This window comes from Trachemys scripta, chromosome 11 (genome assembly GCF_013100865.1).
Source record: "Trachemys scripta elegans isolate TJP31775 chromosome 11, CAS_Tse_1.0, whole genome shotgun sequence".
Classification (NCBI taxonomy): domain Eukaryota; kingdom Metazoa; phylum Chordata; order Testudines; family Emydidae; genus Trachemys; species Trachemys scripta.
In genome coordinates this window covers 35,835,529-35,907,404 of record NC_048308.1, presented here as the reverse complement: position 1 = coordinate 35,907,404, position 71,876 = coordinate 35,835,529, and the positions used below count along the sequence as shown (strand labels likewise).

At 42.8% G+C, this 71,876-nt stretch overlaps 4 protein-coding genes across 7 annotated transcripts in view; 1 reads left to right on the top strand and 3 right to left on the bottom strand.

Moving 5' to 3' along the window:
- G6PC2 (glucose-6-phosphatase catalytic subunit 2) overlaps positions 1-5,391 on the bottom strand; it is an 8,353-nt gene extending 2,962 nt beyond the window's left edge. Inside the window, exons 1-3 of the mRNA XM_034786117.1 lie at positions 5,120-5,391; positions 4,663-4,772; positions 600-711 (exon numbers count right to left, since the gene is read on the bottom strand). Of these exons, the coding sequence (XP_034642008.1) occupies positions 600-711; positions 4,663-4,772; positions 5,120-5,337 (440 nt within the window). The 5' untranslated portion in view covers positions 5,338-5,391. The remainder of the gene's footprint in view (positions 1-599; positions 712-4,662; positions 4,773-5,119) is intronic.
- An 18,214-nt stretch (positions 5,392-23,605) lies between these two features.
- On the top strand, positions 23,606-31,021 carry SPC25 (SPC25 component of NDC80 kinetochore complex). 3 transcript variants are annotated; one of them, XM_034786439.1, is made up of 7 exons: positions 23,606-23,826; positions 26,014-26,171; positions 26,252-26,317; positions 27,313-27,459; positions 28,041-28,145; positions 28,835-28,933; positions 30,778-31,021. In XM_034786439.1, exons 1-7 carry the CDS (start codon positions 23,672-23,674, stop codon positions 30,900-30,902), a joined length of 855 nt encoding a protein of 284 aa, XP_034642330.1. In that variant the 5' UTR covers positions 23,606-23,671; the 3' UTR covers positions 30,903-31,021. The 3 variants fall into 3 exon arrangements, with proteins under 3 accessions (XP_034642330.1, XP_034642332.1, XP_034642331.1); XM_034786441.1 differs by lacking the exon at positions 23,606-23,826 and adding an exon at positions 24,360-24,757 and having other exon boundaries at positions 30,778-31,019; XM_034786440.1 differs by lacking the exon at positions 23,606-23,826 and adding an exon at positions 25,147-25,240 and having other exon boundaries at positions 30,778-31,020.
- Positions 31,022-31,564: 543 nt separating this feature from the next.
- On the bottom strand, positions 31,565-61,768 carry NOSTRIN (nitric oxide synthase trafficking). Its single transcript, XM_034786046.1, is given in 15 exon segments — positions 31,565-31,766; positions 32,063-32,146; positions 32,397-32,496; positions 35,309-35,434; positions 35,838-35,908; positions 36,991-37,020; positions 41,878-41,926; positions 42,990-43,115; positions 43,216-43,314; positions 46,504-46,581; positions 46,583-46,639; positions 48,925-49,108; positions 54,721-54,792; positions 59,815-59,900; positions 61,736-61,768. Coding segments are annotated over 15 exon segments (1,335 nt in total). The 3' UTR covers positions 31,565-31,626.
- Positions 61,769-68,388: 6,620 nt separating this feature from the next.
- CERS6 (ceramide synthase 6) overlaps positions 68,389-71,876 on the bottom strand; it is a 215,759-nt gene continuing 212,271 nt past the window's right edge. For both annotated transcript variants that reach the window (XM_034785788.1, XM_034785789.1), the window contains one exon: positions 68,389-71,876. This exon is cut by the window's right edge and continues 1,559 nt beyond it. The gene's annotated coding sequence lies outside the window, so the exon portion shown is untranslated.

Below are 71,876 nucleotides of genomic sequence, written 5' to 3'. Positions count from 1 at the left end.
TATTGACCTGTCTGACTCCCATAGTGTTTAAAGGAGGCAGGTTCAGATCTTTGTTAATGCAATGGCAGTGAGTTAATTAGATGTCACTCTAAAGAAAAATATAAATCTCCTCTATATTCTAATTCAGGGGGTCTCAAACTTCATTGCACCATGACCCCCTTCTGACAACAAAAATTACTATGTGACCCCAAGAGAGGGTACTGAAGCCTGAGACCACCCAAGCGGGGGGGACAAAGCCCGAGCCCCAAAGCTGAAGCCCTGGGCGAGGGGTCTATAACCTGAGCCCAGACGTCTAGGACTGAAGATCTCAGGCTTCAGCTTCGGCCCCGGGTGGTGGGGCGTGGGCCCTGGCGACCCCATTAAAACGGGGTCACGACCCACTTTGGGGTCCCAACCCACAGTTTGAGAACTACTATTCTAATTCTTTGTCCAAAACCAGTGAGAATGAAGACATGTTAACAATTTAAAAGTCAAGTGGGCCAAAAATGAATTACAAATATTTGCTATATATTACAAATATTTGCTATAATAATGTTTATCTAAACTAAATATATAAATCCATCAAAATAAAGGTTTCAGAATATCAGAAACTGACTGACCTGTGCAGTGTAATTGCGGATTCATCTTTCCACCTCACTGTGTAGCTAAGTGCTGCTGTTACCATTACATACCAGACACAAGAAGATCCCATGGCGTGGCCAGATGGGCTTCCTGTTAAAAGAAAAAAAGGAATATTTTAACTTAAAAATCATTAATACAAGTTTGGAATATAGAAAAAGAGTCATTATCAGTTATTCAAACAATGAACCCAAAACAATAAAAACTAAAAAAAACTATAGGAACCTTATGGTAGATTGTGGCATGTCAGGCACAAATCACAGACATTGATTACATGGATATTGGGAAAGCAGCCTATCCTTACAATAACCTAAGGGAAGTAATTTTATGTTAGTCTGACAGTTTCTTTAGGATAGAAAGAAAAAGGACTTTGTATTATAGTGCTGATATGAACAGAGCCACAAAGTATACAGAAAGAACAAGGAGTCTTGTGGCACCTTAAAGATTAACACATTTATTAGAGCATAAGCTTTCGTGAGGTTATGCTCTAATAAATGTGTTGGTCTTTAAGGTACCACAAGACTCCTCGTTGTTTTTGCTGAAACAGACTAACATGGCTACCCCTCTGAAAAGTATACAGAATACAGCTTAGATGGAAGACAGGTGTATATTGAAATATGGGAGAAGCAGGGAATGATCTCCTTGTATTAGTAAATTGTAAAATACGCTAGAGCAATTTCGGACTTCAGATAGCCCTTCTAAATTGTCATTTTGTTTATTTCCTCAGTTAGGAAGCCATATTTTCTGTAGATCCTCAAAAGAGGGGGGGAGGAAGAGTCTTTTCTATTATGTTGGAAGAAAGGGGCTTATTTATGTTCAGTTGACACAATACCAAAAGTGTTGAAAATTGAATGAAAATTGGTATGGGAAAAGATTTCAATAGATCCTGTCTCATGAAATAATGTTATAACATTTTGGAACTAATTAACAGTACTCTATAGTAGTGCAACAAATGGGGGACTCAATATAAACAAACTTCTGCATATTGAATGCTTTATTATGTGCCATGCCATTTACCCAAATTTAACAGAAGCCATTTTTAAGCATACTGAAGGCAGTGTGGAGATGCAGAGGATTTCACCCACATCTCGTGGAGCTGACCAAAGATCTAATCCCAGTGGAATGTTGCTAGTGAAGTAATTCATAAAATTACTATGGCAGTTCTCTCTGCACATAGCAGGGGTCAGATTCTTGGATTCATCAGCTTTACATTTGGTGGAGGGAGGTTATGGCTCCCCAGTTCTCATTGGTCCTCAGCCCTGGTGCAGGCTTTAGTAGTGCAGAGGCTACTGCCTAAAGGTGTCTCTAGCATGTGTCAGCTCAGAATGCTCCCATTGAGTATAACTGGAGTGCAGTGTGCTCCAGCCACTCCTGCTCCTCACATCACTACTTCTAACACACCCTTCCCCAGTCCCGGCATGCCCTCCCGGCTGGGGGCTCCAGAAATAGCTTAGAGCTGGCTATGCTGGCTCTAACCCCTCTGGGGATTCCATCATGCCACAGGAAAACCCAGATAGGGGAAAAAGAAGAACAGGAGTACTTGTGGCACCTTAGAGACTAACAAATTTATTAGAGCATAAGCTTTCGTGGACTACAGCCCACTTCTTCGGATGCATCCGAAGAAGTGGGCTGTAGTCCACGAAAGCTTATGCTCTAATAAATTTGTTAGTCTCTAAGGTGCCACAAGTACTCCTGTTCTTCTTTTTGCGGATACAGACTAACACAGCTGCTACTCTGAAACCAGATAGGGGAGATGCAGACATGGCAGATAATCTGACTCTGTATGTGTTAAGATGGTGCAACGTGGCTTCTTGTGGAGTTAGGAAGGGTAGAAAAGTTTGTAGGGCTTATTTTGTAGGAAGTGGAAATAATTTTTTTCACTTGAGAAAATGTTGTGCCCAATCCCTACAGAAGTAGTTCACAAAGGTATGGGATATCTTGGTAAGGTAGAAAATTGCATCTAAGAAGGAAAATTACATTGATTTCTGTGCCATCTACACACCTTTTCTGGACTTGGCTAGGAGATTCTTGATCATGATTCCTTCATTCCTTCTTTTTTTCAAAAGGTACTTGCACAGCACTTTCCACATATTAGAATTCATTTTATTGGTTAAACCAACTTATGATCTCATATTTCAGTGTTTGAAAACACTTTTTACTTGCTATTGTTAGTCTTTTCATCTGAAAGTGTTTATCATACCCCATATGCAATGTGTTTATTAGAGATAGGCCTAAAGTCCAAAATTTAGCTCCACATTTCGAAACTCTACCAATATTTGTGAGAGGGTTGGATTGCGGGTTTTGGTTCAGCTCACTGGATCTATTCAGATCTAGATCCAAATTCAAATTCCAGAACCTCTGTCCCAAAGTTTGAGATCGTCCAGATACAGGTTTTTAGTTCAAGCTATCTGCAGTCCTTATGTTGTTCACTATTTTATCTACTTTGCTCATTTAAATATTCATGTCAGTGTACATCTGCTGCTCTAGTCTTCTCATTTAAACTACATATTTAAACATTTTAAATAACAAATTTGGAAAAGGCCATACTGAATAAAATAGAAATGGTTTCTTCTTAAACAGGAAGAAACAGGCCTTCTGTTCCAATGAATCATGTGGAAACACACTAATTGGTATGTAAGCAAGGTCTCAGTATTGCAAGAGGCCGAGTGCCCTCAGTTGTGAAGTCACTTGAAAGGAGCTGAGGGAGGCTCTTAGCACCTTGGGTTGGGTCCCAAGTGATTTCATGATCAAGTGAGACAGAGAACAACCCTAACAGCTGATAGCAGGTCCACACATAAAGTAGTAAACAAACTGTCAGTCACAAGAGCTCAAGTCTCTTCTTCAAAATTAGAGTAAAGTATGATGCAGCATCTTGCTAATAGAGAGGGGAAAAATGCAGCATTTTTATCCATATGAAAGCCTGTAGAATCACAAAGCACATTAATAACAATTACTGCACATTTCTCATATATTGGGGGGGAAAATCTATTTAGCAAGATCCATAATTAAAGCTGTATAAACATGTCAAATCCAGTCTAGAGTAGGAATGTCTGAGCTTAATTTGCTTAATTTCAAACATCATGGATTTGAAAGTTCATTTGAGACTTGAGCAATATTGGATTTACATTCCACTTAAGAAAGAAGTAAAAACAGAAGCAGAGAGGGTGCTCAGTGAAACAATCCAATGGAAAATATATCATACATAATATCACCTATAGAGTGTATTCTCTTAGTGTATGCCAGCCTATAGCTTTGAGGGGAGTGGGGTGTTCTATCGTGAACAGATAACTCAGGCTTCCCTTTAGTTAGAACATAGGTGGCTGTTGTTCATTCATTTTTTTTGTTTTTTTTTTTTTAACTAAATAGCTTTGGGGAGGAGGAGGATAGAGGGATTAGGGGTTTAAACATCAGAGCAGTGATTACAAATGTGTTTTACTTTTGTGACCCTAAAAATTGCTGCAGTAGCTCAGAAATCCTCGAACTCCATAAGAGTCACCTGTTCTAATCTGGAGTGCTTTTGAGCAACATTTACCTCAATATATGCTTAGATATCAAAATATTTCACTTGCTCATTTGATATGCTGAAGAGGACAAATCTAGGGTGTCTACTTACCTTCAATAAACCTCTGTGGACCTCTTCTCTGCAAGTTGGTGTCACTTGCAGCAGAACTACCTCCAAGAATGACTTCACAACAAAGGTGATTCAGCATTTCTGGGGCTGTAAAGTAATTATTGGAAGCACAGTCCTCCAGCATTGCTACCTGTAATAACTATCATTTTTAAAGTGATGCCTTTCATAGGTTAAAGACATTGAAACAAAAGTTCTTGCCAATACGCAGACCAGGTAGTCTCAGCTCTTCACACATCTAATGTTTAGGTTCTCTGTTACATTTCTACTGATGTATTTTTATGCTCAGATGCCTGCATACTGTACTTTATTTTTAGCAGGTATATCAATTTACAGTATAATCATTATCACTGTCTGCTACTTGCTGAAGTAATACTTACAATATGTGCAACACTGAAGCCACAAACATTCCTTACCTGGCCCAGTTTCACATGTTATAGGAAATTGTTCAAGACATGGGCTCGATTGATTGGGATAGATCATTGTTTCTTGGACCCACCAATATGGACGATGGCCAAATAAAATCCTAACAAAAAAGAGAACAGTACATAGTATACAAATACAATAAAAAGATCTCTGAGTAGAAAGGTCCAAGCAAAGTAGAAAGGATAATTCACTTTATGCTATACATGAACATTTTTATTGTTAGAATAATCATACAAATGCTCATTTGTGTTCTTCTTCGCTTACCAAAATGTCACCGTAAACACATCCTCATTTTGTTAAACCTGAATTTTGAAACACGTTGTATTTTATATTTAAAAGGCAAAACTACATAGGTAAATCTACAGGTTACAGGAAGTACTGTAATCTTGAGGCAGCTAAAATCCTGCATTACAAAAAATACAAAGTTTTAAAAGAAACACAACTTACCATTTAAATATGAGGTTGAACCAATCTCCAATGACTGCCACCCATATCATTTTAGTACCAACCACTTGGTTAAGTTGGAACCAAAGAGGAAAATAAATTAAAAATATATTCCGGGGATCTCCTACTTGTGACATGAAATTTAGAAAGTCATGGTAAGATCTGTAATCCTTCTGTAAATGCTGAATTATAAGCACACCATTACTATGAAGGAGATCCATCTTTATCGGTTACACTATACTAAAAGGAAAGTTCCCGTAATGTTTAGTTCCTAATGGCAAAATTAGAACCATGAAAGGAGAGCTATTAAAAATGAGAGACAATGACTAACATTGCTTTTATATTGTAGCAGAGTGGGGTGTCTGGCCATTCCTGAAACATGTGACTTTCCGCATCTATGAGGAGACACGTGGGTCTGTTAGTGCTGGAAAGCTTTTCTGTTTGCAATTTTTAATTGGAGGAAAAGAGGTGAAGTATATGCTGATCAGCAGCAAATCATGGGGAAAGTTTTGTCGCAACACAATGACTGTCTTATGCAACCCTTTGTATGAACAGTTGGAAAATGTTTGCTTGAATTTTAACACAGTTCATTTCTCTGAAGGATGGACACTAGTAATTTGTATGCTTGATTAAGTGTTGCCCTTATAAAGACTAGAAAGAATTCATGATTAATTGGTCTAAGCAGAAGAGTCATTAAATTTGTGCATTTTAATTTGAAATAGAATGTGGCTATATTGCTGTATTTATTACTTAGCACGGCACATGTTTTAAATTGTGATTAAATCCAATCAGCAGGCATAAATTAAAAAAAGAATTTTAAATGACCGGTTGCTTTCTAAAGTGATACTTTCCCCAAAGAGTTGAAAAAATAATTATTTATTGCCTTTACACAAGATACCATGTTAACTGAGGACACATTGAGGATGGATTTTTTTGGTATGAATTAACACAGAATAATGATGGTATTGACTGGAGTGATTCAGAGGATAAAGCAGGGGCTATGCAGTCTACTCTGCCAAAGCAACTCAAGCATAACCTTCTGCATCCTTAAATTCTTTTGCATAGTCTAATATGAAAGCAATAAAGGGATAGTAGATCTTAAACAAGTAATATTTTGCAGAAGCTGTTTTTTAATTTTAAATATATACTTTCTCTGAGGAAACAAAAAGTGGACCTGAACCAAAACTCTAGCTCTGACCTATGTACCTAATGAATAGGCAGAACTAAAGGCCCAATCCAACGCCTATTGAAATCAGTAATAGAAAGACTCTCATTAACGTCAAAGAGCATGGTTTGGCCCCAATGGGTATGCCTATACTGCAATAAAAGACCCACAGCACAGCTGCAACTGACTCGGGGGCTATTAAATTGCAGTTTAGACGTTTGGGCTCAGGCTAGAGCAGCGGTTCTCAAACTGTGGGTCGCGATCCAATTTTAATGGGGTCGCCAAGGCTGCCTTAGACTTGCTGGGGCCCGGGGCTGAAGCCCAAGCCTCACTGCCCGGGACTGAAGCCTAAGGGCTTCAGCCCTGGGCATCAGGGCTCAGGTTACAGGCCCCCTGCCTGGAGCTGAAGCCCTTGGGCTTGGGCTTTGGCCCACCCACCCGTGGCAGCAGGGCTCGGGCAGGCTCAGACTTAGGTCCCCACTCCTGGTGTTGTGTAGTAATTTTTGTTGTCAGAAGGGGGCCACGGTGCAATGAAGTTTGAGAACCGCTGGGCTAGAGTCCAGGTTCTGAGACTCAGTGCCATGGGTCTTTTTTAAAATCATAGTGTAGACATATCCTAAAACGGCAGATCCCAATATTCCCAAATATGGAGAATAGGGTGGGGTTGAAATCTGGGTCTAAATCAAAGTTCAAGGTGCTTGGATTCAGTCCTTTCTAGAAAGAAGTTCAAGCTGTGAATTCAAATCCAAGTTTATGGTTTGGATATAGGACTTTGGTTCAGTCCCATCTCTAATTTTAAAAAAGAAATGTAATCTCTTTCTTCACCAGAGACACATTTAGGGTATTTAAGACATTTCTTTTAAACATTTCCTAAACTGATTATTAGTTCTTTGAGGTTTTCGGTTATTTTTCAAGTGAATTAGTATTGTTGAAATTGATATCCCTAAAGAACTAAAGAAAGATCCAGCAGGGGCACAGTAGAGCAGCCTTTACCACACTGCCCTGCCACAGTGCCTCAGCCATGCTCTGAGGGACCTCTTCTAGACTAAGAGCACATCACATTTCATAGCCACGGAGTTCTTGATTTTTCTGTGTAGACTGCTCGCAGGTGCCAAATTAATGCCAACTGAGGTGACTGAAAAGGAAGGACTTTTTGGAATCTGGTCCCTTGTCTACTATACAGAAACCACCAACTGATTTACTTTCTGTCATTTACCAGTCCTGGTTGGATTCAGAAGTGAAACTTGACCCATCCAGCCTCCCCTTACCAACTTTTTTTATGTGCTACCACAATATCCCGCCTAAGATTGCCCAGCACTTCCCATTATAAGACCCTGTTTTCAATTGCTTCTAAATTTGTCAAACCTGAAATTTTCCATGCTGGGTGTCCGCCTCAGGATTAATTTCTTTTTGAAAAATTTCAGCTAAAATGGTTTCACCATTTCTGAGAACAAGACTAGGGGGAAATACATTGTTTTACCCATATTAAAAAATGCTGGTGACTTTCTGTTTGGAAAGCTCTAGCTACCCCGTGCTTTGAAGCAAGGACTTGAAATTCAGCAGGAGGGGGCCCTGGTGTCAGGGATATTCCTTTTGCCATCTCTGTAAAAATCCAACCAAATTTGGCCAAATTATAAGGCTTTTGAAAAATTGTACTTCACACATGCTCAGTAGAGAGTTCTTAGATTCTGTACACACTGAGCATGCTACAGCTCAGGGTGGAGCAGGACTTTACCTGTAATTGCAACTCTGCCCTGCTGTAAACCATGCCAGGTCTGGGCCCCAAATAGAGAGCAGGGGACCTGTGTCTCTCCTGCTCTTTTCTACTGTACTTTCAATAACCCTCTCCTCCCCCGACTTGGTTCAGGCAACAAAAGAGGAGGAAGCTGCTGCATTCGAATGCAGAAGGAAGAAGCAGCAGACCTACTGCGGAGGTGGGGGAAGTAGATTGGGACAAGGAGCCTTGGGATAGGGGGAGGGCTGGAGCCTGATTGGGTGATGAGGGAAACTGAGACTGGGAGTTTAGATGGTAGGGGGACTGGGACTGGCTGGGCAAGGAGACTGGGAAAATTAGGTGGGCAAAGATTGGATGATGAGCCCAGTAAGGGAGACTGGGACTGGGATCCAGTGGGGACAAAGAATGTGGGATAGGAAGTCATGACCAGAGGCAGGATGTGGGAGAGAACACATCAGAAGAGGAGCCAGAATGGGGAAACTGGAATAGCTGGGCAAGGAGACTGGTACTGGGATGGGAGTCTGGAGGGTGAGACTAGGACTTGCTTGGCAAGAAGACTGTGACTGGGATGCAAAGCCTGAGAAGTGGAGAGTGGGACTGGTTCAAATTTTTTCCAATTAAATGTTTTTCCATTGTAAAATGCCATTTCAACAAAATCAAAACTTTCCACAGGAACATGCTGATTTCGACATTTTAAAAATAAAATTGAAAAAAACTGAAAAATAGCAAATTGACCTTAATGGAACAAAATATTTTGATTTTTTGTTTTGAAATGACTTTTTATTTAAAATGAATCAGGTTTGTCTAATTATGGTTGTTGTGTGTAGGACCCCTGCTTCATTTGTTGCAGAAGTTGGAAGTTGTGTAGGGAATGAGCAGGGTATTGCATGAAGGGAAAGGACAGTCTGATGATTGGCAATAGAATGCTGCCTGGAGGTTGGGATTCTGTCTCTGCCATGGATTGGGTGACCAGATAGCAACTGTGAAAAATTGGGATGGGAGCTGGGGGGTAATAGGTGCCTATATAAGACAAAGCCCCGAATATCAGGACTATCCCTATACAATCAGGACATCTGGTCACCATAGCCACATAGTTCCTATGTGATGCTAGCCAAGTTACTTAAAACAAACTTTTCACTAATTTTTGTTCTTCATTTAATGGGTACCTGACTTTAAACCCTTGGCCTGATTTGCAGTAGTGCGGAACGCTCACAGCTGCAACTGAAGTCAATGGGAGCTGGACTTTGAATATGTAAAGTGCTATACAATACTAAGGACTCTGAAAAATCAGGTCCTAGGCATCTCAAATGGAGTCCAAAAATCAATGGATACTTTTGACCTTAATCTGTCTGTGCCTCAGTTCCCCATCTGTAAAATGGGGATAATAATACCCACTTGAGCTCACAGAACCATTGTGAAGAGAAATTGTTTGTTTGTGAAGCACTCGGTTACTATAGTGATGAGTGCCATAGAAAAGGAGGAAATTAATGAATTAATAATTCTGTGTTCTGAGCTGGTTAGAAGACTGTGCAGTAAAAAGGCCTGGAGCCACACACTGAGCAATGAGGAGAAAACAAAATATTTAATAGATGCTCATTAAGTGAGCACTGTCCATCCTATGAACTGTATGAGTCAGGCACTCTTAGGAAACAATAGTATGTGATCATGTAATTAAAGTCTGCATCATAATGAATAAGCACAAAGGGGCTGAATTAAGGTTGCACAAGCAACCTTAATTCTGGTATTCGCTAAATTTTTAGTGCTTGATTGTGCAGTTTTCATAATGTTCTTTTAACAAAGATTTTGTGTGTGTAATACTTACATATATTTGCAGAGAGAAAATGGTACACAACTTTAGTATATTTTAGTGACTATAAAAATGGGACAGAGGCACAACTTAGCAAGCTTTCTCCACGAAGCTCTGCCAATGCATCTCATACTAGAGTCACAAACACAAGCGTTACAGATGCACTGAGATTTCCTGTAGGAAAAATGTATTATACCAACTTGTGCTGTGACTTTGTAATCAGAACCAATATTCTCTCTCAGGCTGTTAACAGAGACCATCACACTTTACACTTGTGAATTAAAATCTGATCAGGTCAACAGATGGTAACAACTCATTATTTTATCACCAGAATACAGTACAGACTCAATTATTACGAACTCCCTTTTATCTGAAACGGGGTTATTCTCCCTGGCATCTATGAATCACATTGAAAAATCCCTAAATTGCTTGAAATCCCTATTACCCATCTACAGTCAGTGTCTCCCCATGATAATCAGATGATCAATGTTACAGAAACTACAGAATTAAACTCTGGGAACAAAAGCAGCTGCACACAAGGCACTGTACCCTTCCCTAATGGTGCCCTACTACACTGGACTTTTCAAGCCAAGCTGAAAAAAGCAGTGGAGGCTTTAGTCAAACCTACTTACCTTCAAGTTTTTGCTGAAGAGAGCTTTAAAAGTCAAACATATTCTTATGATGTGCATTCAACGAAATCACGTGGAAAATAAGAAGTAGATCTAACAAATAAGAAGGTATGATTTAAATGGACCTAAAGGACCTCTTTTACCCACTGCCATCTCTCATTTACTTTAGCTATTAAGAGTCTATTTTTAGACGCTTTTTAGCAGATTCAGATCTGAGCCTGTTTATTGCTCCTAGCTTCACTGAGCCATGTAGAAAGCAATAAAGTACCGAATCATGATTCTGACTTCTCTGTGCTGTTTCTGAGTAGAATTAGTGTTACATGATTTACAATGTCCATTTGCTCCTACAATTTCTCCTCCTAGATTAGTGCTGCTGAATGGTCCATTTCAATTTGTACCACATGATATCAACACACATTTTCTCTAACAAAATCCTCTTAAAAAATAAAACTTCGGGATAATTCAGCAATAAATATTTAACAGCTTCTTGGACGCACAAGACAAGGAAATTTCAGAGTCAGCAAATTAGCTGTCCCAAAGTAGCCTTTGTTATTTGGGGTTTTTTGTTTCATGCTCAGCCCAACTGCTTGTAGTTCTGAAGCAGCCTGAGAGGTGGACTGGTCATATAAATGAGATACTAATCCTGATTCACGTCCTCCGTGTTGGTTGAAAATCTCTCTCTCTCCCAAGTAATTATATAGCATAATTAGGGTAATCATTATTCTCTCCAAAGGTTAGAGTAACTCTCCCTCATAAGGTAGACAGGCTTGCCAACAGTAAACTCCAATTCTCCAAAGGACATTTGGGTTTAGTATGAAGAAAAAATATGATAACCAATTCTTCTGCTTTTATATGTACTGCTGGTTTAGAAATATTAATTAGCTTTAAATCTCAGTGCAAATGTCACGTGACAGTAGGTGGTGCTTTGGCAGCCATCTTGATTCTAGTACTTAGTTAAAAGAGCTCTAAGAAGTTATTATTCAGTAACTGTTGCCCTGTTAACAAAACTATTTGACAGCAAGTAGGTTTACAGCATTCTGGCACCTGTCAAGGTACAAGATGACATCAGGAGACACTTTTCTGCAGCTACAAACAAGCAAAAAAGCCCGTCTTATTCCAGCCATACCACAATTTGTTTCTCTGATGCCAGATCTGTCATTCTTGAAACTATTAGAAGAATGACTGCTGCCAGATAGAGTGTGGTGGGACCACTTTATTAACCTTCTATACACCTGTAGCATTCAAAACAGGCCATTCTTTTCCACTGCCCCTTGGGACAATGCAACTCCATTTGCCCAGGCTGAACTCCATTCGCAGATGCAACTTTTCAGGGATCTCTTTATTATTTTCAAGAGTGAGATCATACAAAGGTGAAATTTATTTTCCAGCAACACTCATATGGAGTGCACTCTCCTATAGGAGCCTCACACAGGCTTGCAGGGTGGTACACTTATGTACCAGAAAAGACCAACTCTCTTCAGGACCTTTTCACCTATGCAGCCATGACCCATGCATATATGAACTACTTTTGCTTAAATTAATTTGTCCTGGTTGCTTTCAATAAAATACTCTCTCCATTTGGGCTAGTATTCCAGGACTGCTGACATATCTTGATGACTTTGTGGAATGTGGGCTTTCTACGGTTGCTCAGGATAAAGACAGGTGTTTCTTTCTAGTTAGGAAATAATGTTAGTTCATTTAAATATTCTATATACAAAAGGGTCTCACAATAATAAATTAAACTACAGCAGTTTTCTTAGCTCTAGCGACCAGCTGAGGAGAGTTGTGGAGAAGTTATGATTCCTTAATAATGTGAAAAACTCACTGTCACTTTCTGGAGGAAATTTTCCCCATTTTGTTGGAGGGTTCCAAGATTTTCCTCCTCCTTTTCTTTCTGCCTGTTGGGGGAACATTTTAAAAGTTTCCTAATCTGAAATACATCTGTTTTTTTAACTCATTTAATAGTATACATAAATAAAGTACAACATACTGTACAATCTTTTTTGTAAATGCAATTGCTAGGGGAAATAAACAACCAAGAATATATTTGAAAATGTTTGAACTGTGTCTTAATTTCTAAATTTAAGGCCTGGTCTACACTAGGCGTTTATGTCGAAGTTAGCGCCGTTACATCGAATTAACCCTGCACCCGTCCACACCGCGAAGGTATTTAGTTCGACATAGAGGTCTCTTTAATTCGACTTCTGTACTCCTCCCCGACGAGGGGAGTAGCGCTAAATTCGACATGGCCATGTCGAATTAGGCTAGGTGTGGATGGAAATCGACGCTAATAGCTCCAGGAGCTATCCCACAGTGCACCACTCTGTTGACGCTCTGGACAGCAGTAAGAGCTCGGATGTTCTGAACTGCCACACAGGAAAAGCCCCGGGAAAATTTGAATTTGAATTCCTTTTCCTGTCTGGCCAGTTTGAATCTCATTTCCTGTCTGGACATCGTGGCGAGCTCAGCAGCACTGGCAACGATGCAGAGCTCTCCAGCACTGATGGCAGTGCAATCTCAGAATAGAAAGAGGGCCCCAGCATGGACTGATCGGGAAGTCTTGGATCTCATCGCTGTGTGGGGCGATGAGTCCGTGCTTTCCGAGCTGCGATCCAAAAGACGGAATGCAAAGATCTATGAGAAGATCTCTAAAGACATGGCAGAGAGAGGATACAGCCGGGATGTAACGCAGTGCCGCGTGAAAATCAAGGAGCTGAGGCAAGGCTACCAGAAGACCAAAGAGGCAAATGGACGCTCCGGATCCCATCCCCAGACATCCCGTTTCTACGAGGCACTGCATTCCATCCTCGGTGCGGCCGCCACCACTACCCCACCACTGACTGTGGACTCTGAGGATGGGATAGTGTCCACGGCCGGATCCTCGGACATGTTAGCGGACGGGGAAGATGAGGAAGGAGATGAGGAGGACGAGGCAGTCGACAGCGCTCACAACGCTGATTTCCCCGACAGCCAGGATCTCTTCATCACCCTTACAGAGATCCCCTACCAACCCTCCCCAGCCGTTACCCCGGACACAGAATCTGGTGAAGGATCATCCAGTAAGTGTTGTAAACATCTAAACATTTATTTGTAACAGAACATGATTATTAACAATTTAAAAAATGGGTTTCTCATGATTAGTTTGATTAACTTAACGGTTCAGTCATGGGCAGTGCAACTATTTGAAAAAAATCTGCAGGTAATTTGAAATCCGCTGCATTAGGTTCTTGGGGAGAGCGGCCTTATTGGGTCCTCCGTAGTAGGACACGTTGCCGCGCCACGAGACTAGCAAGTACTCCGGAATCATTGCTTGGCACAGCATGGCGGCATACGGCCCTGGTCTTTGAAGGCTTTCCCGGAGCATTCTCTGTCTGTCGCTCTCAGAGATCCTCATGAGGGTGATGTCGCTCATGATGACCTGCTTTGAATGAGGTAGGGGAATGTTAGTGTTGGGACTGCTTTACCGTTCCTTTACAGAACTGTAACCGCTGGTTTGCAGCCACGCGGTGGAGGCGGGAGAGGGTCAGCCGAAAGGGATCGTTCCCGGGGACAGCCGCGAGGGTGTGGGACAGGAGCAGACTTCCTGCTTGCCGGATTGCTGGCAGCAGGGACCGACATTGATTTCAATGTGAAATGAGGCCATTGCTAATATTAAAGTTTTAAGCTGCCACGAATCTACGGCTTACCATGTCTGCGTGCAAGAGCAATTCCGTTGTCCTGACACGGTTCTCAAAAGTGCTCTGCAAAACCCCAGACACTGAATGCGAAGGCCGAGAATTCGACCTTGTGCTGAGTGCGCATGTGATAGGTGCTGTGCATGGTCCTGTTCACAGAGAAAGACTATGTTCTTTGTTCACAACTACATTTATCTTTCTGAGGAATTCACTCCCTTTTTCCCATTCCCACAGCCCCATCTGTGACTGTCTCACAACCTAGCCTGTCATCACACTCCCAGAGGCTAGGGAGGATTAGGCATAAGAAGAAGAGGACACGGGAGGACATGTTCTCAGAGCTTATAGCCTGCTCCCGAGCCCAGGCAGCACAGCAGACCCAGTGGCGGGAGAACTTGTCCCAAATGCACCAAGCCAACATGGATCGGGAGGAGAGGTGGCGTCAGGAAGACCAGCAGGCGACTCAAACCCTGCTTGGACTACTGAGGGAGCAAACGGACACGCTCCGGCGCCTTGTGGATGTTCTGCAGGAACGGAGGCAGGAGGACAGAGCCCCGCTGCAGTCCATCTCTAACCGCCCTCCCCCGCCACCAAGTCCCATACTCCCTTCACCCAAAGTGCACAGAAGGAGAGGCGGCAGAGTCCCTGCTAACTCTCACTCCACCCCTGCAGAGAGCTCGAGCAGCAGAAGGCTCTCATTCCCCAAAGTTTGACAAGTTCTTTCCTTCCCGCCTGACACAAGCCCCCGTCCAAGTTTCACTTCCCAGTCCCATGTGTAGTTGATAATAAAAAATATGTTTCTGTTAACTACTGTTTCCATCATGTTCTTTTGGAGGAGGGGGGGAAAGGGGGTTGGTAATTGGACAGGACAGTCACCTTTGGCAGGGTACATAGTCGGGGGCAGGCACAGCAGCAGGGCACATACATAGTGCAGTGATGCAGTGACTACTTACCCTGGTTAGTCTGGGAGGTTCTTTTCATGTTATGTGGTGGGGGGTGGGTTGCTCTGTGACTTTGTGGCAGGGGAGGGCAGTTAGAGATCTTAAGCGGCGGTCCTTAGGCAGGATCACAGAGCCACACAGCAGGGGATCTGTAACCGTCCCCCCCCTGCCACAAAGTCACATAGACCCCCCATACACACAGTCCCTATCAGGAGGGGTGACAGGCTCCGTTGAAAGAACCATCCCACCGCAGCGGAGCCTGTCAGTCCTTGAGTTTAGAAGCTGCATTCGCGCGACTACACTACACCCGCTCCGCACCACAGTCTGCGTCCCAGTTTTTAAAAATTCCCGCGAAAACAGTATTAAAGAAAACGGTGTGCTTTAACAAAGTAGAACTATTTTTATTTTGAAACGTGTGTTGGAAGTGGGGTGAAGGCTTCTCTGTACACAAAATTAGAAAGTCACAGGTTACCCTGCTCACTCAGGAACTTTGCTTTCAAAGCCTCCCGGATGCACAGCGCTTCCCGCTGGTCTCTTCTAATCGCCCGGCTGTCTGGCTGTGAGTAATCAGCAGCCAGGCTAATTTCCTCAACCTCCCACCCCGCCATAAAGGTCTCCCCCTTGCTCTCACAGAGATTGTGGAGCACACAGCAAGCTGCTATAACAATGGGGATATTGGTTTCGCTGAGATCACAGCGAGTCAGCAAGCTTCTCCATCTCCCCTTGAGACGTCCAAAAGCACACTCCACCACCATTCTGCACTTGCTCAGCCGGTAGTTGAAGAGTTCTTTTTCAGTGTCCAGGGCACCTGTATAGGGCTTCATGAGCCACGGCATTAGCGGGTAGGCTGGGTCCCCGAGGATGACTATAGGCATCTCCACATCCCCAACAGTTATTTTGTGGTCCGGGAAGTAAATACCTTGCTGCAGCCGTCTAAACAGACCAGAGTTCCTGAAAACACGAGCGTCTTGAACCTTGCCCGGCCATCCCACGTAGATGTTGGTAAAACGTCCCCTGTGGTCCACCAGTGCTTGCAGCACCATGGAAAAGTAGCCCTTTCTGTTAATGTACTGGCTGGCCTGGTGGTCCGGTGCCAGGATAGGGATGTGAGTTCCATCTATGGCCCCACCGCAGTTTGGGAATCCCATCGCTGCGAAGCCATCTATGATCGCCTCCAAGTTTCCCAGGGTCACTACCTTTGGCAGCAGTACATCAACGATTGCCTTGGCTACTTGCATCACAACAACCCCCATGGTAGATTTGCCCACCCCAAACTGGCTCGCGACTGACCGGTAGCAGTCAGGCGTTGCAAGCTTCCAGAGGGCTATGGCCACTCGCTTCTGGACAGTCAGGGCTGGTCGCATCCGGGTGTCATTGCGCTTCAGGGCAGGGGACAGCAACTCACAAAGTTCAAGGAAAGTTCCCTTCCGCATGCGGAAGTTTCGCAGCCACTGTGATTCATCCCAGACCTGCAGCACTATGCGGTCCCACCACTCAGTGCTTGTTTCCCGGGCCCAGAATCGCCGTTCCACGGCATCAACATGACCCATTGCCACCGTGATGTCCTCGGCGCTGGGTCCCCTGCTTTCTGAGAGGTCTGTGCTACTCTCAGACTTCAGGCCATCACCGCGTTGACGTAGCCTCCTCGCCTGACTTTTCTGCATCTGCCTCAGGGCAACCTGTATGATAAGCTGCGAGGCGTTGAGAGCGGCCACAACTGCAGCGATGGTTGCAGCGGGCTCCATGCTCACAGTGCTGTGGCGTCCGCGCTGTCAATGACTTGAAAAGTGCGCGAAATGATTTCCCGCCGGCGCTTTCAGGGAGGGAGGGAGGGCGGGAGTGAGTGATGGATGGATGACGACAGTTACCCAAAAGCACCCTCGACACATTTTTTTACCCAGAAGGCATTGGTGGCTCGACCCAGAATTCCAATGGGCAGCGGGGACTGCGGGAACTGTGGGATAGCTGCCCACAGTGCACCGCTTCCAATGTCGACGCTTTCCCCGTTAGTGTGGACTCACAAAGTCGAATTACTGTCCTTAGTGTGGACACACACGTTCGACTTTGCAATATCGATTCCAAATATTCGATTTAAGTAAAATCGAACTACTCTCGTAGTGTAGACAAGGCCTAAGTGTTTTAAACTGGGTGAAACCTTGTTATGGGTTGAGTGAAACCCCATTGAGATTGACAGGTGTGAACTCACCCTTCAATTAACATATCTGAAAGTATAAGTTCCTAGCTAAGACAAAAGTTGTGTCTTATGACCAATGAGCTTTTGGTTGAGTATTGTTTTGGGGAGGGAGGGAGGGGAGGTGAATAAAGAAAGGATCACACAGAAACAGAGACAGACAAGAACAGAGAGAGAGAGAAAGGCAAGTAGGAACTTGTAAGTGTAGTATGACCCTGGAAAAAGTTCGAGAGAGGGATCTGTGTTGGCTAAAGAGACTTGGGGGCTGTAAACTAAGACACTGCTCCTTTTGTTCTTGGTTTCTTCTATGTTCAGAGACAAAGGACTTTGTATGTTCCTTGTAAATAAAAAAGACTGCATCAAAGAAAATACCAGGCTCCATCAATTTCTACTTCCATCTGGAACAATCCCAGGGCCCTGAATTTTGACTAGCTGCTTGAGTTGAAAAGGGGCAACAATACACATGTGAAAACAGTATGTTTGGGGTTCGGTAGGTTAAAATTTTGGAAAGGGTTTGTTTTGTTTTTGAACATAAATTAAATGTTTTCATACTCAGCAGAAAGTAAACCAAGTTCAAAAACTTTTTTTTGTTTATTGCTATTTCATTAACTTTTGATTTATAAAGAGAAACAAAAATGGAGCCCACCCTAAGTTCTATGTATCCTGACAATAACTTAAAAACACAATCAAAGTTCAACTGTAGCTAAGAAAATAAAATGTTCATGATTTCTTAACACGTACCTTTCAAAGCAAACATTAGGTAATAACTGAGCTCGATGTTGCTAAGCAGATGTTTGCAAAGAGAAAGAGCACCCAACAAAGCAATGATTTCTGTAACATTATTAACAGAAATCTATGTACTGACTTTCTGGTACATCTTGTTTTAGTAAATGCAGCCCTAACATTAATTTTACATGTCATACTTGTCACTGGCATTGGTCCAGCTACAAAGATTAGTTATCTTTGGTTTAGACAAAGTCAGACCGGACAGCTGCAAGAGTGCTGGAAGGCAGGTATATCAGCAATAGAATGGTAAACGTCCTTTTCCCTATGAGCTGAAGAGGTTATCTCAGGCCAGCAAGGGATACGGAGTCCAATTAAGGGATGCCTGTGACCTCTGAAAATCCCTCTTTTGGCTGGAGAGAGGCAAGAGAGACAAGCTGCAACAAGGCAAGAGACAACAAAGAGAAAAGTCTTCTCCTGGGCAGAAGGCCACTTGCCTCCCCATAGGGGAAGCAATAGAGCTAACTGCCTGTTGGGGAAGAACTGGCACCCAGAGGTAAGAAGAACAAGGCAACACTCCAGAGTGTTCCCTTTTTGTGTTATGAATTTGTGTCTTTGGTTTGGCTGATGAGTGCTCCTGGGGCCTCCCCAGAGGCCCACCTTGTAAAATAGTGAAAAATAAAACCCAAGTGAGGAACAGAAACTCTCTGGAGTAGGACTGATTTACTCCAGCCCCCTTCCTTCCCACCCATGGACTGCCAGAAGAGGAAATGCTGACCCATTGAGGGGAAACAGGTGCCTTGCCACACTAGTAATTTACTAAATGTACAGTTTTTACATATGAATTAGAGCTGACAGCTGCCTTCTTAGGCTGTAAATAATACCTTCAAAATGGAACATAAGAAAAGATAAGCCCCTTTTTAGGGAGAGGAGGGGAGAATCCTCCAGGAAGCCCTCCCTATCTTCCTTTCTTTCTTTTTACTCTCCCAAACATGACTTACTGGACCCACCCATCCTTCTAGCTAAAGTTTCCTCTGGTATCTATTAATATAGCTCTTGGGTTGCCCAGAGAAGGTTGAGCAAGAGCAATATGAACTGTGCAAAAAAAAAAAAATCTGGCTAACTTTATGTACTGTATACATGTATAGACATACACGTATACCAGGGGTAGGCAACCTATGGCATGCGTGCCAAAGGCGACACGGGAGCTGATTTTCAGTGGCACTCACACTGCCTGGGTCCTGGCCACCGGTCTGGGGGACTCTGCATTTTAATTTAATTTTAAATGAAGCTTCTTAAACATTTTTAAAACCTTATTTACTTTACATACAACAATAGTGTAGTTATGTATTATAGACTTATAGAAAGAGACCTTCTAAAAACGTTAAAGTGTATTACTGGCACACGAAACCTTAAATCAGAGTGAAATAAATGAAGACTCGGCACACCACTTCTGAAAGGTTGCCGACCCCTGACATATACAGATTTTAAATATACATGCAACTTATTTTATGAATCATAGAAACAATCCACAGGGTAAGCACTTTGGCATCCTTCTGGAGGAATAGTATTATTACAGTATTCATTACTTCCTTATCAGAAGCTATACCAGTGGTGCTCAAACTTTTGTACTGGTGACCCCATTCACATAGCAAGCCTCTGTGTGCAACCCCCCTTTTAAATTACAAACACTTCTTTACATATTTAACACCATTATAAATGCTGGAGGAAAAGTGGGGTTTGGGGCAGAGGCTGACAGCTCACAACCTCCATGTAATAACCTCGTGACCCCCTGAAGGGTCCCGACCCCACAGTTTGAGAACCCCTGAGCTATACCTAAAAATCATGAACATTCAACAGACAATACTACCCAGAAAAAACAGAAGAATTTATTAACCGGAGAGGCTCTGATCCGGCAAAAACTTACACAGGCGCTTAACTTTATTGCTGTTGAGTATTTCTATTGAAATCCATGGAACTACTCACAGTAATAAAGTTAAGCACCCACATAAGTGTTTGAGGGATGGGGGCCTAAATGGATATATTTTTCTTGTAAAGAAGAAGAGTTTTAGCAGCTGTGAATTGATAATGTAATATACGCATTTAAGACATGGCACATATTGGGTGTGTAAGCCTGTGCTGAAGTTTCTATAAGCAACCAAAATAGCATTTGTCAAGAAATTGATGGATTCAGAGAATGCCTTATAGGTGCTTGTTAGGTTAACTAGCTCTTCTAGGGCTTGAAGTAGCAGTTGCTCAGCGCCTGCCTGTATAGGGGTTTTGGGCCACTGGATTCCAGTGTCAGTCTGGTGGCCTCTACCATGCTCACTCCTGAATACTAATGCATTCAGCAGCAGTGTGTGGACCTTTGCAATGATGCAGAAGGTACATGGAGGCCCTCAACTGTGTGGGTGCTTCACTAGTACCCCACCTTCTGCAGCCCAACTACGGGAGACAAAGTGTTAAGAGTGCATTCTCCCAAGCCAAATAAACTCCTTGCTCTAATCACGATTAAGAATTTAGTATTAAATGAACAATATTTTATGTGTAGTTCCTGTTACTCTGATTTTCAGGAAAACAACCAGAGAATGAAGGAATACATCCACTGGGTAGATATACTAGGTTAAGATTTTCACTGAGAGCTGTCTGAATTGTCCTTCAAGTAGAACCTGCACATTTTATTGACTATTACTGTAATTCATTCTCTTTTCTAATCAACAGACACACATTGTAAGATCAATGAGGTGAGTGCTCTGCTTGGTCTATTGTTTATCTTAACTCCCAAGAGAAAAAAAATGAAGAGGAAAGCTGTTTTAAAATTTCTATTATTAACATGATGCAGATCAGCACTATGGAAATGGTTCCTGAGGTCACAGTAATGCCCAGAAATAACAAGGCTGTGGGTCTGGATAATACCTCCAGTACTTCCACTAGAGGTATCCTACACACATGCACATACAGTACCACTTTCATTATTATTTCAGAATGAATATATCAATAGAAGTTACTGAAACATGAGAAAAAATGTTTTGCATCTTAACCACAACAGTTATTTTCTACCTGGACCTTATTTAAAATTATACATATGGAAAATCCTCATGTACAAATGGCATTATGGAAACTCTTGAGGAACAACAAATGTGCTCAGTTTACAAGAAAAAAAAATGTTTTTCTTACTGCCTGCACGAGCAGGCCTAGGTTCTGAGAGTCACTGAAATAATACAATAAGTAAACAGTTTCTTTGCTTATAGATTCCAAAGACAGAAGGTGATCATCTAGTCTGACCTGCTGTACAACACAAGCCACAGAACTTTCTCCAAAATAATTCCTAGAGCATATCTTTAAAAAACAAACAAACCATCCAATCTTGATTTTAAAATTGCTAGTGATGGGATTATACAGATGGTAAATTGTTCCAATGTTTTATTACTCTCACAGTTAAAAATGTACACCTTAGCTCCAGTCTGAATTTTCTAGTTTCATTGTCCAGCTATGGTATTGCTATACCTTTCTCTGCTAGACTGAAAAGCCAATTATTAAATATGTTCCCCATGTAGCTACTTATAGGCTGTAATCAAGTCACTCCTTAACCTTCTCTTTTTTATGCTAAATAGATAGACTCAAACTCAATTGTTATAAGGCATGGTTTCTAATCCTTTAATCATTCTCATAGCTCTTCTCTGAACCCTCTCCAATTTATCAACATCCTTTTTGAATTGTGGACACCAGAACTGGACAAAGTATTCCAGCAGCGGTTGCATCAGTACCAAATATGGAGGTAAAATAACCTCTTACCTCCTTCTCAAGGTTTCCTTGTTTATACCTCCCAGGATTGCATTATATACACATTTTTACCTGCTCACAAACCTTAAAGCAATTTGGAAAAAATTTGTTTTAAAGGAGAGTTATTTCTGGTTATAATGTTCAAAAATCATTGGGTAGATAGTTAGATACCACAGTTATGGACTCTGTATCAGAACCTACACAGCCATTAGACCGACACCATGTTTTTTCAGCTGAGACTAGCCATGCAATTAGTTTGATCCTTTAAAATTTTATTTCAGATATAAAAACTTCTCAGTCATTTACAGGTCACTTAGTCAGTTCTGCCACTTTAAGAGAAATTAAATGAAAAAAAACACAGAAATGATTGCTTAATGTAAAATATGACATTTTGTAGTACATATCCAAAATATTTTAAAATAAAATTCATTTAAGATTTTCAAAGTACGTGTGTATGAGTGATCCTCACTTGAAATAATAGTAAGATAAGAATCAAACGTGTTAACCTCCTGCCCAATGTACAGTGAACACAAGGCATAATGTTAGAAAGTAAGAGAACCTTCTCCATACCTGTTCCAGGACAATAGTATTCATTCTATATTAACTGCTGTGATGAAATAAATAATCATTTGCTGTTATTGTGTGGTACAGGTAGACTGTTTAATTAATGTCTGAAAGATTCAACTGAGTAAGTGGTAAGCATCTTGTTTTAAGTCCTGTTTTAAAGGACTTTTTTCTTTTCTGAGTCATGCATGTAGATCCAGCTCCTCCTCTGGGACAATGATGGACCAGCAGAATATACGTTTATTATTAGTATGTCAACAAGGCCTTCAAGTAGCCTATTCACGGCATACAGATCCTGAAAAACTGGAGGCATTACATTGGCAAGTTGCTGGACAATGCAGGGAAAGAAAAATAAGCAGTCTGTGCTACAACTAAATTTTAGAACTAGTAACTAAACAACCCACCAAAGAACTATGCTATTGCAGAGAACTATTTTTGTAATTGATCATTTTTTGTCTCGGCTTACACTGCTGCATACAAAACGGAAGAAAGGAGAAAAAAATGCAATTTTCTCCTAAACTCAGTGCCAGTTACATGAAAGGAGAAACATTCATTCAAGGGCACTGAAGGAGAACCAATTATGGAGTGCTGTGCTCCCTCTAGGATTAAAAAGGCTACCGAAATTCAGGGGTGGTGCAGGACTGCATGAGCCAGCTACGACTAAATACCTTCTGCTTTATCTATTCTTTTGGGACAGCCACGTCACTGTAACCAGACAACAGCGGCTGCAAAAGGTCCGCTGTCTGTGGCAGGTACTTAAGCCCCAAGGCAGCGGCCCCGCTCCCTCTGGATGTGCGCGGATGGACTGGCTGAGAAGCTGCCTTTTGACGGGGCGTTTGCGAGCAGAGCGGGTTTGCAGGCTCCGTCTGTACGCAGCGAGGATTTCAAACCCGCAGCCGCTGGCCGTACGCAACCTTAACAAGGCACCCGGCGCCATTTAGCGCCCGCCACCAGGCACAGCCCGCCGCCGGGCGGGTGGCCCCACGGTCCTTGGGCCCCGGGGCTGGTTTGGGCTGTTTCCCGGCTAGCCGCACACCCGGGGGGCAGCCTGGCTGAGGACGGGCTGGGGCAGCCAGCGCCCCCCGCGGAGGCTGTGCACAAAGTAGCTGCAGCGGCCCAGCGACGCGCTGATTATACAGGGACGGTAGAAACCCGGCCTGGCCATGACCCCAGAGCCCGAACCCCGCATCCCAGCCAGCAGCGCCTCGGCCCTCAGCCAGCTCTTTTCTCTGCTGCTCGGCGGGGCAAACCAGCTGGGCGGAGGCGCGAGGAACTGAGTCCGTGGCCCCGCCCCGATTGCCGTCACTCTCCCACTCACCGTTTGACAACGGACTACAACTCCCATCATGCGCCGCGCCGCTCCACCAATAGCGAGGGCGCTTCTTTGCCGGCTGCGCCAGGAACGGACCAGTGGTTGCGTGCGCTGTTGCTGGGCGCAGGAGGGGCCAATCAGAGCGGCCGTGGCGGCGGCGGCAGGACGGTTACGGTTCAAACGCTGGTGGTGAGTGTTGGGGAGCTGCATGGGGCGATCGCTGGGCGGCTAAGCCGGGCCGCAGCGCCCGGGACGGGGGCAGAGGGCGTAGGCGACAGCCTAGGTGGTGCTTTCCCTGAATTACCGCCTGGGCTCGAAGGTGTGACCCGCCTTGAACCTAGCTCGGTGGGGTGCAGTAAACACAGGCACGTCCTGAGCCGTTCCGTTCCGTGCCGGCGTCGGGCACAGCTCAGGGGCAGCAGAATCGGCTAGAAACCCCCCCTCCCCCATCAAGCTCGGCGCTCGTGCTACTGCTTTTTGCTGTCTAACCAGGCTTAAAGGCCCAGCTCCTCAAAGGCATCTAGGCACCTAACTCCCATTGATGTCAATGGCAGTCAGGCACCTAAATGCTTTTGAGGCTCTGGCCCAAAGTAACTGCCAGTTGTGTAGCACTGGCATTTATAACTGCTGCAGTTGGACCTACAGCATGTTAAACCTGGACAATATTATGCCTATATGACCTGGCAGTTCATTATCAAAGGCTGCACATAAAACCAAGAAAATTGGCAGTTATGAGAACCCAAAGGAGGGAATAGTAGCGGAGCACCCTTATGGTGCAAAGCATCAGCCAGGAAACGTGGTTTTAGGCTGAAAAATTAAAGGTGGTATTATGGGGTTTCACCTTAACCTGCAAAGTCAGCCTGGAATCTGAAAGTCAAACAGGGCTCTCTCTGGCTTGTACATTGTCAACAATAGAGATTCTGCAACCTGATTTAGGTCACCCTTCCGTTAATAGTGTGATACAGCTCCAGGAGAGTAAGCTATGTTGTCTTTTCAGTGCAGTCCAGGCAGGAATAAAACGTTTATTCAGCAAAGACTTCTGCACTGTGTTGACTTTCAGTGAAGTCACTGGGACAACACACAGTGCATGGCATTAAATACCTAAGTCTGCAGGATGAAGGTATTAGTAAAGTAACCATTGTTCTTTCAGGCTAAACAAAATCTGTTTAATTATGTGTCCAGCATTATTAGTATAATGCATGTATTAATATTTACAATAATGCATAATTATGTCAGTGCAATATTTTTTGGTACACTATTGTGTTTAATAGATGCTTCAAATGTAAATAGATCTTTTTTAAAGGGGAAAATTACACAGTCCATAATAAGGACTTACTCCCAGTGGCGGCTCCAGGCACCAGCGCAGCAAGTGCGTGCCTGGGGCTGCAAGCCATGGGGGGGCGGCAGTCAGGGAGCCTTCGGCTTTGGCGGCGGAGACACCGAAGGCGCGGGACCGGCGGACTTCCTGCGGGCATGCTGCCGAATCCGCATTACCAGCGGACCTCCCGCAGGCATGCTGCCGAAGGCTGCCTGACTGCCGTGCTTGGGGCGGCAAAATACATAGAGCCGCCCCTGCTTACTCCTGGATGGGCCTGGGGAGAAGGTGAGTATAAAGTAACAGCAACTTGAAGCCATGTGAAAACTTGTCTCAAATGTTTATTTTAGGATTACAGTACGCTACCCAGATAAAAAACTTGTAGGAATTCTCTCTACTCCCATGATTGTTACCAGTCCAATATGTAGCAGCCATTTCAAAACATTCTCTACATTTAGACCATAGTTAAGTCTTCCTACCGGATAGTATTTAATAATCTGATTCTCATTCTGGAAGGGGAAAATGTTTTGCTTTTTTCCACAGACAACTTTTACCCCCTGTCTAAAATATGTTTAGTTCAGTTCAAAATGAGCCAGCAGGTGCAGTTTCCCTTCTTTACTTGAGTAGAATACAGTATTTGGAGTTTTGGGGGAAAAACTACATGCACAGTAATATGATGTCACACCTCAGTATATCTTCTATTCTGCTCTATACGTGTATGATAAAACATTGAAACAGGAAGTAAACATGATGTTGCATCTTTGGTTTTAGTTAGACAGTTTTAGAGCTATTTGAATTCATAATCATGTGCTGAATAGAGTAAACTGATCTAAACAGCACATCACTTGTAATATGGCCAATACAAGTAAGTAGTAAATTCTGTTGAATGCTGTAACATAACTGTTGCTTAAAAGTCACTGATAGAGCTTTCAAAAACATACAAGAAGAACAGACTTAAAGTTTCAATAGCAATCAGTATTGGGGAGAATACATCTCGTTATTAATCTATAACAGCTCAGATTGTCTTGTGTGATTGTGTTGTGCTTTTATGTTTGCTGCAGCACTATGTCCCAGATAAAAACAGAAGATGAACTGATCCTTTTTGAAAAAGAGATCAAAGAATTTTGGACGAAATTCAAAAGCATTTGTGGTAGTGAACACGTCAATCAGACTTTGGGACTAAGAGAATCATGCAAGGAGTCCATAAAAGCACTCTCAGGTACAATATTCATGAGTTTACATAGCTAATTTATTTTTAACTCTGTCTTCAGTTGATTTAAATAAATCTCTTTATTACAGAGAAGTGGTCCAAGAAGTTAAAAGAAGGGGATCTAATGATTGACAAAATTCAGGAATACAGAAATGGTATGGTATCGGCTTGTATTTATTACTTCTAAAATGAACTAATGTGTTCTGTCAGAACAAAACATTTCATCTTAAAATGGTTCAGTTCAAAGTGAACTGCAAAGCCAAAATGAAGATAATATTAGACCAGGATTTCTGGTCAAAATGTTTTCATTAACAGAATAGGTGATATGTTCTTCAAACCCAGAAATTCCAAAATCTAGTTAAAACGATCTGTCTTGTATAGCACTGAGTAAGTTGTTGCCACTTAATAAGAAATGAATAAAGGAGAGCCTTGCAAAGCTCAAGAAAACATACTAGTTGTGTTACAAAGTCAGTTTACTGTAATAAGAAAACAAAAAATTACTTATCTGTCAAAGTTTACTTGTGCAACAGAGTACAGTTTTGCACGGCTAATAACTTATTTCTGGTCTAACTGTCTCCCACATCCTGATTAGTGGGCAAAGTCAGCTTGTAAATCTAGGATTAACTCACTCATTTTAGCTTTGCAAGTCATTGTTAAAAGTTAGGGATAAAAAAATCACAATGTAACTAGCTATAGGTAGTCTACTGTTACAGATAGATCTCTTGACACAAAATGTATAATGATTGGATCTTTGCACCCTTTTAAAGTGACAGGAACTCAAAAGCTGTGCAGTTCTGTCACCGAAAACAAGCCAAGTTGCACTTTTGAATAGCCAGGAGATGCCAGAGGGCCTTTAGAGATTATTCTGTGCTTTCCTTCTAAGCACGTAAACCGTTTGTTTGTACTTGATGCTTGTAGTAGAAGGGCTGCCTCATACAAACAAGAATGCTGACTTCTCTGTCTCGGTGAAATAACTTACACACGTGTTTTTGTAGCACCTAAGTGTAACTTTACTCACATGAGTAATCTTAGATTTTGAGGAAACCATCTGTGCATAAAGCTATGTATATGTACAAAAGTGTGTGCAGAATCAGGGACTTATTTAACTAAGTCCAACTGTAAATATTCAAGTTTTTTCTCTTCCTCATAGAGATCCTCCAGCAGAACATATGCATTGAAGAAAAGCAAGAGAACTTAACTGAAATTAATTCCAAAATAAAGCATGAAGAAGAACAAAAGAGAGACTTTATTGATCGCATCCAAGAGCTCAAGGAAGAGTTGTCCAGAAAAAAGGAAAGTAAGTTGTAAAATTGAATGAACATGAAAACACTCCAAGACTTTTAGAATGTGAAGTCTTCTAAAGAGTATACTGGTGGCTTTGCAGTAGGTGTTTCCAGCACTGTAGTTGTGCAAATCTTTGTAGTTAGCATGTCGATACTATAATGCTTGTACAATATAGACAATAGTGGCTTAGGATGTAGAGATAACGTGGTGCTTAGTTTGAATAGTTGTATATAAATGTTCACTTATCAGTGGAGCACTGAATAAAAAAACTAAAATCCTGTAACTCCTCATTCTAACAAGATATATTTTCATAACTGGTAACTACATGAACAATGCTTTGAAAGGCAAAGTATACTTTAAAGCAGTTATTTGATTCTTAAAATAGCATTCATAATATTAGCCAAATATTTACACACTCTAGCGTGGGGCTAATTAGTGGTACTCAGATTTAAATGAATAGAAATGGGGTAGTTGTCATGACCAGAGAGATTTAACAAAGAAAAGACACTTGCTTTTAACAGACTTATTCTGCAAGATTTTCCAGTGTTCTAAAATTTGTTTACAAATGCTTTACTCTTGCTTTGACAATTTTAGTTATATCTACTAAAAACAAGGCCACCAAAGAGAGGCTGGAAAGATTGAGTAAGTCTAAAGAACTGTTTGAAGAGCGGCTTGGGCTAGAAATACGCAGAATTCATGGTAAGTTTCCAAGTACACACATGTTCAATTACTTACCCTAGTCATACCCCTGACAAGTTTTTGGCAAAACACCATCATCCTCACACACTAGACAAATGGGGTAGATTTTTTTTAAATTGTGCTTGCACATAGGAAAAAACTTACTGTAGTATTTACATGGTTATGAGTGGGACTTATCTAAATAGTCAATCTGAACAGTGTGTTGCTGATTTGTTTGCTGCAAAGCAATAGAAATCCTTTCTTCTGGCTGTTCTCTATGGCTACAAAGCAATAAAAATGTCTGCTACTGCTGTAGGAACGCTTCTGACTGGATAGAGGCGAAATAAGACAAATAGTTATAAACGTTTCAGATAAACTAATCTCAATTTATAATGATTAAAATCTTTAAAGTTTGGTCCAAATAAAGATTTTGGACTATATAAATGTAATAAAAGATCCACCATTAATTTTATTTTGGGCATTCCATTGGACCTATACTCAACTGTCAAGTAGTTTAAGGGGATACTCAAATAGTTTAAGCCCAAAAGGTGGGTTTCCCTTTTTACAAAAAGAGGAGAAGTCTAGGCTTATTATACTTGACAGCTCAAGAATATCTTTTACTAACTGAAATTTAGCTGGATGTGGATGCCATTGAGTATCCTATGTGAAGTTAGTGGTTTTGTTGAATTCTATTTCTGCTTTTGCTTTAGATGAACAGTTGCAGTTTATATTTCGATGTATTGACCACAAAGATCCTGACAAGCCATACACGTTTACTCTCTCTATAAACGAACAGGGAGACTATGAAGGTATGTGTAGATATTAAATGTGTATTTTATTTAAGTGGTTTTTGAACCAATCTCATATGAGAGGTGCACGTGCACACACACAGAGGGGCAGCAAGTTCCATACCGAACAGTTCAGTCTTTAGAATGCTTCAGATGAAGGTCTGTCCCAACAAGCACTGTAATGGCAGCCGTCCCTTGGCAGTCTCCTCCCAGCCACTGCGGTGTCTTTCTGAAACAGACCACACTTTGAGCTCTTTATCAGCCGTTGGCCCCGCCGGTTCCTAGTGTAAGAGTAGTTGGGAACTGGCAGCAGACGGTAGCAAAGTACAAAAAGAGGGCTAGCCAGGGCTAATAAGAACTGTTTCCAATTTAGAATCTGGACCTGGACCTGGACCTGACTTCGAGGTGCTAGAAACCCTTCCGACAGTGCCCATAAAACCTTCTCCAAAAACCTTAGACTGGCCAGTTTTCTAAGCGTTAGAACTGTTTTATTAGAAAATAGAGAACAGAAATTGGCCTTCTAACTTCTATGCAAACCCCCTGGCATCAATGAATTTGGCCTAGGTACCCATCTGGAAAACATCACATCACTTTAAACAAATAGGATTTCAGAAGAAAAAGTAGGATGTGCTCATGTAATTAAATCGCCATGCTGATGCACAAGAGGGCTCAATTAAGGTTGCAAAAGCAACCTTAATTCTGGCATTTCCTAACTTTTGAATGCTTCTCTTTGTAACTTTAATGTTCTTTTAATGATAAGATAAATTCACAACTGTTTTCCTCTCCCACCTTTGTGTGTATAAAGTGCTGGCCCTTGAGATATTAAGCAAAAAAAAAAAAAAAAAAAATGGCTAGGGGGAAAAGCTGAGAAAAGAGAAGTGAGTGAAGCATTAAGGAGTGTGAGTGACCATCTCAGTTTTTTCCACCTTAGAGGCAGCTCCCAATCTGTACTTTGGGAGCCCATTAACCAATACCACAACTTTATTTCCTACTGCTAACAAATCAAAATTTGTGCATTAAATGGGAGAGACACATTAAATATAGGGAAGTCACTCATGCCCCTCTGAGCGTTTCCATGTACCGCTCAAATTCAGACAGTATTAACGATCCTTTCCTTCCACCATAACCCAAACGCACTAAGGAAATACAGCTTTTAGGAGTTGCTTTTCAACTTACTGCTCTCTTACTACTGGAATTTCTTGAACCTAATTTTCACAATAGAAACCCTATTATTCCTCCATTATTCCTCTGAAACTAATGCAGCAGATAGCAATGATGAGGGACCTCTATTTTTACTATTTCGGGTAGAAACTATACTCTAATCCCCAGGGTGTCTTAATCTTTCTCTCTTCCCCCACCACCCAACTTGTCTGAAAATTGATGAAGCTCAGCAGGAACTAGTGGTCAGAATATGCCGCACTTTTGAGTCAGGGTAGGCATTGTTGTGACAATAACTCGAGTAGCAGTAACAGCAATGACACCAGGGGAAGGTCTGGGTGTGACAGAATAATATTATGTGCCTTCAGACAAGGCCCCGTTTTCTCCTTGTCTGAAATCAGTCCATGGATTTTTAGGCTTAAAATAGACAAATGGAGCACATGCAAAGCTACAGAAAATGGTTAGATTACTAAGACACTAAAAGCAGTGAAAGGGTAAGAGACCCTTTAATATAATGAACTAAAATGCATCTCAGAGCTGGCATATAGCTGTTTACCCGACTCATTACATGAAAAATTCAAGTCAAACATTGTGAAATAATTGACTCAGTCTTGTTTTCGGGGGAAGAATACTTGAGACTAGGAAGTATCACAGCATGCTTCACTTGTCTTGGAAATAAAAATTGTTTTCTAATTGTTTCCTTCTAGTGACAAGCAGCTCTCCTCCTCTGGATTGTATAGCAGAACTCCAGCTAAAAGTGAGAGAAACCAACAACTTTGCTGCATTTATTGCCAACATCAGAAAAGCTTTTACAGCTTTGTCTTATAAGTAATCTGCAACTATATGTAAAATTGGCTTCATACCTCTCTTCCTGTTCCTGTGTGCATTCCCTGCGCTTCCTTTTGTATTAACAGAACAGTGGAGTGAAAGGAAATATTTATGTATGTTTTTTAATATTCCATTTTCTAAATAAAGAAAAATGGTGAAATGTTTTAGTCCATCTTTATCAGCCAGATGTATTTTTGGTAACTCATTTAAACAATTTAATTGGAGCAAATATTTCTTCAGTCCACTGTCTCTGCACAGGTAACTGTGACCTAGCTGTAAATCCAATCTCTACACTTGTAACTCAGAAGAAAGCCAGCACAACATCTTCAAGGAAATAAGGCTAAAGCAATCTAATAGGCTATGCTAAATTTACCCTCAAAGGATTTGAGTCCTGTATTTAAAAGCTTCCCAAAGAATCCAGATACCACATTAATAGAGAGATGGTGTTTCTACTCATTCAGAAACTTAGCCCAAGAGTACAGTAGCAGTCACTAGTTTGTTTTTTACAATAATAGAAACATTCATCACACTCCGGTGCTACATCAGTGGAGAGAAAGAAGTCAGTACACTTGGTTCAACAAAAGAGTCAAGGCAAACTCAAGCAACACTGGGTAGATTTCACTTCTGATCTGTATCACTTTGGCAAGGAAAAGACCTTGATTATTCAACAAACTGAACAATTTAAAGAAATATGATCTTTAGGCACCTCAGTGATCTTCGTTATTTTCTTATGCTTCTGAGGATGTTTCATCTATGGAAGTAGGGAACTTATCTTCTACAGACGTAGTGGGAAAGTGACCTTTTCTCTCCTTTAGGGTCCCATACCACCATCCATTATCATCCTTCTGGTGAATGATAATAAAGTCACCTGTTGAGAGAATGTATTTGTATTAATTCAACTGGATTTATACATGTGTATTGTGCCATTTCTGCATGGACTCTTGTTTAAAACTTCTCTCTTCCCCTGCCTCCTTTGTAGCACAGTCTAATTAAGTTTAAATGTCTCTGTTGGCTAGGTTAAGATGGAATTAAAATTGGATGACAAACCACACTTACTACACTATTATATCACAGGGCCCTATTCTCCACTGCACTCAGTCTCATTCCTCAAGCTAGCATTTCAGCTGAAATAGGATTTTGAAAAAACAGGAAGATGTTAATTACCTTTTTGCAAACTTAGCTCATCATCCCTTTTAGCTTGGTAGTCATACAAAGCCTTGCAGGTACCATTTGCAGGATTGTTGTCCCCTGGTTGTGTAAAAGTCATTGGAATACAATCAATAACAGCACAAGTAAAGCAGGATGAAATAAACATGTCTTGTATAATAATAAATAGTGTTTCTTAAAGTTCATTTTTATAGCCTTATGGCTAAAGGTATTTAGGTGCTTACACATGCAGACAGGCACCGAGTGGGATTTTCCTATTGATTTCAATTTGTTATAGGTGTCTAGGCACTTCTGAATATTCAACTGAGGGCCTGTCTGCATTATTAGGTACCTCCATACCTCTTAAAAATCTGGCCCTTAATAACCAGCATGTCATTACATTTATGCATGTGGCAACTATATATGCGTTTTGATAGTGGAAAGGCACAAACCTAATTTTTGGAACATGGTTACAGCTGAGAGAAAACTCTAAGAACTATTTCAGTTATCTCAGGTAAAGCGAGATTAGGTTGTGGAGTGTCTGGTGTCCAGGTAAGTGAAACCCAAATGAGGCTCTGATCAGACTCCTAATCAATCTTGATGGATTAGGTTCAAACTATTGTGGGACCCCACAGAACTGTGAACCCTCTAACAAGGTGAACAGAATGCATTGGGCCTAGAGAGGAGGTTCCTCCATCCCTCTCCTTTTCCCATACTGCCCTCTGACTTCTAGAAGACTCCTCGGGCGGAAGACTGGAATTTCTGAACCACCATGGCAAGCTTTTTTGGATTATTGTAGGACACTAGCATGACCAAAGGCTAGCCCTGTACTGATATGTCTGTGGCTAAGAATTTGGCATTACTATAATAAAGGACTACAAGTTGCCTATGGTTAGAGCCACACACATATATTATCTTTAGCATAATTTATCAGTAATACAGTTTCCAGAAAACTTAATTGGGCAGTGATTCCATTTGGCACATACCAATTGTTTTAACACAGATCATTAAAAGAGACATTGTGTTGGTTGGTTTAGGTCCTGAATTCAGATCTCTTTAAAAAGTGTTTTACAAAACTAAATCAGTGGAAATGTTTACTGACTTAAATAAGGTGAATTGACTTTTTATGTCAATTTACACATACACACTGGTAATTTTTTAAATTAACTATTGCAGCATTATGACAGTGTATGAGAAGCAGACAGTGAAGCTGTATTTTCACTGTCCATGTTGAGCAACCTGTGTAATTTAAGCTAACAGCATAAATGCTGAAAAGTTAAATTAAATTTGCAAAATCTTTGTTTTTAAAAGCTAAGGGCCTCATCCTGCAAACAGTGCCGTTCTTAGCACATGGGGAAAAGGGATCATGTCCTGACATTCACATCTGTCTCTCCTACACAAGGGGAACTCAATGTCTTCCACAGCATTATACTTGCCCCCCGCTTCCACCCACCCAAACTCCTGCAAAGGGCACGACTGCAATGGAAACATATGGCCTCTGCAAGGAACCCCTGGGATTGTGAGGTTTCTGGACTGGACCTACTGACTACTCCATAGGGGACACATCCCATCCAATGCCAATAGAATGACGTGGGTAGGAATTCTGCGAGGATTCCCTGCAGAGTTTTCCTCTATGTTTTGCTGTGGGAGGGATGATCCATTCAGTAGAACTACTCTTTTAGTAAGTGTTATTATGCACAGTGGTAAGTGTTGGTAGCTTCAGGTCCTAAACTGTTATCAGTAATATGCATAAGAAAATGTAATGGTTTTTAAAAAATTTAAGCCACTTTGCCCATTTAAAATGCATGTTAACTTAGCTACCAATGTCACTTGAGTACACAAAAATGGAGTATTGGAGGAGTTTGGTGATATGGACACTGTCATTTGTGATATGCCATTCACCACAGTGCTTCAGCTGAAAGTACCAGTTCTGAATGCATATCCTGTGCTTCATTTGCATCCAAGAGTATAAGGCCTTTTACTGCTTACACTTTTCTAGTCACTTACACCTGTGCAAAGTGAATGTAAAGTGCTATCAAATCAGAATGGTGATGATTTAATCCCATTTGGCAGTGGAGTACTAGGATCCTATGTGCTGACCCAAGAATCAAGTGTGGAGTTACCTGGCAGAAAGCTTGAGTTATTCACTGGCCAACTGGCAGCCCCTCTGCTCTAGGTGCGCTCAAATGGTTTCATTTTAATACGGCGAGAGATGAGGACAGAACTATGTGCACAGTCCTGTTGGTGATATTTAAAAAATAAATATTAAGGAAATAATGAGAGCACTTTCTTATTATTTATCACCTTTAAAACAAATACAAGGAAGTTCTTCACGCAGTGCACAGTCAACTTGTGGAACTCCTTACCTGAGGAGGTTGTGAAGGCTAGGACTATAACAGCGTTTAAAAGAGAACTGGATAAATTCACGGTGGTTAAGTCCATTAATGGCTATTAGCCAGGATGGGTAAGGAATGGTGTCCCTAGCCTCTGTTTGTCAGAGGATGGAGATGGATGGGAGGAGAGAGATCACTTGATCATTGCCTGTTAGGTTCACTCCCTCTGGGGCACCTGGCATTGGCCACTGTCGGTAGACAGGATACCGGGCTAGATGGACCTTTGGTGTGACCTGGTATGGCCGTTCTTGTGTTCTTATAGCCTTTTGTGCCCAATCTTGAGAGGTTTTTTTCAGTTTCTTTAGAGATTTTCATAAACACAGGAAACATTTTAGGAATAGATTGAGTTATTTGTAACCCCATAGCGTTCTGTGGTTTCTGCCACTGTACTAGTCTGAGTTCTAACATTTAGCTAAAAGCTTCTAATGTTTCTAACACAGAAGCCCACAGGAAGACCCCCATTAGGCCTGCCCCTGGCATTTGATCTGTGGTGGTGGATTTCTATGCCTGTACAGAGCCCCTTTCACCCCAGATGTATTGTCTGTCTGCAATGCCTGGGTCAGACTGAGGGATTGAAGCCTTGGTGCTTCAGTATTACTAATAAATATTTTAGCTGGCTCAGATAAAATCAGAAACACTTTGGCTAGCTCTACTGGCAAGGGCAAGCCCAGAGCATTATTGTTAATAATCTGCGCTACATCAAGTCAGTGATATAGAAAGGAAAATGGAATAGTCTTTTATTGAGAATGATAACAGATAGTACATCTCAACTTCTGCTGTACCAAGCATAGAACAAGTAGAAGGGTTAAAGTACATCCTAGGCAAAGTAGTAGAAAAGTGGTCATGACACTGATTAGATTAACTGCTTTACCTTCTCTTTCCAGCTGGAGATACAGTCGCTCCAGGGATGTCTGGGCTTAGGCCTCTGCTCTAGTTCTGCTAGTACTGTGGATAGTTTGCAGATGTTTGCTCGCAAAAGGCTTGTTTTTGGGCTTGTCTGCAGGCAAGTGATTACAGTAAATATTAACAGAGACCTAATATTACAAGGTATCTTGATGAAAATAGCAAAGGCAGTTTTTTTCTAAGAAAGAAATCACCCTCTCAATTGGTTTTACATTTTTAGTCTTACTCTGAGACATTAAAAAAGTGTCTTTCCTCTTCCTTTCTCTCCTATTTCATTCATCTGTGAAACATTGGCTTTAATTCCGGATACTCATTATTCAGATCGCTAATTCTTGGACTCTGGTACTCTTACACTAAATGGCACCAGTTGGTTCTGTCAAGAATTTATCACTAAAACTGGAGCCTAAATTAGCATTGAGTCAAACCTAGACATAGCCAGGTTCTCAAAATGAAATGCTGCAGTCATTAAAAATGCTACATTTAAAATAAGAATGTACCTGCTCCAGGAGCACAGCAGTGTCTGAAAATCGGGGGGTGTCTATGTATGTTTTAAGCATCCGCTCCAGACCTGAAAAGTATCAAAGAAACTGAGAGGTGTGTGAAGGACTTCTTGGGTCATCTAGTCCACACTGGCTAATACTTTACCCTGTTACTGTCATATTCACCCTAAAATTTCTCATTCCTTAATCTCATCCTATTACTCCCATTTATACACCATTGTGTTCCACTCTCAATATTTTCTCCCTCCTTCACATGTAAACTTTTCTGTTACTCGAAGACTTATTCTCTACCAACCCCAATAATCCTGTAGCCACACTGTATACTCTAACTTTTGATCTTTTCTTTCAAGTCAGTCAGTCTAGCCATTTGCTATTTTTGTTGTCCTTTTCTAAATGGTCTCAGATGTAGCTATGTGCTATTGTTCCCAGAACTGGGGCTGTTGGTAGGACCAGCCTCGGCTCAGCTTGGTAAGTTTGGTCAGGGAGTCCAGGCAGCATTCAGTGTGTAGAATGTTCCCAATGGAAAGGGGAGATGGCTGGAATACTGGTGTGCTCCAGTGATCCCTGACTGCCCAAAAGGGAATTTGGGGCCATGGCAGCTGTCTGCAACTTTAGAGCAGACCTTTGGTTACTTTAAAAAAAGTACTGTAGTCCTTTTGGAGATTGGGCTGTAGTCCACGAAAGCTTATGCTCTAATAAATTTGTTAGTCTCTAAGGTGCCACAAGTACTCCTGTTCTTCTTTTTGCAGATACAGACTAACACGGCTGTTACTCTGAAACCTGTCATTGGTTACTTTAATTTGTGCTGGAACCAATTCAACCCCCAGACAGCCTAAGATGAGGGGGTGCAATAGTGGCATGAAACTTTTAAAGGGTTTTTTTTTTGTACCTAATATAAAGATGAACTAGTGGCTCCAAAGTTAAGATTGCAGTGACATAGTCTCTTCTTGTCCTGTGTTTTTGTTCACTTTCACTTGCATACTATTTATGTTTTGGAATAAAAAATGACAATCTCTCTGTGTTACACCCAAAGTGTGCCTAGAGGATTCTCATTTACCACATGCAATTCCCCCACATAAGGCACTGTGACGGGGCCCATAATTTAATACAATCCATTAAGACATTCAGTGCAATAGCAACAGACAAGAACCTTCTTTTTCCTGTGCTGCCTTGTTTAGATCTGTAGTGAGTCGGTGTGGCTCCCCTCCTGTCCGGAAGAGGGAGCCCACGTGCCGGCACCAGAGTGGGTGGGACCACCACCCCCTGTCCCCGCCCCCCGGAAGTCAAGGGGCGGGACAGGAAGTATAAAGGCCGGCCGCCAGAGCTCAGTCAGCGGCCAGCCACCACAGGGAACAGACGTGCGGCCGGGAGCTCCCGGCCAGGAGACCGTCGAAGACCCTAGCTGGCCTGAGCTACCCCGGGCCCGCTACGAGGAGGAGCCGCCGGAGCCCGTTCACGCCCGCTACTGGGAGAACCCCTGGGAACCGAACCCCACTAACCCTGAGGGTGAGACTGGACCCGAACCCCTTCGCCCCTGCTGCTATCCAGAGGAGCCGCCTGAGGACCATTGGCCGGACTTCCCGGCAGAGCTACCAGACTTGCCGCCGAGCCCGGGCAGAGAGGAACCCATGCAGGTGGACTGGCCCGATCCCGGCGCAACGACCGAGGTAGGCTGTGAGGGGGATCACGGAAGTAGCCCGGGGGTAGCCGACCCCGGTCCGGCTGCAACTGAGTGTGAGCCTATGTCAGTGTGTTGCGGTCTGGATACCCCACTGACCAGCAGCGACAGCAACCGCTGTTAGGGCCCCGGGCTGGAACGCAGTGGAGTGGGTGGGCCTGCGTTCCCCCCTGCCACCCTCCGCACGGGTGGCAGGCTTCCCCCTCACCCAACGCTCGGCTACAGAAGCCTGGGCTTTGAACTATTTGCTCGCTCAGTCCCTGCAACAAGGGCCTGAGCCTAACTGTGTTTGCCCGCCCTGATCCAGGGCCTGGGCTTTGAACTATTTGCTCGCTCAGCCCCTGCCAACAAGGGCCTGAGCTTACCTGTGTTTGCCCGCCCTGATCCAGGGCCTGGGCTCTGAACTGCTTGCTCGCTCAGCCCCTGCCAACAAGGGCCTGAGCTTACCTGTGTTTGCCCCGCCCTGATCCAGGGCCTGGGCTCTGAACTATCTGCTCGCTCAACCCCTGCAACAAGGACCTGAGCCTAACTGTGTTTGCCCCGCCCTGATCCAGGGCCTGGGCTCTGAACTATCTGCTCGCTCAGCCCCTGCAACAAGGGCCTGAGCCTACCTGTGTTTGCCCCCCCCCGATCCAGGGCCTGGGCTCTGAACTGCTTGCTGGCTCAGCTCCCTGCAAACAAGGACCTGAGCCTAACTGTGTTTGCCCCGCCCTGACCCAGGGCCTGGGCTTTGAACTGTTTGCTCGCTCAGCCCCTGCAACAAGGGCCTGAGCTAACTGTGTTTGCCCCGCCCTGATACAGGGCCCGGGCGGTGAACTAGTTGCCCGCTCAGCCCCTGCAAGCAAGGGCCTGAGCTAACTGTGTTTGCCCCGCCCTGATCCAGGGCCTGGGCTCTTGAGCTTTGACTGTGGTTGCTCCGACTCTGCACCAAAGAGCCGGAGTTTCGGGACTAACTGACTACTTGTTCCCACAGAAGTGAGTCGGTGTGGCTCCCCTCCTGTCCGGAAGGGTCGAGCCCCGGCTAGGACCTACTACAAGATCCTTCTGCAGTCACAGCACTTTTGCTTTGATTGAAGCTTTTCATCTTACTTTATCCATTCCATTTGTAAAATCTTCCTTCTTTAGGTCTTTAAACCACGATTTGAGGACTTCAATAACTCAGGCATAGGTTAGGGATTTGGGTGGGTGAGATTCTGTAGCCTGCGTTGTGCAGGAGGTCAGACTAGATGATCATAATGGTCCCTTCTGACCTTAAAGTCTATGAGTCTATGAGAAAACATTTAGATGTGCAGATGACACAGGAAACATCACACTGTAGAAATAAGACCCCTATTAAAACCTTCACTGGAGATGCTGGGATTGAATTTTATGAAGAGAAACAAGCGCAAGTTCAGAACAAAGAAGGAGGTCTCAGTAATACTTGATGTTAGGAGATTGCCATCCACAGAAACTTTAGTTTGCTGAGGGGGTTGACCCAGTAGATTAGGTATAAGAAAGATGCAGGGTTAACTGAAATGCTTTGTTTACAAACTTGCAGGTTTATGATATAACAAGATAACTAATCTGAAGTAGCCAAATGTTGATGGCAATGAGTTTGCCTTGGTACTGTGTCTGTGAGAGTCTCTATAGTGATCAATCAGTTCTGGATGCTTGATTTTATTTCCTGACAATCACTTACCAGAATTTCCCCTGAAATATCTTATGTGTGAAAACCAAGTTTTATAGCAAGGAAGCACAGCAGAACATTTTCAAGAATATCCAAAGAGGGCTAACTAAGGCCTCAATCCTTCAAGTTGGTGGGGTCAGCATAGATTCAGAAGTCCATCTGTGAGGACTAAAACATGGTTACTTACTGTAACAGTTGTTCTTTGAGATGTGATGCAGACATATATTCCATGTAGGAGTGTACGCGCCCAGTTCACTGCAGCTGGAGAACTTTGCCTAGCAGTACCCGGAGGAGTGGTGTCCTTATCTCGTGGCCTTAGCTCCTCCCCTGGCCATATCAGGGTGGCACAAGGTCCCACAAAGGAACCAGTTCTTTCACTGGTGGGTAGAGAAAAGAATGTTGCTACCATGGCATTCAAGAACACCAGCTTCCCTCGGCTGAGTGGATAAAATGCCAAAATTGCACTCTCAATGAACTTAGTGTGAAACCAGAAGACTGAAGGTGTAACAGATTCTCCAAGATGTCCTGGATACAAGCAGGCCTAGGCTGAACTCCCTGGGACAATGACCATACTGAGAACCACTTCCACTTGACCAAATAGGTCACGCTAGTGGAGGGTTTCCTGCTACTGAGCAGGACTTGTCATACTGCCTCCAAACATTGTTCCTCCTCTTCATTTAATCATGCAGCATCCACACTGAGATGCAGGGAGCTGAGTGTCGGATGCAAAACTTGACCATCATGCTGAGTCAGGAGGTCAGGATGAAGAGGAAGATATGAGGGAGGTCAGATTGATAACACAAGGAGGTCAGAGAACCAGCATTGCCTCAGCCAGCCTGGGGTAATGAGAATGAGTTTGGCCTGGTCCAATTTCAGCTTGAGAATGACCTGCGGAATGATTGGAAAAGGAAGAAACCCATACAGAAGTGCCAATTCCCAACTTAAGTGAAAAGCTTCAGTCAGGGAGCCCTGGATTGAGGCTCCCCAGGGGAGCAAAACATCCAGCATTTCTTGTGGTCTCTGGTGGCAAATAGGTCAATCATTGGGATGCCTCATCATTAAAAAATGGACTGTATGATGCTTGGCGTCAGACCTGCACTGTCCACTGTCATAAGGAATCCAAGATCAGCAGGGGAAGTCGGACCAGACTTTCCAAAGGATGGCAATTCAGACAATAGACTGAGTTCAGCCACATCTGAAGAGGATGTAGACACAGCTTGGAAAATTGGACTACTTGTGTGCAGGCAGATTTATGTACTAACAACTTCAAGCATACTCGGGATGTGGTCGAGGGCTGAGACTGGAGCTCCAGACAAAGGTGGTGAATCAGTCAGTCGGCAGAAATGCTGTCAAAATCACAGAGTCTATCAGGGCCTCAATGCACTCTACTCTGAGTTGGGACAAATGTCGACTTCCTGCTGTTCAGGATGAGGCCCAGATGATTGAGTAAGCGTAGCACGAGAGACGACATGAGCACGAACATGAGAGAGGACTTCTCTGGACTTGCCTCTCAGCTACACATCATCCAGATATGAGAAGATATGAAGTCCCTTCTTTCTGAGGTACACTGCTACCACAGTCATGCATTTGGTAAAAAACCCGAGGAGCCGAAGACAGACCAAAGGGGAGCATGGTGTACTGATAGTGCTGGTCCACCACAACAAACTGAAAACACCTCCTGTGGCTTGGGAGAATTGCTACATGAAAATGAATGTCCAGAAGCTCCAGGGCAGCAAACCAGCCATTGGGATTTAACACAGGGAGGATAGTTGCTAGAGCGACCATCCGGAATCTTGTGTATCTGATGTATTTGTTGAGGTTGCAAAGGTTGAGAATAGGTTTCACACCCCCTCTTGGGATTGGGAACCTGAAAATACCAGGAGCAGAATCCCTGACTCTGATGCAGCAGGAGAACTTCCTCTACAGCTCCTAGAGCTAGTAGGGACTGAACTTGCTTGAGGAGCGATGTCTCGTGAAAGGGGTCCCTGAAGAGGGATGGGGTAGGAGAGTGGGGAGAAAAGATGGAGAGAAGCTGGATACCATAACCTGATATAATGGTGCTTAGGATTCTATTGTCCATGGTAATCGAGTCCCAACCACTAAAAATGAGCTAGCCTGTCCCTGAATAGGAGGGACAGAACTGGAGAGGTCACAACTGGATCACTGCTCTGGACACAGAAGTTAAAATGGGCTCTTGCTGGATGCCGGGGGAGGATGGGCCAGCTGACTGGCTGAACCCAGAAGCAGAGGATCTCTGCCTCTGGGATCTATGATCCTTCCTTGGGTAATCCCGTTGCCTCACCTGTAGCATAGATAATTATTAGAGCAAGTGTTGCAAAATATCCTCAGGAGGCAATGGGTAGGGCACAATAGGCAGCAGTTTTCAGCTGCCGACTTATGGCATCTTCTTAGCCTTAACATGGGCCAGGATCCTCAGTACTGGAGGACTCCTCTTGTTCTACCCACTAGTATGGAATGTCCAAAATTCCTTTGGGATTTATTGGCAAACGTTTTGCAGAAGAAGCTCAGGGATTTAATATATAAACAAGTATTTCACCATGCCATTATGCAGGCTATTATTTTGAGATCTGCTCCCCCTCTGTTTAGATTGCATATGCATAATAGCAACCCCAGAATAAATGAATGTTCTCATGACAGACTAAGCTTTCCAGCATATGTAGCAAACTCTTTACCTGGCAAAGTGCTAGAGCAAACTGCGTTGCTTGCATTGCCAGAATTCACCTATATGAAGTTCAAGGGAAGTATGTGATACATGACAGTAACAGTGTCATTGTGATGTATGGATAATTCTCCTCATTATGCATGGAGATGCACACATATAGCTAGGGATAAGTTAACCAGGAGGGTTGGCCTGCCATTATATTAAATTCATCAAGCCTCCCCTTGGGGGCAGAGGCAGCCCTGGTGTATGTCTGTGCAGAGCATGGCACAATGGAGCCCCACTTGGCTTGGCACTGCCGTAATACCAGTAAAAACAGCAGCAGCAGACGTTTCATTGTGTCATGCTGTTGACCTGCAGCATCGCTTCATGATGATGCGTAGGTGTCACTGTCCCAACACAGCAGCATTACGAAGGATCAGCAATCATAAATGACTTCTCATCAAAAAGAAATTAGGGGAAACTGCCTGACCCTGGGAGAAAGGAGATGGCAGAGACAGCATCACCGATCAGAAATGGGCACTAGTGACAAAGGGACATAGAGTAAGACCCCAGAGTGTGAAGCCATGCCCAGGGTGGACTGTACCACCCCTGACAAATACCTACGGGGTTGTCTCTTTTTCAAACTTTGGCAGAACTTGCATAGCTTGTCATGCCAATTAAATCCCACTGAACTGAGAATGATAATATTGCAGCATCGGTGGGTGTTGCCATTGTGCTGCGATATCGCATTGTGCTACACAGGCACAGGAGCATAGTATATTAGCTTGTGAAAACGTCATTCCTCATCCTTATTTGTGGCCCCTAAATATATGTCCCCAGGGACCTTCGTTCTCCTAATTCATTCCTGCAAGTAACTGCAGCTACGTTAATTAGATTAACCCTTTATGAAACAATTTTGAAAAATCACTTGCTACGTTTTATCGGGCCTTAAAGGGTCCAGCTTATGAATGGAATCGTTAATAAAGTGCTCAGCTTTTGGGGTTTACACTTCACATTTACTTCTCATTTTCAATCTAGTTTTCTTTATGCTAACATTCAGGGTCTTGGAATGAAAGAAAGAACAGATGGCAATAACAGAATAATAGATCATAAGCAAAGCTGCCTTCCTTGTGCTGTACTTACATAATAATCCGTTAATAAGAACATAGATTAGGTTTCAGGAGAGGACACTGACATTTCTTCCAGTAAAGTCTGAATGTCCTTTTCAGCAACCACCTGGCTGACGGCACTGCGAATCTTTGTGTGACCCTAAAATAATGGCAGAGGGTGGGACACCAATTCAGAATCAGGAATTGCAACAGTGTCAGGGAATTTAAATAGGAAACTAAAAATCTTAGGAACTCCATACTGCGACCAAGTTTTGTCCAAAACTGGAAAGGTGCTGGTTATAAGTATTTAGGATATTGCACAGAAGCTGCAATCTTTCCTTCTCCAGGTCTAGAATACTCTGAAAAAGGGTGGCAGCAAACAAATCCGTGACCACATCTTAGGGACAACCAACCAAAGATTAAATGTTCTGTTGATAGAACAGATCAGATCTTTTGTACAGCTGCTTCAGGGCATCAGGAGTCATTCTTCCCCTGCATCTTAAATCTATATAGCTCCTTTTGTTCCAAAGTGCCTTCCACCTTTACACAGAGCCCCAGTGATAATGCACTCATTTCCAGGCTGGAGGACAAAAAACACCTGCAGCATTGCGCAACAGCAGCAATGGGGGAAGTTGTGGCCTTAGGGCAAACCCTTAACTCCTATTAAAAATGCCATGGGGTATTTAATGTCCATACAGCAGCACCTCAGATTTGATACGCTCATCTCACCAGGCGCACATATGCACATACACCCAGCTCTGATTTATCTTCCTCAGAAAGGTGAAGGGATGAATAGACTGTATTGGAATTTAAACCTCTAAGTCCAGGGAGCCTATAACCTATGATGTAAGTGGACACAATGCCATTGACTTGGATTTGTGCCTCCTTACAGCCAGGTCTAATTTGACCCTAGCAGTTTGAACTCCAAATCTTAGACCACCAAGTCATCTCTCCACCTAAGAGAACAGTATTTTGTAAGCTTTTATTTTGAGCCACCAAGGACCATCTCCTTCCTGCACACATCCAACTCCCATTAAAGTTCACCAGCATTCCAATATACTAATGTCACCATGTTTGGTACTACTGTCAGCATAGCTGTGTCAAAGCCAATAAGTCAGAAGCTGCTTGCTCATTATGAGACTGCATGATCCAAATTCCTTTGCAATCTTATGCCTGCCCCTCAGTTAACACTGAACATCAGTCTATGACGCTCAATTCCCAGCATCCTAGCTGCAATACTCTGGTTAACGGATGGCCCGGTGTCTCAAATGCCATTCTCTCTGATGCAGGGACATTCTAAGAGCTGCCTATAAGGGTATGTCTACACTGCACTTAAAAACCCGTGGCTGGCCTGTGACTAGGGTTTGTGGGGCTTGTGTTAGGGGGCTGTTTAATTGCGGTGTAGACATTTGGGCTCGGGCTGGAGCCTGGACTCTAGGACCCTGAGAACTGGGAGTGTCACACAGCTCAGACTAAAGGAAGTACTTCTTCAGATAACACTCAGTCAACCAGGGGAACTTGTTACCAGGGGACATTGTGAAGGACAAAAGTATAACTGGGTTCAAAAACGAATTAGATAAGTTCATGGAGGATAGGTCCATCAATGGCTATTTGCCAAGATGGTCAGGGATGCAGTCCCATGCTCTGGGGTCCCTAAACCTCTGATGGCCAGATGCTGGGACTGGACCACAGGGGATGGGTCACTTGATAATTGTTCTGTTCTGTTCATTCCCTCTGAAGCATCTGGCATTGGCCACTGTCAGAAAACAGGATACTGGGCTAGATGGACCATTGGGCTGACCCAGTATGGTCGTTCTTATGAAAAACACTGACTGGTTTGGAACAATTCTGAGTATGTAATAAATACTGTATCAGTGGAGAGGGTAATGTTTAACAGGCTTTAATTACATTTGAGAGTAATCATTAAAATGATCTATGTCTACTTGTGAAAAGAGATTGGCATAAGTTTATGGCTAATTCAGTTGTGCAGAAGTGAAATCCATAGCACATTTAATGAACACTTACTTCTGATTACCTTTTTGGTCAAGCTGTAAACTAAGCTACAAGAAAAAGTCATTTAGTAGACAGCCAGTAGTGCAGAGCGCTATAGTCCAGTGGCCTGAGCACAGGTCTAGGAGCTATGAGCTCTCAAGCAGTGTCTCTGGCACCCACTGCTTTGTGACTGGAAGCAAGTCACTTAACCTCCCTGCCTCGGTTTCCCCATTTGTAAAATAGGGATAATGATAATTACTTGTAGGGGTTCTATCATGATATGTACTTATAGTATCTGGCGTGTAACTCAGCATAGTGTCTACATTGGGGATACACCAGGGATGAAGTTGGCTCAATGTGTCTAAAGCATTCCAAAAATGAAAAGTGCTATATTTGTGCTACTGCAATGCACTCAGCTTCACACAAACAATACAATACAGGACAGTCACTCTAAAACAGCAAAGAGAGGTCAGACAGCAGTTTAGCCCATTTGTCATGGAAAAGGCTTTTAAAGATAAAAGTATAAAGTGTAAAGGTAGTGTCAATCAATAGGACAGGTAGCTCACGTGAGATGTTTGGGCTTGCACTGACAAAGTCCTGCCTCCCATACTCACTGTTAGTTCTGGCTGCTTTACAATCTTCCACAATAAGCTGCATCATTACTAGTGTGCACCTCTCCCTTCCTGCTACCACTGCCAGCTTCATATGGAGCAATTTCTTCCACTGGTAATAGTGCACAGGTTCAGGTTCTGCATAGGTAGAGAAAGGGCCCTTGAACACTGCTATAGCTCAGTTCACCGAATATTTTATAGTCTAGCGCACAGACTGAACTATTCCCCCAGAGGTCAATCTGTGATGTGTTTAATGTTAAGACAAGAATAACTACACTAGACGGGCTACAGCACAGTGAATTCAATGGGCTGCCTCCCTTTCCATGCCAACTTTTATTTCTGTCCCCTTGAGTTTCTGATGGGGAATCAAGTGCATATGTCGATTCATATGTACAACAGGATAATTGACTAAAGGCCACAAGATTATCTCTACATAATTAACCCATAATTGTGAGCTAAAGATGTCCCCTACTATTTCCCCTTGACTAGAATTACGAGAGTGTATGATATTAAAGACCATGTCATTATGCCAATGAGGCAGATAAGAGAGGTATGTGAAGGGAGACAGAGAAAGGGGAAAGATAAGGAGAGGGCAAAAGAATGAAGCATCTGTCTCTCTGAATTTCCTAAAACTGCCCTGCAACATTCCCTTACTGCAGTATTTGGGGCTGTTTCTGAGGTAATATGAAACAATGATACTTCAGAGAAAGGAGCAAAACCAGGGTTGTCTTATTCCTTCACAAATACCAAATACTAGTTTTCACAGTGAATATTCATACACTAATTATCTTATTTATATTAGTGTAAATCAAGAGTATCTGTATTGAAGTAAATGGATTTACATTGGTGTGAAACTGGCATGAGATCAGAATCAGACTCAGAGTCCTTGGAAAAATATCAAAGTTAGAGACAGAACCGCAACAGAAAAGAAACCAAAATGCTTGCCTGGTAGCTATTTTCTAAAGCTGTCTCTCAGCTCGGTCTAGTTTTGTAGCCAGTTATATTTTTTTGATATAATATAATAATAATCTTCATATTCCTTTGTTAGTTTTGTTGCTGATTTTTCTAGCCTTCTGAGCAACTAAGGTAAAAATATAAATGTATATTTATAATCATAAATATTAAGGCAAACACAAAAGAGATTTTGCAAATGAATATTCTATTTCCTTCATTCACTTAAGACACAATTTGTGAGCCTGATTCTGATCTTTTGACAGGTCTGATTTTGCCAGCTTCAGCGATTGCACAGGATATGTATGCACCTGAGATCTAAAGCAGGACTAGTGCTACCTAGACTACAAAATATCAGAGTCATATCTAGCTAAAAGACACCCAGGCCTTGGACACAAGTGATCACCAAATCAGGGCCGGCTCCAGGCACCAGCCCACCAAGCTTGTGCTTGGGGCGGCACCTGGAGGGTGGCGGGGCGGTGCTCCGGCTCTGGCCGCCGGGGAGAGCGGGGCCACGGCTGGGGCTCGCCGCCCTCCCCCCGGCGCTCTGGCCGCCGGGGACAGCGTAGCCGGCCCTGCACCAAATACAGGACAACAGTTGAAGTTTAGTGAACTGAAAACAAGTGTGGGAGGCAGAAACATCTAAATTCTTATCTTGGCATAGCTGCTGCTCTTAGTGTGGCCTTGGTCAACTCAGCCTTTCTGTGTCACATTTTATCCACCTGTAGAAATGATGACAATAACATTTACCTACCTTCCTACCTCCCTCATGTGGGGACTAATTAATGTATGGAGAGCAGTTTGAAGATATAAATCGCCTATTACTTAAAGCATTTGTGTCTATATTCTGTCTGCTTTTCACTCTTTTCTAACACAGGGAACTTAACCTTGAAAGAAACATTTCCTAACGGTGCTTGAACAAATTATTTGTATCCTTAGTAATTTTATTGCTCTGATCAGTTTGTCAACAATTCACATGTTGGCAGTTGAGAGTCTGACAGGCCAGTGGAAGGCACGTTTTAGTTTTACCTGGACTTGAAATGCAGTTTTACCTCTAATTGCAAATGTAAATTATAGGGAAAACTTTGGTTACGTGGTTGAACTTATTCTTTTGATATCATCCCTAAATGAATCTCTTCTCCTTTTCATGTGCCCATTTCTGTGGCTAAAGAAAAGAATCCAACGGGATGTTACATTGAGGGGGCCTTGAATAGTCCAGGTTATTGTTTACTAGAAAGGGGTCTTTTGTGAAAGACTTAGAGGAGGAGTCCATTATTAGCCTGGGAGACTCTCAGCTGCAGCTGTTCTGATTGCTTTTAATTGGCTTTCCCCTTCTTTTGTTTATTTCTTGGTACAGGTTTTGCATTAGGCACCTGTTCTCATTGAGGTCTAGGACTATGTAAAAATTGGGTCTAGTTAAAATTCACATTATTAAAGAAGAATACCTGTGTCACAAATAATACCTTTAATTCCTACAACGGAGAGAATTTTAAAACCTAGCTCACTTTTCACCTTTGTTATTCTTTACTCTTGGTTAATTTGGGGCAGTGATCATTGTCTCATCTTATTATTCTCTGTGGTCTAGAAGAACTTACAGGGACCAACCAAGACTGAGGCCCCATTGTTCTAGGCACTTCACAAACATCTGTCTAAGGGTTTTATACTCTCGCCCATCGCAGTGGTATCTGAGAGCCGTCCACTTCAAGTCAATAGTGATAGTGAAAGCTCTAGTGTTCTTGGTAGAGTCTCTGGCATGTCTTCCATTTCAGGGTCAAAATGCTAGTTGGGGAAGGGGTTTGGGATTTGTTTTTTAAAAAAATAGATAAAGGTTGGAGGGGAAACACAGACCCTGAGAGGTAAAGTGACGTGACCAAGACCAAACAACAAATCAGCATCAGAGCCGAGAACAGAACCCAGAAGTCCAGTTCCTGTCCACTAGACCACATTGTCTCTCTTTGGACAGCAGAAACAGGCCAGTCAGTTTAACGTTTGTTTCTGGCCAGTTACAGTTTGTGGCTGCCATGCATCAACCCAAAGCTATAACCTCTGGGTTCCAGAAACCTGTTCCCACTGGAATTTCTAATAGTCTGAGAGTTTGTCAACACTGGCCACTGGGCCTGTTTTAAAGAAGTTTTGCCGCCAAATTATCCTCATCCCAGTTGAGGGTATGGACCTGCGTCTTTTGTGAAGCGTATTTTTATTTTATTTAATTATTTATTTTGAGTGGCATAGCTTAGAGTAATGCTTTAAAAATGGGTACTTTATGAAACAAATAGATTGCACATCAAACTCTCTTTGATAGGTACATCTGAAGCGAAAGTAGTGTCTGATTTTCTTTTCTAATGTAGCCATGGATGGTCTAAGTACATCCATTGCACAGATTCATGTACACAGTTGACTCTACGGAGGAGTTACCTTCTGCTTCTTCTTCCCTGTAGCAAATTGCTTGGTGTTTTCTACATAATGGAAGAGTGCTTCATGTTCCTTGGTAAACTGCATTAATTTCTTCTTGGCCTCCAGCCAAATACACCAATTAAAAAAAGAAGTCAGGTATAGAGTGCCGACAGTACTAACATTTCCAAGCAGAATGGCTGCAGAGCTTGCAAGACGTTTCTATAATATCATCTCACATGAATTATGCTTTCAATTCCTGCCCTCTCCATAAATCCTCTTGCACTGACTAAGAAGTTGTAACTGACACCACTTTATTGTCTGTTATGACCAGACATACTATATGTTCTCTCATATATTTGGTATTTTGAAGAAGGTAGCAACCCTTGCGAAAAACACTCAAAAGTGATGCAAACAACAAATACCACTTCCCTTGGGGACAAATCCGCACAATGCTTATTTGAACCCTGTGTCTTTGCTTACTAGCCACTTTTGGAAATGTAATATGTGAAAATCATATCACCTGAGTCAAACACCACTACAGGGCTTGGCACAGAGGAACTGCACTGGAGAATGAGGGTGGTGGGAGAGCAATTGGTAGGCTGAAGAATGGGAACAGAGCCATATCCACCACTTCTGTAGCCTCAGAGTTGCACTAGCCTGCATGCTGTAGCCCACTCTGCTTTGAGCGATGCCCTGCAACAGCCATTGCATGCATACTCTCATTCTGCTTTTTCGCTGTCACAGACAGGATCTACCTGCACTTACGCTGCACTCACTCACTGAATCTACACCCCTGACAGAATACCTCACTTGTAAAATTTACCAACCACTTCATATCCTTTTACAACTCCTACACACTTGCACACAGGATACCACCTAAACCTGTACTTTCCCCCACCCAACATTAAATCCACAGGCTGCTCTCACATCCTACCTCACTAGTGGCACGGCAAGAAGACCCCAGTGCCCTGCTACAGACACAGCCTACCCCATTTTGAATTGAAATGATGTAGACTGGAACCACAAGGTAGATATGCACTTCTTTCCTTTGATAACACACAGGGGGGACTTTGACTCAGATCTCCTCAGATCACTATCAGAGCTCTGTGAAGGAGTTTTCCGTCAGTGTAGGAATACCGCCTCCCTGAATGAAGAACGCCATATCGACGGAAGAATTCTTCTGTCAGCACAGCTGCATCTACCCTGGGGCCAGGTCAGCATAGCTATGTCAGTCGGGGCTGTGGGTTTTTCATCCCCCTGACCAATGTAGCTCCGTTGGTCTAACTTGGTGATACTCAGACCTCGGGTTCAGGAGCCAAATTAGCGATCAACATTACCCAAAAGAGCCACACTAGTGTCAATTCATTGTTTCATTTACTACAGTGCTATACATTCATATTTAAACAGTATGATGGGGAAATATTTATTTTTTATATTCTGACAGCAAATAAGTAAGTTAATAACATAGTGAAAGCATCCTGATTGGTTAATAATTACACCATACAGTGTTTTAATATAATGTGCTGCAAAGAGCCGCAGGGGGGTCACATTCAAGAGCCACTTGCGTGTCTCAAGCCTCAGTCTGAGTATCAGTGGCCTAGCTTTTTAGACCAAGCTCTAGTGTTTATATAGTGGTTTTCATCAGTAGATTTCAAAGCACTTTACATCATTATCCACATTTTACAGATAGGAAACTGAGGCACAGAGCGGTAAAGTGACTGGCCCAAGATCACCCAACAAGCCAGTGGCAAAGATAGGAATAGTCCCAGTCCAGTGGTCCTTCTACTAGGCCACACGGTTGCTGTGTGATTCCTAAGTGTTCCTCCCTCTTCAGTACATTTTGTTTTAGTGGAATGGGCTAATGGTCACGTTTGCAATATGTAGTTACTAGCAGGGCCAGCAAGAGAAATCTCATCTATGGTCTATGTCCCAAAACCTTGACAGTTTTATTACATGGTTGTTACTGTAAGTTTAAGCATGTGAGAGAAGACTGGTGTGTGTCTCTCCTTCTCCACGCCAGGCTCCACCATTCCCAGCAACATGTAATCCCCCTGCCAACATTTCAGCTCTCCTCCCCACCGCTCCCCAGCTCATTAAGTCATTAGTTGGCAATGGAGAATCCTTTAACATGTAAGAAGTTGCTCCTTGCTGTCTCTTGCCCTCGGCTGTTACATACCCAGCTTACTGGAGGACCATGTACTCCTTAGTTATGCCACCTGAACTGCACGCTGAGCTGGGCCCCTCACTCCTATTACCCACCTCCAGTGGGGACTCCTGCCCCTGCTACAGACACACTTCCCCAGCCAGGTCCATTAAGGGCACGTCTTCACTGGCAACGTTAAAGTGCTTTAACATGGCTTGTGTAGTTGTGGCACAGCGCTGGGAGAGAGCTCTAAAAAACCCATCTCCACGAGCGGCGTAGCTTCCAGCGCTGGTGCACTGTCTACACTGGCACGTCACAGCGCTGAAACTTGCAGCGCTCACGGGAGTGTTTTTTCACACCCCTGATGGAGAAAGTTGCAGCGCTGTAAAGTGCCAGTGTAGACAAGCCCTCAGAGTCTGCCCCATCTCCAAACTGGGATGTCCACTCCACATAAGGGGAATGTGTGTCTTAAATATTCATTTTCTGGGTTTCAGATGTTTAAATTGGTGTTACCTTCATTTCCCCCCCTCTTCCCCACCAGGTCCCAGCTCCCATAGAGGAGCAGGGAGAGAAATTCAGACACTCCAAAAGGAGCAGAGGGCCCCCAGATCCCAGAACATACAGTGGGCAAGGAGCGGGGTTCAGACCTCTGCAGAGGGGTAGGGCTCCCCCAGATCCCAGGACACACATGGAAGGGTAGTGTTTAGGACTGACAGCCTTCCCCAGCCCCTAAACCTCCCAATGTCCTCTGCTACCCCTCATTATCTAACCCTTCCTGTCTTCTCCCCTCCCACTCCCCCAATCTCTACCCCTCCCCCTTACCTGAGCCCTCCAACCCCTCTTTCCTCCCCATCACCCATTCCCATAATATCCCCATCCCTCACTGCAGACCCAAACTCCTCTTAACATAAGAACAGCCGTACCGGGTCAGACCAAAGGTCCATCTAGCCCAGTATCCTGTCTACCGACAGTGGCCAATGCCAGGTGCCCCAGAGGGAGTGGACCTAACAGGCAATGATCAAGTGATCTCTCTCCTCCCATCCATCTCCATCCTCTGACAAACAGAGGCTAGGGACACCATTCCTTACCCATACTGGCTAATAGCCATTAATGGACTTAACCACCATGAATTTATCCAGTTCTCTTTTAAACGCTGTTATAGTCCTAGGCTTCACAACCTCCTCAGGTAAGGAGTTCCACAAGTTGACTGTGCGCTGTGTGAAGAAGAACTTTCTTTTATTTGTTTTAAACCTGCTGCCTATTAATTTCATTTGGTGAAATTCTAGTTCTTTTATTATGGGAATAAGTAAATAACTTTTCCTTATTCACTTTCTCCACATCACTCATGATTTTATATACCTCTATCATATCCCCCCTTAGTCTCCTCTTTTCCAAGCTGAAGAGTCCTAGCCTCTTTAATCTCTCCTCATATGGGACCTCTTCCAAACCCCTAATCATTTTAGTTGGCCTTTTCTGAACCTTTTCTAGTGCCAGTATATCTTTTTTGAGATGAGGAGACCACATCTGTACGCAGTATTTGAGAGGTGGGCATATCATTGATTTATATAAGGGCAATAATATATTCTCAGTCTTATTCTCTATCCCCTTTTTAATGATTCCTAACATCCTGTTTGCTTTTTTGACCGCCTCTGCACACTGCATAGACATCTTCAGAGAACTATCCACGATGACTCCAAGATCTTTTTCCTGACTCGTTGTAGCTAAATTAGCCCCCATCATATTGTATGTATAGTTGGGGTTATTTTTTCCAATGTGCATTACTTTACATTTATCCACATTAAATTTCATTTGCCATTTTGTTGCCCAATCACTTAGTTTTGTGAGATCTTTTTGAAGTTCTTCACAGTCTGAGGTTTTGGAAAGAATACTAATAGATGGATAGATTGGTTAAGATGAAAAATCTGATGCAACCTTAGGTAAGAACCTTGGATGAGGATGTAAAGAAACCTTATCATGAAAGAACATGGTAAAGGAGGGATTCTGCCATCAAAGCTCCAATCTCCCCAACCCTATAAGCTGACATGATGGCAACTAGGAAGGCCATCTTCATAGATAAGCGAAGAAGGGAACAAGTAGCCATAGATTCAGATGGAGGTCTTGTGAGGTGGTAGAGGACCAGATTGAGGTCCCAGGATGGAGTGGGGCATTTAATGTGGGGTAAGAAATTAATTAGGCCCTTAATAAATCAGGATGACACTGGGTGAGGAAAAATGGAGAATCCCTCAACTGGAAGATGAAAGGCTGATATGGCAGCCATGTGTATCTTGACTGAGCTGATATGGATAACATGGATATCTTCAGATCCAGCAAGTAATTCGGGATGAGAGAAATGGGAACCAACTCAGGCCACAGGTAGCGATGACCACAACTTTGGGCAAATCTGGTCCATTTCTGCAGGTAAGTAGTGTGGGTTGATGTTTTTCCACTGTGTAATAACACCCGCTGCACCTCCGTAGAGCAGGAAACCATCCGGGAGCTAGGCTCTGAGACACAGAACTGCCAGACTCGCATCCTGAGACAGGAGATGAGGAATAACTGGGAGCTTAATCGGGAGGTTGGACACAAAAGTAAAGCAGGTAAGGGTACTAGGCTTGCCTCAGCCAGGTAGATACTATGAGAATAACACTGGTCTTGTCCTGCCTAAGCTTGTTCATCACCTTTAGAACTAGGAGTTGGGGGAAAAGTCATAGAACAGACTGCTCTCCCAGGGTAGAAGGAAGGCGTCGCCCAGGGAGAGGTGACCCAGATCCCCGTTTGAACGGAAAAGAGGACACTTCCTGTTCTCAGAGGTGGCAAAAAGTTTGATATCTGGCCATCCCCTTCTCTGGAATATGTCTTGGAGGATCTGAGCATCCACCTCCCATTAGTATTCATGGGAGACGTGTCTGCTGAGGGCATTGGCAGTGGTGTTCCAGATGCCTGGAAGGTAGGCTGCTGAAATTTGGATGTGGTTTGTTATGCACCAGCTCCAGCACCTTTTACAAGAAAAAAGTAAAGAGGAAAGCCACATATGCTCTCAGTGCACATGCTAGTGTTCTGTCTTGGGCCAAGGTGGGAGAGAAGGAACTCAGGCCAGTTCGCCTGCACACCTTATTATAGTCTTGGTGTTTGGTCCACATATGCCTCCTCTTGACAAACAGGCACTGCTAGCTAGAAATCTGCAGTCAAGGGCTCTAGAGGTGCATGCAACTTGAAGTGGAGCACATATGGGGACACTGCTCAAAGAATAATCTACATTAGCTTTTGCAGGATGACTCCTGACACCATCGAGCAGTTCTGATTCCATCCGCTAGGGGGCAGTGCTACCGACACACATGAGCTGATTCAAGTTTGATTGTAGAAGGGGTCAAAGAATTTGGTTGACATGTGCTTAATTATTTTTATGCCAGCTCAACCCTAATTATTACATAGGATCTTCATCTCCAGATCCCTTTCTCTTATTAAACACTTAGGGCCAAATCCAAAATAGTGTTGAGCTCCTGCAAGCTGTTTAGCTGGTGATCAGCACCTTTCGGAGTTGTCCTATACTGTCCTCCACTGCAGTCTAGAAGTTGGGAAGCAGTTTTTTGAAAAGTGTTGAAAAGGAAGAGCCTACGCTGTACTCTTTTCATTTACACTCCATCTCATTTTTGAATTTGGTAGATGTTACTTACTTTAGCTTCATCTTGTCCAAAGCTTTGGTAAGCTTCTCCAGTCCTTTGGCATAGCTAATTTCTAAGTTAGCCCTGTCAATATAATAATAAAAATCATAATGCTATGTAATAATTATTCAATCATTACCTGACCTGTAAGCTTTGAACAGCTCTGCTTAAGCCAAAGATTTGGTGCTTACAATGAAAGAAAATTGCTCCAACATAAAAAAGGGAGTGATCTCATAGTGAATATACACATATGCAGATCTTTCAGTCACCCAGGCATATTCCAGCAAATCACACTAGCTCTGTAACACCTATAATCATATAATGTATCATGACTCAATTAACATGGCGTACTTAATGTAGCTGAGCATAATGGCAAATCAGGTTAGCTCTTACTACCTGTACAGGATTGAACTCCAGGGGATACTAGGACATTGCCTAGATAATACCAGACAGCAAAACTTTTATTATTATTTTGTGGTTTTGAATAGATCATAATTAGTTCTATTCAAACATTATATATAAATTCCATACAAAAGAACTACACTAAAAGAATATGAAGGTTGACAAGTCAAGCACTCAGAAGTTAGGAAATGCCAGTATTAAGGTTGTCTGCGGAACCTTAATTTGGCCCCCTGATGCATTTGCACTATTATATAGTCTTTAATTATATGATCGCATGCTATTTTTCGACAGGACCACTGCCTCATTTAGTGCACAGGATGGATGGTGCTTCGGGAATGAATCAGGTTTGTATTGTTAATTAAGCTATTGTCCCAGTCTCCTGGCCCAGCCAGTCCAGTCAACAAGCCAGAGCAGGGTCCAGGACATAGGCACCGGCTTTTCCCTTTGCGCAGGGGTGCTCAACCCCCGCTCAGCCCCAGCCCCACTCCTTCCCCCAAGGCTTCACCCCTGCCCTGCCTCTTTCCACCCCTGCTCTGGCCCACCCCACCTCTTCCTGCCCGTTCCGCTCATTCCTCTGAGCGCGCCCCATCCCTACTCCTCCCCGTCCTTCCCAGCACCTCCTGCACACCGCAGAACAGCTGGTCACAGAAGCGGGAGGCGCTGGGGGGAAAGAGGGGAGCTGGCTGCTGGTGGGTGCTAAACACCCACTAATTTTTTCCATGGGTGCTTCAGGGCTGGAGCACCCACGAAGTCGGTGCCTATGGTCCAGGACCAGGTCTAGACACATAAAAGGGCTAAACATTTAGATGGTGAAGTTAAAGAAGACACAAATAGTGTTAAGTGGATTTCCCCTCACCTAAAAATTGAGATATCTACAGTTGGGAGATCTGAACTGAACAAGGGCCTATGCTAACCTTTATTGGCTATCCCATTTTTACCATCGCTGTTTTCCAGATTAATCTCTACATGCCGGACCAGTTCTTTTACTGACTTGCCTTTGTGAATTTTTTTGGACTGGGTACAGCAGATGATGGGCCCAATTCACTATTGTCTTGCACCTTATGTAGTGATTTACACCAGTGCAAAGTGCTCCAGAACTTCAAGTGGTGGAAACTGACATTCCCTTTATTGTGCTATGCTGATTCATATCAGGTGAGAATCTGGTCCACTGAATGTAGAGTGGGTAAAAATTGTTACCATTCTGATTGAGCAGTATCTGACATGTACCTTACACAGGTGGAAATGACTGTAAAAGGCACAGTGAAGCCGAGAATCAGGCCACATATGTTAACTTTTGGCTAAGACGTCTAGGAAGTAGCTGATTCATATTTTAGAAGCTGGAAAGACACAGGTGAGGGAGAAGTAGAAGTAATGGAAGAGGAGACGCCTGATATCTTTGTCCATGTGGGTGATTTATTAGCTGTCTGCATTAACTCTGGGTACATTTAATTTAAATATTTAGTTCATGTAAAAAGTGACTGGATAATTAAGAAGCTTGTACTTAAGCTCATAACAAGAGCCAAACAGAAGACAAACTTGATAGTCTAAATCCACCCTGCTGTAGCGCCATTAAAGGAGCACATCAGGGATGAATTTGGTCCACTGTATTTTTAAGATTAATTCTGGATATTCTGTTGCAAACATCGTTTCCTGCTGACAATTTTGCTGAGCAGTTTGTAAAGTCAGGGAAGCAAGCTGGTAAAATTACATTTCCAAAGAACAGATCTTCAAAGAAACCTCCTCTGATGTGCAACCCTAAGAACAGTCATCTGCAGTATTGCAGCAATTATCTGTCATTTTAGGTTCCGATCCTCACCCATACTGGTCCATAATTCTTGTAATCAGGCTGCATGGGATGGCATTGAAGCAGACATCACCCTGTCTAAGTGTTCTGCTAATGCACCATCATGAAATAGTTATGCCCAGTTGTATTCAACGTTCATGTAATTTACATGAGAAAATTGGTTTACATCCCTCAGCCATGCCTGCCGGCTTTCACCAAAATGTAAGTTATCAACAGGGGTTCTTGGTGCAAAACAGGGGAAACAGAATATGAAGAGAGGGAGCCTGACAAAGAGACAAGAGAGACTGAAGGAAAGGGAAGAAGCCTGGCACAAATGAAGAAAATAAACCCAAATCTGTGAACAGCCCTCACCGCCCACTACTGAAATATACCAAAAATCCTGGTTCTGCATACTGAAGGTCTGACTCAGGTGGCCAGAATTTACACAGCAAGATGACACTGATGCTGGCAGCATTATCAGGGTAATATTTTCACAAGGACAAAAATGGCCTTGTTCAATTTCTCTGTTGCTCTTCTGCAAAGGCAGGCAAGTAAGTCTTATTGGTGCTCTGTGGCAGTGGGATTCGCAAGAGGATCATATACATGATAAACCTGTATCTCCTGGAATAAAGTAAAAGGGACCTGAGACAATTCAAACCCCCATGCAGCGCTTGAGTCTCTCCTCATTTAGGACCTGCTCCTACTTCCATGGGTGTCAGTCCTATTGAACACTGGGAGATGGATCTGGTCCTTGCACTGGTATTACACCAATATAGCTCCCTTGACTTCCCTGGGCACACTCCTGATTTACACTGGTGGAAGTGAGATCAGAACCAAGCTTGGAGCGTGAAGTTTGCCTGGTCTTGTTCCCCATAAACAGATTGGGCTAAATTCTGCCTGCTTAACATGGATATACACTGTGTGAAGGAAGAATTTGGCCCAATGGATTTTCCCCAGGTGCAAGATACAGTCACCTGTTGTTCAGAAAAGCAGCTGAGATGTTTTTCAACACATTGAAAATGCATTACCATTTTAGTGACTCTGGACTGCATTTGTGTTCATGACAAAACCAAACACCATGCACGTTTTGTGTGACTTTGAATTTTGTTGCCATTAAGACAAATACCTTACCCTCTTCGGAGCTGCCGTGTCCCTGCACCCTACACTTGGATGGAGGCTAGTCAATCTGGCATAGTGAATAGAGTGTGTAATAATAATAATGGGAATCCAGAGCAGCATTGATTATATGGGCAGAAAGGTGATGGGCTCAGCGCTGCAGTTACTCTTAGAATTCCAGTGGCTAGGGGAACAGCCTCAGCCTTAGGCACACGCTCAATATTTAGAGAATGTGTTTAATCACGCAATTGCCATCCATTTCCTGGGTGCTGAGAAGTGCCTACCTACTGCTTTTTTCTCTTATGAGGTTGGCACTTAATGTACCCACCTGTCCAAGTAAAAAAGAGAGAGAGAGTGACCGAGCAGGGGCAGAGTGGCCCAATAGATAGGGCACTAGAGTGGGACTCAAGAGGCTTTGCCTCAGTTTTCCCATCTGTAAAATGGTGACAATGCTATTTCCCTCTATTGTAGAGCACGTTGGGAATTTCTGGATGAAAAGTGCTGCATAATTGCTCACTAAGCTACCTCCTTAAATTAAATGAAGACCAGATGAGAGCAAATTTATTTTGCCAGCTTCTGCAAACATGTCTGTAAAATGACAAGCTTTTGTGCTGCTGGCAAGAAGCAGCTCTTTCAAAGCCACTTTAGGAGGACAAGTGTAATTAAAAAGGAAGATGCTCTTTAAAAAGAGCCCAGATTGGAAAGAGAGCTGCTGATGAGATTAATACACGACAGAGGTGATTAAATATTTATTTTCAAATTTAATTAATTGCATTTTGCTGTTGAATTTCAGGTTGATTTTTTCATGTAGGTAGATCACAAAACTTTGCCTAATTAAGGCAAGACAGCCCATGGCCAAGCAATTATCAGACTGTCTTAACTAGCAGTTTTGGAACCACTGAACATCAGCGGCATGGAATTTCTATTTCTCTCAACTGACAGACAATTGGACAAGGCTTTTGGTTTGATTTCCCACCCAGGTTCAAAATGACCATTTTGTAGAAGTATCAAAGTCTATGTTAGATTTACTGCAGTTCCAGAAATAGTAAGTTATTCCCTATCAACTTCCAACTGTTCAGAAATGATGTACAGCCAGCATGCAAATCTGCAATACAAAGGAGGTTGAATATGTGCTGCATTGCAGTGGTAGGTCTTGCCGGATTTGTGGTGAGATAAACTTCTTTAGATAGAAGGTTAGCTTGTTAAGTTTAGGCTCCAGGTATCATGCTATGATTTTCTTTTATCTATAATCCTTATGTTTGCATTATTCTTATTCATTATCTCTTGAATCTTATCTCTTGGATAATCAACTGGTTGTTTTAATTATAAATACATCTCAGTGCTGTGCTATTGGAGAAGGAGCTGATCCTGATCTGAATCACACACGCTGTAGTGTACACTGTTCCCGTGGGGACAGCAGACATGTATGACTGTAAGTGTTCATTGGATAAAGGGGCTGGACGCTCCATGGAAATATTTCAAAGAGGCTCGAGGATTGGGGTGCACCTACTGTTAACCTGCAAGGCAAAGTAAAGGATGGCCTGAAATTGATCCTTCAAATCATGACTTGTCTCATTTAAAGAAGCTGAAACATGTGCTTATATATATACACACACACACACACACATTATATATATATATACATATATATATATATATATATACACACACACACACATTATATATATATATACATATATATATATACACACACACACACACACACACACATTATATATATATATACATATATATCAGAGCAGAAAATGTTGCCTCTGTAACTAATTGCTATTGAGCCCACGTACCTTTGCTGGAGAACAAACCTGAACTGTCTGCAGAAATTCTCTCCGTTTTTCGAAAACGCTTTTAGATCTTGGTACACTCTGTCATACTGAAACACAACATACAATTAGGCGATGTGTGCAGAAGTACTAGCTGAGAATGACAAAGGTATTGCCTAGCACATTTGTATAGGATGCATTCTTGGACTGAGGAGGGTTTCTTTGTATTCCAGGAATAGCTGGGATGTACAGTAGTATTGCTGTTTTGCTGTTCACTTCTTTCTTGACCCAACTTTCAAACAGATCAATTTTAAATGTCACTACAGAAACATCATTGTTATCCATAAATAATAAAAAAAATTCAGTAGGATTGATGTTTTTGTATTTTTCTTCTAATATAGAAAATGAAAATGTATGTAAGTTCCACTGTGTGTTTCTCTAAGCAACAGCATGAGAATACACTATAAAATATATTTTTGTAAAAAAACTAGAAGTACTGAAGAAATACAGAGGGCCTGACTTGTATGTATTGACATTTGATCCAATATATTAAACTAATGTCTGATCCTGCTCCCATGGAAGTCAGTGGGAGTCTGACATTGGGCTCGGTTCCCTGCTGTACCCCAGTAAAGTTTTCAATGATACTGCTAGTGGAAGTACTTCTCCCAGCAGAGAATCTGGTGTAGCAGAGCCTCACTAGACCACGCCCCCTTCCCTTGCCTCTTCTCCACACCTGCTTCCCCTCCCTGCCTCCTTAATCCCCACTATGCCAGGCTGTTCAGCTGATGTTTGGGAGGCAGTGGTAGTGACCAGCAGAGCTACCTTTGCCAGCTTTACATAGGCGGAGAAGAGATTCTTTTTGCACAAGGGGAATTCTCCAGGAGCAATGTCTGGCTAGTGAGAGTTCATTTTGCACTGGATAAACAGCACAAAGGGAACTTGCAGAATGGAAAATCTGGCACATGACTTCCATAGAGCAGGGCTGTCCCGAGTGAAGTAGGGCATATACAATAATAATGTTCTTTACCAACATGGGATTTGACATACCAAGATATATATCCTCAAGTACTGAGCCTCAACACCCTTCCCAGGATCATTTATGGAGAAATGACTTCACCCTCCATTGAAATGCAGTCAGCTCTGTGAAATGCTACAGTTGTTCAACAGCAAGCAGCCACACTGCATTACAGTGTAAGACAGGAAGTGTCTTATCCAACTAAAACTACAGGGGGATCGTTAGATAGACAGAATGTAACTACTCATTGAAACTGAGCCAGGATACTGGGGCTAATGAAAATTGCCTTAGGAAATTTAAACCACTCAGCATCTGAAAGATGGCACCTCAGCAGTGCCCTGAGCTTAGACAGGGATCCAATATTGACTCAGAAGGAAAGGTGTCGTTTACTGAATCATAATATCACTTTCTGCAACACTCCTCCAAGTACAGACCCTGCCTGGCTTATGAGATCTGGTGCAGCCAAGAAGGTATGGCAGCTAACTCTTACCTTTCATGTTCAGCCTTTATGAAGTCGTTGTCTCTGTTAGAAGTTTTCATATAATTAGGTAATAACTGACTTATTCCTAATACTCGTCATTGTGCACTTTATGAAGACAAACTCTGGCCATACAATGAACGTTTTATATGTATTGCAGTGGAGAGCGGCACACAGCCTATACCATCAATATACATGTGTGTATTGTAAACACAGCCTTAAAAATCAGGGATGATTTGCTGTTTATGTAACTTCCTCCTTGTTAGTCTTTCCTTAATGTGGACCAAAAGGAAGCTCTGGTGAGTGAAATCTTATTTATGAGAAAATTTCCTTGCATTTGATCTGTACATATTTTATATAAAATGTTGTGTTTTCTTTTTCTAGTAGAAACATAGACAACTCTAGGTAAAATGAGGTAAGTTAACATGCAGTAGGAAGTGTTCAATTCTCACATCCCCATTTTTGTATCTATTATATGCACCCATTACTCGACTATCCAGTAGAGAGCATACTTTACAACGTGACTGAGTTCTCTAAAGATCATCTTTTTTCCCAAGGGATACTACAACGTTGCTCAGAGAAAACATTGTCAATAAAATTAGAAGGCAGCAAAAAACATGTTGGAATCAATGGCAACTCTGCACACGCTCTTTTGTTATTATTTGGTACAAATGTTACTTTTCAATGAAACCAATCTCCCACATGACAGAAACACTTAATGATAGTGAGTTTCTGATGACGCAGATGCAAACATTAGGAAGTAAGACTCTATACTCCATTGACATATAAAATACCCACCACAAGATTACTCACCATACAGCTTCTCAGCGGGGTCATCATATTAGAATGGTTTCTGCCTTTGCTTTTTCACACTTGAGCCCAGCTCCCTGGAGCCTGCTATAAAAACTGGGTGTTTCCTGGGTTTCAAAGGTGGATTATATAATGCCAATGGATTATATATTGCCAACCAAATACAATAAAGATACCTGGGGAAGAGACTCCCTGTATTTCCTGGTAATGTAACAAGATCCAAAGCAGAAAGAGATGCAGATGGGGAAAAGTATCTGCAAAGAACCGAGCTGATGTTTTTCTTAATAAATGAGGTAAAAATCAAGCTGAATTGTTGTCCCCTTGCTTTTCTAATTAAACTACAGAATGGGTCTCATTCACCAAAGCACTATTTCAGTTTCATAGTAATGATTTTGATGGTGATACATAGGCATAAACCTGAAGTAACAGAGTGGTAAATCAGATGCAGTGTGATTTGCTTCCCCCGTTAGTTGATACTAGTTCTAGCAATCAATAACAGCCGTCTGTTGCTCCAGTTCCCAGCTCTGCCTCTTCTTCTGCAAAGCCTTCCCTTGCTCTCCTCACAGGCACAGGGCCAGTTTTACTGATAAACTCTGGCTGTCTTGTACTATTCCAACAGTGCAAACCCATCTCCACCAGCCAGTTAAGCCCGGTTTACGGCAGCTTTGCCTGAGCAGAGTGGCACAAAGCAGCCAGATCTTCTCAGTGAATCGAGGCCTGTGGGCTTTATTCCATCGTTGTCTGAAGTTTTGTGGCCCATTGATTGTATTAGTCTGAGGTAGTGTGTTAAGGTCTCACCGCTCTCCATTGCCTTGCCCCGTACGTACTCACTGACACCCCTGCAGAATCAGTGTTCAGCCCTCTCAGAGAAGACTGCGGCTCTTCCTGAGAGGATTAAGTAACATTCTTCTAAAGTGCTTGGAGGATAAGAAGCGGTAATTGTAACTTTACCATCACACTAATAAATTCAAAGAATGAATTTAGCAATGGTCTTTCCATCATGTAGTTAATCGTTGTAGCATTTCATTGCATCACAGAATTATAGAAGCAGCAGGAAGAAGCACCTGAGCCATTTAGACTCTGTCAGGGCAGGATTTTTTCCCTATAGCTTTTTTTCCTTCCACCACATCATGTGATGGAGCATTTCAGAGTCTAACATTGCTCACTGTCAAGATGTTTTTTCTGCTATTCAGCTTACGTTTTCCCCTCATGTAATTTCCTTTACTCCCAGCTACGGCTCCTTGTACCACATTAAATAATTCCGCTCCATCCTGGCTGTTAGAATGAGTAGTATTCACAGACTAATTCAGACTCTCAGGTGTTTCTTAGCTGCAGCTTAGACAAGGTCTATACTGAGGCTCTGACTTCCTGTGTGCGGACTGCTGTACTCACATGGCACCACACTGAGTAACATGGGGCTCCGGGCAGGCCATTTGTGTGCAAAATGTTGCAGGTTTGGAGCCTTAGCTTTTTAATATTGCTTCATTAGTCAGTCCCACTTATCATTTTGGTCGCTGTTCTTGGAATTCCTTTTAGTTTGTCAATATCCTTCTGTTAATGAGGTACTCAGAAGTGAGAGTGGCACTACAGTAGCCATCACACCATAGTGTACAGAGCTTCATGATGTGCCTCTTCACAGCTGCTCAAAATTTCACTGGCATATTTTTGCCACCATCTTGCATTGCAAACTCAGGCCTGATTTGTTTTTCTTATTATCCTTGAGACTCTTTCATCATTCCTGCTTTTCAATTTCTTCCTCCCACTGAATCTCTGTGTGGGGTTCCTTTCTCCCAGGGTGCATTAGCTCGCATTTCTCAAAGCTGATTCACAGTTTGTTATTTTGCCCACGTACCTGATCTTTCTAGGTCTCTTAAGTATTATTTCCCTTGTCTCACCCGTGATTTGCAACCCCTCCTACTTTAGCATCACCTGTGAACTTCACAAATGTGATCTCCTGTCTGTCAGAGATAATCTTGTGCTTCTCTTTCCGGGCTGACTCTAGGCATTTATGTCACCTCTCGCTTCAAACCAGCCTCAATGTCGATATGCTCTTCTTTTAGCGCTAGATTGTCACTAGCAGTCAGCAAGGGAGACAGTGCAGGCAGGGCCGGCTCCAGGCACCAGCTTGTTAAGCAGGTGCTTGGGGCGGCCACTCCGGAGAGGGAGCGAAGGACCTCCCGCTGAATTGCCGCCGCAGATCACGATCACGATCGCGGCTTTTTTTTTTTTTTTTTGGCTGCTTGGGGCAGCCAAAACCCTGGAGCCAGCCCTGAGTGCAGGAGACACAAGCTGCCCACAGCTCCAAGAGGTACAGGGACTACATATGCTGTCCCATGTTTTATGATCCCTGGCCCTGCCCCCATTGCAGTGGCTTCACCCTAGGGAGCAATTCTGGTGCTTCCAAAGCAGAGACAGTACTTGGTCTGGAGCCTCAGGAAGGAGGCACACAGTGGGAGGCGGGCTGCTCATCTGTGCAACAGTCAGGCAAATTCTAGCCCTTAATATACGATGAGCTTATAGCCAAGTTTCACAGGGATCAATCTTAAGGCTCCAGGTGTTAATGGAGAATATAAATGGAAGTCAAATAATTAGATTTGCATAAAGTAAATTAACCTAAATTTGAATAAGCTTTAGAATATGAAGACTAATGGGCAACTAATTAACAATGCATTTTTCACACAGCTGTGATCTAAGATTTTAAGTTCCAGAGGGAAGCGTAATAATTGGTGAGATTTTGCACATCTAAATTAGCCCAAATTGCATTCTAGCTTCATATTTGTCACTTACAGAAATATTTGTGCGCTCCCGTCTTACACCATTCAAGGTTTAATGTGCTCACCTTTGAGGCGCCTTGTTAAAATGAAGAAATAGAAATGGACAATATACATTTTGTTAAAGGCCAGGGTGAGGTTATTAGTTTTGGCATGTATGAATGTGTGTATGCAAGAGCAATCCTATTTGCATTACTTGTCACTAATTACACCAATTTATGTAAGACTATAAACATTGTGGTTAAGTTTAATAAAAACTGAAGGGAAAAAGCAATGGCTTTATTATCAAAACCCATTCTAGACCTTCCCTACACACAGACCCAGAAGGTCTCCTTCTTCACAGAAACCACTGATGAGGTCAACTTACCCTACCTGCAAAAACTGCTAGGTTTTGGTGCTATAAATGCATTGCTTAATGGCTGCTGCACAGAGGGAGCAGGGAAGAAGCCAGAACGCTCAGCATAGGATAAGGCTTTATGGGCAATCCTTGCCCCTACCATGGTGGATACCTCACCAAAGCAGAAATCCCTCCATGCAGATTCCAGGGCTTCCACTTATAGTGGCATGGCTTGCTACTGAGACAGCAGCAATTGGCTTCCCCAGCATGGCTGCACATTTTGATTCCCTCCACCTGAAGTCAAGCCATAGTGTAGCGCTACCACTGGTCTGACAAGTAGCCATGTCTATGGTTGTTTGCCACAGGGTTTTAGCCCTTGTCCTAAAGAAGCATGAATCTTCTGTTCCTCTCCCAGCAGCTGCACCAAGATCCAGCTGAGTGACAACATTGCATTCAACGAAGTGGGTATTCACCCACGAAAGCTTATGCTCCAATACGTCTGTTAGTCTATAAGGTGCCACAGGACTCTTTGTCGCTTTTTACAGATCCAGACTAAGATGGCCACCCCTCTGATACTAAACATTGCATTCTGTGTGCAAAGGGAATTCTGTGGGCTCAGGGGCAGTATACTGGGGAACCTCAGGTCCCCTCCACATTATCTCCAGCCATTTGCCATGCACACTGCTGGCTTCCCACCATGCTGTGTAAGTGGAGGGGGCATATAGGCCATGGACAGTGCTAGATGTCAGACACGCTACATGGGACAAACTCCCGCAGAATTAAACCTCTTAGTGAAACTCCTAGACAAGCAAGGACTTAAATTATGCATTTTTTTTAAAAGAATGATATGCTAGTGTACTTGAAGGCTATGTCTACACTACAAGCTGGGGTAGGGATTCCCCAGGTCCCGTACATGTACTTGCGCTAGTTCTCATTGAGCTAGCACACATACAAATAGCCCTGCAGCTGTGATAGTGCACGTAGCTGCAGCATCGGCAGGCTGAGCTGTGCAGAGTACAAATACACCTGAATCTGATGGGCATGTACTTGGCAGGACTCAGCCGTTCCCAGGGCCGGATTTACACATTATGCACCTCTAGGCACAGCATCTTCAGCGCCCTGCTTACAGCTGACCTTCATGTGTTCTGTAAAATATACCAACCTCCCCACCACCAATGCCAGCACTGCTGGATCCATAACCTCTGACCCCATTGCCCAAACCCTAAAACCTTCTTTTCCCCTTGTCCCCTTCTCTGCCCGTTCCCAACCTGCCCCAGCCCCCCAGATCTCCCCCTGCCTCACTCACTGCTCCCCGCCTGCCCCTACCCCCAACCTCCGCAGCCTAGTTCTCCCTGCCCCATCTTCCCCAGCACTCCCATGCCTCTGACCCCCAGCTGCAGAACTGGCCCTGTTCCTCCCCACAGCAGCTCCTCAAATTAGCACTGTCCACTCCTAGCCCCTCTCTCCACAGGCGGAGCAGCCCCAGGGCAACGGGGGCGGGGTCAGGGTCAGGGTCAGGGCCGGCTCCAGGCACCAGCGGAGGAAGCACATGCCTGGGGCGGCATTCTGTCCAGGCGGCTTTTTTTTTTTTTTTTTTGCTCCGGCAGTTCGGGCAGCAGTCCGAGCAATTTTTTTTTTTTTTGCTTGGGGAGGCAAAAATGGTAGAGCTGGCCCTGGCCAGGGCACAGCCTCCCTGGGAAGGCACAAGACCCTCCTGCAGCCCAGCGCAGCAGCCACACTATGGCTCTGCTCGTGCAAGTGAATGGGGTGCTGGCCATGCCTCTCCCTGTCCCTCCCCGGCACAGGGTGGAGGCAGCGGAGCAGCTGAGATTGGGAAGGGGCTGGGACACTCCCAGCACCTTCTGCAGCTGTTCCACCCAGCCATGCTCATAGCACCCCCAGGCAGGCTGACTTGGACGCTCACCCTAACCACTTTTAACTGGGTATGTATTAACTTTTAACCCACTTTTTACGTTTAGGTGGCTCTAGAAGGCCGGCGTCCCTAGGCATGTGCCTACTGTGCCTAATTGGAAATCTGGCCTTGGCCGTATCTCTGCTGCCACTACCTGTGCTACTGCGGTATGCTGCTATTTATACCTGCGCTAGCTCGACGGGAACTAGTGCAAATGTGTGTAGGAGATGGGGAATCACACCCCCAGCGCGTAGTGCAGACGTACCCTATGATGTCATGTAAATTTTATCATGTAGGTATATTCATTGTGGTGATTAGCTATTTAATTATTATATAACTCCCCATTTCTGCATTCCTTACCAAGGTGAAACATCAAATGATAGGTGAAGGTTCTTATACATCTGATGCCTGCATTATGCAGGTGCTTGTCTCATTCTCTGCAAGGCTCAGACCAGGCTTTTGGGCCTCATGTCCCATGTTGCGTGATCCCGCCTCACTCATTGACACTTTATCAGACATTGCCTGATGCCCAGTCTTTTGTGGGTTTTCCTTGGGTGAACATATAGAAGTGTTTCCAGCTCACTGCATTCTTACATAGCCAAAGTTCTCCACCTTATAATAAAAGCTTGTTCTCTTTTGCTCTATGAGATCAGTAGTGAAAAATGGAGATCTTCTTATCGGTAAGCCAGCATGTCTATTCTACGGACATCTTCTAAAAAGTTCTCACCTATGCAAACATTGGTGCAGTTGTATTGGTTATAGCAACACTGGGAGCCTAGAGGAGACATTGCTTCTGTGATCACAGACCTTTTAAACTCCAAGTCAATTAAACCTGCTCTGTGAAGCCTAAATAATATGATGCTAACAGTAGCTGCTGCAACTACACCAGTGTTAGCAACAGTGGGACATTTAAATAAGATTTAGCCTAGTGTAGACAGATACCAGCATACGGTATCTGAGAGACAAGGTTATTGGACCAACTTCGGTTGGTGAGAGAGACAAGTGAGGCAGTGAGGAGTTGTCCTTCTCTGAACCAAGCAGACCCCTTCAAAGCGCCTCAAGTTGGAGGCCATTCCAGGGGGACTTTTTTCTCATCTACTGAATTCCATAAAATACCATAGACAACTTCCCACGGATATTCAGAACTAAAAGCATATATGGGACCGCTGAAAAAAGTGTTGGAGTGTGTACTGTGGGTAACAACCCATGAGCTAGGAAATGGTGTCACGGACACTGGAAATACTATGTTTTCATTTAATAGAACAGAGAAGGAAATTGACATTACATTCCTAATGCTTATGTTTATTATGAAATTGTCTCCAAATTAAAATAATTCACAATATTGATTGGTTCCATATTAAAAATAAAACCAAAAAACAATAAAACACAAAGTAACTCCCAAAGTTTTGCACAATATCTATGCATAAAAGAATTCTAACTACTGAATATAGAGCTGTACTTCGGACAGTGGAATTCTAACATGTCATTGTATTTCTGAGAGAGTTGCTGAAGTACAGAACTGCCATGAAAACACAGGTGAAATTGTGTCATCTGTCCCACCCTGGCTCTGCAGATAAAAAGCACATATAACATCACTAATGTGTATGAAAATAAAGCCTTATAATTCACGGACCCAGCTAAAGGGGCTCAAAGCTCTATGGGACCCAGAATTTGTGTGTTTTTGTTCCATAGATCATTTTAGACCAGTAGAGGTCTACAGAACATTACAGATCACTTTGGTTTACAGTTTGACATGTCTGATCATTAAAGCTCTACGCTTGATGGGGTTCCAAAATGTCACACCATAATATATACACTGTTTCCTCCATTATTAGAACTGGAAGCTATTTCAAAAATGGAGAATTCAGTACAGACACACTCAAACACTGTGTTTTCATTGCAACTACAATCAGAAACCCTTACAATGTAAAGGCTATATATGTATGTCAACTTTTCCAAACTTCCACCATTGTTTAAAAAAAAAAAAAAAGCTGTCTTTGTAAAATTCCCATTAGGTCCCATTTCTAAACCAAAAGCACTCAAAGCAGATAAATAATACAAACTGATTTTGCTTTGGGGTTTCAAGGCAACTGTAATTTACAGTACACTGTGAGGTTGGGCCTATTCTGGTCTATGTTACAATGAAGGGTACAAAGTGTTCAACAGATCCTCTCTCACAAATCTCACAAGTAGTAGCTAACTGGAAATATACAAAGAATGAACTTTAGCAAACAGGATTTTTTAAAAAAATATCAAAGTATCAACAGTAGAAAACCAATGGCATCCTGTCTTTCATTAAGAATTACAGGAGGTTGGAATAATGATGTGCAGTTAAGTGAGATGAATAATACAGGCATTGGATTTCTAACTAGAAAATTCTGTGTAGCCTATGCGTAGTATCTAGCCAGAGACACTTATGTTGATTATCAATGGCATTTGGTTGCAGAGCAATTTTTTTTTTAAAATAGTGTTGTGTTCATAGCCAAATAGTGACTTTCTGTCACCACTGATGGACTCAGATTTAACACAAGAACCACTTGAAAGTACGTGAAGCTTTTTGTGCACATGGCTGGTTCTCTGAAAAGGGGTTTTGGCATTAATGACTATGCTGAATGTTCACAAAGATTTGATGCCAGGTTGAAGTATGCACATCTGGATGCATATAGAGGGAAGCTGTGCCCCAGTCTACCTCTGTTGGAAACATTAAATTGAATAATCCATAGAAATATCTACAAAATGGCAACAAGGAAACAGCATGAGTCACTTTTTGGTATTTTAGAACTGACACAACATAACCTTGGTCAAGACTCAGATGAATCTAAATTCCACCCCTATTTCTTTGATTGACGAGATCTTTAGCATATTCAAGGACTCTCAGCTTTTGATTAAAACCATGTGCTTTCCTTTTTGTATATTGCATGTCAATGCTAAAAAAGAGTAAATGCAACAAGAACTGAATCTTAGTTTACTATGTGTCAGGGATAATTAGAAACAGAAGACAAATTCTTACTATTTGCTAATAAAGTCTATATGTTGCTTTTTCATTTTTCTACTTACCTATTCCAACCTCAGGGTCTCTTAACAAAAAGGGAGCATAGAAGTTGAAGTGAGGGAAAAATGATAAATGGTTCATTAGGAGGCGAAGAGCTTGAAAATACTAATATATAGTTGGAATACAAATTTTTGTTTCTATAGGAACTGGATAATGATGCTGTGACATGTACTGATGTACACAACCTTCCAATCCTTCGCAATTATACAGAGCTGTGTGAACCATTTACAGGTCAAATCTCTTTACAAGTTTTGTGAAATACATCATTACCCAAAAAATATACAACAGCCATCAAAAGTGTTCCATCCCCATTACAATCTCTCTCAATGCAAGAACATAAACACAGGTTCAAATTCAAAATATTTTGAATGTATGCCACTTTCTTCATGGAGTGAAACATTGTTCTTCTGCAAAGGCTGAGTCAGAACTGTTTTGACTCCTGTCAATTGACGTAATGACCCAGAACAATACTGCATAAAGCATGTTCAACAAAACTTTTTGGTCCTGTCTGATAAGGATGGGAGAAATTCAATGAATTTCCCAGTTCCCTCAAATACTGTGGATTGAATGTTTAGCAATGGTTCCGTGATGGTTAGCAAAGCTCTTGATACATTCTGATCCCCATCCCTATTTTTCCAACTACCCACTTTCAATATCACATCTTCCTCATGCAGATACATCTTAATTAGAGTCCCATTTCATGCTACTAATAGGACTCGGAATGTCTAGGACAGCCGGAGAGGGTTGATAATGAAATGAGAGGGATACACCTGACGTAAAGGCCAGATTGTGATGACTCTTGCATGACTATACAGGAGGGGAGGTAGAACCTCTAATTAATCTCGGTCCCAGATACTGACGTGGTGCTGGTGTCATATGCATATTGCTATTTTAAAACAAGACTGCATCCTTAGATAAAATGAAAAATTTACCAGCATTCTAGAACTTTGGAGTTTCAAGAATTCCCAAACTTTTCTGAGACATTCTACTTCTTACACCTTTCTTTGCATAAGGTACATAGTCCAACAGAGCCAGCCATCTACTCCACTGAACAGCAATGTTTAAGCCTTTATTCTTAATGATAGTCTTGGCAGTTGGTCTTTCAGAGATTATAATTTTTAATTCATTACATCCCATTAATATAGTGTCACCATAAAATCTCTCTTTCTATAATCCCAACATCAGCGTACCATTTCAGATCTCAGGGTATTTTCTATACAGACTAGTAGTGCATTTGCCTTTCCTTCCATCTCTTACTCTCTGCCATTATTCTTGCATTTATCCTCCCTGAAGTGGAAGGGCCATTTTTACTCTTGAGGTCTTGCCTTTACTGTCCGCACATTTTTGGCTAGTACAAAGGGCCTTTGTGCTTAATGATGATTCCAGAGACTTTCAAAAACCAGCACAAAACACTAACTGGGTAAAGAGATGGGATAAATATCCATCTTTCAAAAGAAATAAATGGTCTTGTAGCTTTTTTCAGTGCCATTCATATGGAATAAAGCCACTAATAATAATACTCTACGGCCTGAGAAATCATCTGCATTTTGATACTTGCATAGTGTGAGGAAACAAAACTATTTTCTGGCTCACAGTGCTCCTGCTGAAGATCGCGCTCTCAGCCCTGGTAATGCAACAGATGATTTTCTAGTTTACTCCTTCCTACCTCTTTCTAAATTTCTTTGGTCTATATGCACATTGCTTCCGTGCA

Bases quoted from the DNA above. Each gene is read 5' to 3' on its own strand.
- SPC25 (XM_034786439.1), top strand. From the start codon at position 23,672: ATGCGCCGCGCCGCTCCACCAATAGCGAGGGCGCTTCTTTGCCGGCTG. The intron at 23,827-26,013 runs GTGAGTGTTGGG...TGTTTGCTGCAG, and splicing joins TTACGGTTCAAACGCTGGTG to CACTATGTCCCAGATAAAAA. The intron at 28,934-30,777 runs GTATGTGTAGAT...GTTTCCTTCTAG, and splicing joins CGAACAGGGAGACTATGAAG to TGACAAGCAGCTCTCCTCCT.